Below are 60,948 nucleotides of genomic sequence, written 5' to 3' on the forward strand. Positions count from 1 at the left end.
CACACACACACACATCGATAGAGGATGCCATAAACTTCTTTTTTTGGTCACTTAACACAACCACTCAAAGTCTCCCTCACTCTAGTGCAGGGGTAGGCAACCTATGGCACGCGAGCTGATTTTCAGTGGCACTCACACTGCCTGGGTCCTGGCCACTGGCCTGGGGGGCTCTGCAGTTTAATTTTAAATGAAGCTCCTTAAACATTTTTAAAACCTTATTTACTTTACATACAACAATAGTTTAGTTATATATTATAGACTTATTGAAAGAGACCTTCTAAAAACGTTAAAATGTATTACTGGCATGCGAAACCTTAAATCAGAGTGAATAAATGAAGACTCAGCACACCATTTCTGAAAGGTTGCCGACCCCTGCTCTAGTGGTTGTCTTCCCTCTGACATGTCAATCCCCAGTCCAGGTACCTGTTAGTGGTGTGTTTGTAGAGGTTGCAGGCACGGGGACCAGCAGGGGGCCAGGATAACATGGCTGGGTGAAGTCTGAGCGAATAGTAAAGCAATCTGCCTTTGTCAGCCCACACAATCTACTAAACTCCACCCCGCCCCACAAAAAAACAAACAAACAAAAAAACAGAGTACAGAGTAGCAAAGGATGGATTCTCCAAAAAAAATCTGAAAGTTTAAAAAGATATCTCACTAAGAAGAATGTTTCTGACAGCATGGAGAACCCTCTGACTCCAAGTGAACACATGGCAGCCAAATGAGGCAGAAATGCCAGAGCTGAAGAAGATCAAATGTCTACCAAAGACAACATTCTGCAGATGATCTGAGTTTATTAAGGCCATTAGAGATGATCTGACAATCGAGCTTCTCGCAGTAAAGAAAGAAGTTGCTAACTTGGGAGAAAGTCTGTATGTATGCCTACACAGGAGTTAGACACCCGCAGCTGGCCCGTGCCTAAGGGGCTGTTTAATTGTGGTGTAGATGTTTGAGCTTGGGCTGCAGCCCGATGTCTGAGACTCTCCCACCTTGCAGGGTCCTAGAGCCTGGGCTCGAGCATGAACATCTGCATTACGGTTAAACAGCCTTTACCCTGAGTCCCTTAGCCTGAGCTAGCTGGTGTGGGTTTTTACTTGCAGTGTGGACATACCCAGTGCTAGAGACTAAGAACATAAGAACGGCCATACTGGGTCTGCCCAAAGGTCCATCTAGCCCAGTATCCTGTCTTCTGACAGTGGCCAATGCCAGGTGCCCCAGAGGGAATGAACAGAACAGGGAATCATCAAGTGATCCATCCCCTGTTGCCCATTCCCAGCTTCTGGCAAACAGAGGCTAATAGCCATTGATGGACCTATCCTCCATGAATGTATGTAATTCTTTTTTGAACCCTGTTATAGTCTTGGCCTTCACAAAATACTCTGGCAAAGAGTTCCACAGGTTGACTGTGCGTTGTGTGAAGAAATACTTCCTTTTGTTTTTTTTAAACCTGCTGACTTAAAAGAAGCAGGTGAGAGAAACAGAGCTTCATGGCAGTGATGAAGCAAAGAGAAAAAGATGCAGCTTAAATTGGATAATATAGAAAACAGATCAACAAGGAACATCATCAAAATTAAGGGACTGCCTGAGAATGTGTAAGGAGGAAACCTAATCTAGTATGTAAAAACTTTAATTGTGGGAGATATTACATCTGAGCTCTCTGGAAGAGTTAAAGTGGAGAGAGGACATGGAGCACTGGCCTGGGCCTCGTAATAATAACTAATAATAAACAAACCCAGATGCCTAATTGTGAAACGTCATGATTATCAGTAGAAAAATTTAATTATGAAAAAAGGCAGAGCACATTAGTGCTCATCACAAGCTGCAAAGTTGAGAGCCTTTTTCATGACCTCTCTGTCCTAACTTTAAAAAAAAAAAAAAGAGAGCTGTGGGAAATAGAGCAGCACTCAGGAGGACAGATATCTGCTACAGATTGCTATTTAAATTGTCATTCAAAATCAGTGTAATACAATAAAAGACTGTAAACAAGGGAAAAATACACTCTAGTCACTTGGGATAGAAATCCAAATGTCAGATGTACAAGAAGACTCTCCAGAGATAGTAACTTCAGATAAGCTACTAAAAATTCTTGGAAAGTGGTGAAACACAGGAAAAAGACCGGAAAAGAAAAGACAAAAGACTCTGGAGACCATACTGGCAATGGAAGAAATGAAGTTGAACAAGAGAACTCAGTGAGTAGTAATTGAAAACCCTAATCTGAAGGGACTTCTTGGGAGTCACCAGGAATGAACAGCTGAACAGTAGCTCAGTTAATGTTATAAAGAAAATAGTACAAAGTTCACTTTAATTGGGGTGGTCAGTAATAGCTGTGTTTTTGTATTTTAAAATGTAGAGGAAATAAAGGACAATAAGAAGGGAGTGGGGAAGGGATTTCAAGGTTGGAGAAGATTGGGGGGGGGGAATGGAGAGGGGACGGGAAGGAGCCATTAGGGGTTTTGTGTAAACCCTCCACATAACTCAAATGTCAGATGGCAATCTATTCCTACGGGTGAGGGTCAAGGTCCCATAGATGGAGAATGTACCTTCTTTGGATTGCAAGAGAAGCAGCCCAATTGCTGATGGGGAAAGTACAGGGGTTCAGGGTTCAGCAAAGCACAGTTGTTTGAGGACTGTTTTACGTGTTATGTTGATATTTTGTTTGTGGATTTAGAGTAAGGGAAATGCAAAAGAGGAGAGGGAACAGGGAAGGCAGGGGGAAATTGATACAAAAAATGGATATGGAAGTTTCCAAACAGAAACTAAGCCATATTCAGGCACACAATAGTGAATGCAACTTAATTAGAAACAAGAGAGACATTGGCAACAGAAAGATTCATGTCATCACACAGTTTAAAAAAAATCACAATTTCAGATTTTTCAATAAAATACATAGTTAATCTCAATGTCTCTTCCTTTTAAAGTAGCGTGTTTTGAATGTCAAAAGGCTAAATAATGTCATTAATAGGAAAAAAGCCCTGGCAGAACTTAACACCCCTCCCCCTCCCCATTATTCTATTTCAAGAAACTCATTTTCAGTAGGGGCAAATTATGGGTATGAAAGGTAACCGATTTCAACAGACATATTTTGCTTCAGCTAAAGAAAAGAGAGGAGTGATTATAATATTTGCTAAACATGTACCTTTTCAGATTACAGATCAATTTAAGGATAAGGTGGAAGGATTTATACTCTTGAAGGTCACAATCACTGGGTTATTAATAACAATATCAATACATGCGCCCAACCAAAAGCAAAACACTTTTTTTTTTTTTTAAGGTCTTCTTTAAACACTGCAACATTTTAGGGAAGGGGAAATTATACTTGGAGGAGACTTCAGTTGCACACCTATTCCATACTGGGTCAGATCTTTAAAAAAGATCTGGGGGATAGGGAATCAAGTACAGCACTGACGTCTTTGTGCCAGGTCTTTCTGATTGTGAGAGAGAATTGTACACCGTTGAAAGATTGTTTTATTCACACCTTCATCAGTTTTATATATTAAAATAGATGTAATGTTAATGACTAAATCCTTAATGAAGCAGACAAGATCTGCAGAAATTTGCAACATTATGGTCAGATCATGAACCAGTGGCAGTAACATTTGATGACTGGGTTGGGTCCCAAAGATAACTATATTGGAAAGTGAACTGCTTGCTTCTCCAAGATAAAGATTGGTTTGCAGCAATTAAAGAGGACATTGTTCAATACTTCTAAATAAATGATATGGACAATATAAATAGAGTTTTTCTCTGGGAGGCAGGTAAAGCAGTATTTAGGGTGACAGTTGATAAGCAGAGCCTCTCAATTTAAAAAGAAAACTCAAGAAAAAAATACATTACAAGACATTCATAAAAACATAGGTTCATAAAAAAACATAAACAATTAACTAATATTAGGGGGAAGTTGAATATGTTGATGACAGATGCCACTGAAAAAGCTAATAGGTATATGAAGCAGAAGTTTTATGATAAAGGAACTAACAGAGATAGTATATTGGCTCAAAAACTTAGACATTCAAGAGCAGCGTATTATTCCTCCAGTTAAGAACAATCAGCAAAAGATAGTTATACACCCTAATGAAATATTTGCTACTTTTGCTGCTTATTATAAGAATCTCTGTACCTCAGATACTCCAAGCTCTGAAGTTACTCAAAAATACCAAAGTAGCAGGCTTGCCAAAGAAAAGCAAAATTGATAAAGAAATAACAGAAGAAATGCTAGAGGCAATAGCAAGTATGAAAAGTGGTAAAACTCCAGGACCTGATGGCTTTCCAGGTATTTTACAAGGTATTTAAGGAGGTATTAGTGGGTTCCTTGAGAGGTACCTCGAGTACCACTCTGTTACGGGAGGAACTTGTACAACCTATGAGAGAAGCTACAGTGGTTCTCTCTCTAAAGATGGAAAGGATTTTACCGCATGTTGTTCCTATGGGCCTATATCTCTGTTGAATTATGACATAAAGATTTTAGCAAACATACTAACTAGTATAATGCTAGCAAAAGTACAGTCTATGCTCTCATCTTGTATTAATCCAGATCAAACTGCATTCATTAAGGATAGACAAATGTCAAACAATATTCTGAGAGTACTTGGAATCATCCATAATACCAGATGGAAAAAAGATCAATTTCTCTTATCACTAGGCTCAGAGAGAGCCTTTGATGGAATAGACTAGAACTTTGTTTCAAGTCTTGTCCCATATGGCGTTTGTCTCCCAGTTCCTTAAATGGATAACTGCTCTTTATACCAGTCCAAAAGCAGCTGTGCAAGTTAATGGGGTTAAATCCCCCCCCTTTGTGAATTACACAGAGGGATTAGGCAGGGATGTCCATTGTCCCCTTGACTTTTTGCACTGGCCGTGGAGCCTTTTGCACAGAGGATGGGTAAGGAACAATGGATCTATCACAGGAATAAAACTTGCAGGAACACATCAGAAAATAGCATCATCCGCATATGATGTAATATATTTTTATCTAAACCAAGTATTTCCCTAAAATCAATTTCTAAAGTAATTCAGGACTTGGGGAAAGCATCTGGATTTAAAATAAATTATGCCAGATCTAAAATGTTAGCTACAAACTTGACAGACTCACAAAAACTGCTCCTCCGGAAAACATTTGGGTACAAATGGGCAACAAATTCTGTAAAATAATCTCAAACAACCTAGAAGAGCTCTGTGATTTAAATGTCAAAACCACTACTTCGGGGCGGGGGGGAAAGCCTTGAGTGTTGGGGGAAGTCTGCAATTTCTTTATTGGGAAGCATAGCCACAGTCAAAATGAATATTCTGCCAAGGCTATCTTTTTTTTTTTATTTAAAAATCTTTCTGTGATCATCCCAGATAAAACCATAGCAGAAATAGAGAGGATATTGTTAGAATTTATATGGAATAAGAAAAGACCAAAAGTGAGATCAGATACTTTGTATAGAGCCATTAAACATGGTGGACTAGCCGTTGCAAATATTCTGTGGTACTATCAAGCCAGCCAGCTCAAAGCAGTAGTGGATTCGGGATGCTCTAACCCAGCCAAACACTGGGTCTTTCTTGAACAAGAAAATTGTGGCAATGTAAACATTGCTCGGCTACCATGGATTAATTAAAAAACCACACTTACTGGAAATTTACGCACATCTTTTAGCAAGGCTGCTCTGAGTTTGGGATAGATCTAGAGATAAGATCATTTCTTTTCCCTCACCAATGACACCAATTGCAAATAATCCAGATTTTTAACCCAAATCACAAATCAGAGAGCTTCAAAGATTGGGGGAGCCATGGAATACACCCGGTTGGTGAGCTATTCAGTAAAGAAACTTTTCTAACTTATTTAGAGATTAAAACAAACTTTAACTGGCCCAGTCTCCCTTGATACCAATACTTTCAAGTCAGGCACTGTTTCTCAACTTTCTAGAAAGCTTTCTGTACAAAAGAGGTTAACTTTTTTAAATAAAAGCAATGGCATCTGGTCAATTAGGAAACAAAATTATAACTAATTTATATCAATCTTTACAGACAGCTTTCCTAACCAAAAAAGTGTCCATATATGACATGCTGGGGAAAGGATGTGGATAGACCAATTATCCCAGAGGAGTGGGGTTTGATCTGGAAAAGAGGACTGGCAACCTCAGTCTGTAGCACAATAAAAGAAAATGTCTTTAAGATATTGTTTCAGTGGTATCTCTCACACCAGTCAGGTTAATATATATATCATCATTAGAGAGTATTGGGATGCAATTCGTAACCAAATATCACAAACTGTTGGATATTTATTACCAAATGCTCCTTTGATAATCCTGGGGCCTCCTACTGGAAAGGTCACACAAAAGGAAATGAAGAATTAATCTCATCTGCCAGTAGCTGCTCAGCTATTGGTAGCCCATGATTGGAAAAAGAAAAATAGCCTAACCGTTGAAGAATGGTTAAAGAAGAATTGGAGGTTGTGGTTATGGAAAAATTCACACCAGTTATGTACCCAGCAAAATAGAGGACAGATAACCAAATATCCAAGTGTCTACTTTTTATTTAGTACTCAAAATACATTCACCTGTTTAAAAAAAAACAAACAAAAAAAAAAAAACCCAGCACATCTGTCCAGTTGTTTGAATATGAACATTTGATAGATATTTCATTCAATTTAATAAAATCACTAGAAATGACTGGTGGTGTTGTCATGCTCACCTTGTTAAATAGAAAGATCTGATGACTTTATTCCTTTATAATGTCTCTTTAAACAAAAGCTAACTGTTCTAATTGTTTCTGATATGTACATGGCAAGGATTAGTAAACTTGTTAACACTTAAATCATTTAAATAATGAATCAAAAGGTGTTGCATGCACTCTGGTCCAATGTGTCTTGTCTGAGATTGCAGAGCAGTCAGGGTCTCAAATAATTAGGGGAAGGAGCTTAGATATAAGCTTTCTGCTTTTCCTCCTGACTGAGGTAATTATCAATGGTCAGGCTATAGTCTGAGGTAGCCAGCTGAATCGTTCAACTGGGCAGTCACTTCCTTTACAGTTATATGGTAGGTTCCCATAGGGGCTAACTTGACAGAGTTTCCCAACTGAGGCTTGGAAAATTGAGTGGGGGGAAAAGTCACTGTGCCTGAGAACTTGATGCTCTTTGGCTCTCTCTGCTGCCCCTCTCCCCCCTCTCTTCCCTTTCAGCTGTTACCCCGGAGGGAGCTACCACCCCCTGACTCTGTCTCAAGTATAGATACCGGGTGAGTAAAGTACTATCTTTTTTTTGGTCTCTTGTTGGTGAAAGACACACTTTTGAGCTACACAGAGCTCTTCTTCAGGTCCTTTCTCAACTGTCACTCTAAAGGGAGGCACTACCTTCTTTCTCCCAGGCATCTGGTCTCTGGGTAAAGAATTAATCAGAGCTCTCCTCTTTCGGGACATCTGGGGCTGCTGCTTTACTTCTCTCCCTCTAGCCTCCTCTCTGCACAAGGGAGGGTTGCCTGGCAGGGGGGGCAGCAATGCTCCTAAAGTTCAATCTTTGGCCCTTGCTTGGCCCTGGTAAGATTCACCGCCCCCTTTATGGTAAAGGGGGTAGGGGTTACACCTAGAAGGCTCAAGTAGTAGAATGGGCAGAACCAATAGTTCATATTTGCAGATGTTCAAAAATTTGTCACTATCTGATGCCTTTAATGTGTATCTCCAGTTAGTGGAGAAATCTTTATTTTTACAAATAAAGATTTTTTTTTAAAAACTGTATTTGGCAGTGAAGGGTAAGATTTTTAAATACATTGTCCTTGATATCAATAATTGTGTGCAATAAACTTCATAAAGAATGTTTAATATGTGTTTCTGAGAAGTCTTTGTGTGTATGTGTGTCTAGAAAATATTTCTGATAGGACACTTAAGTGACCTATTGTCTAGGGATGACAGGTTTCAGAGTAGCAGCCGTGTTAGTCTGTATCCGCAAAAATAACAGGAGTACTTGTGGCACCTTAGAGACTAACAAATTTATTAGAGCATAAGCTTTCGTGGGCTACAACCCACCACTGTGACGGGTTGAATCACAGAAACCCCCTTGGGAGCTGCCACCTAATGTGCAAAGACTACCCCTGCTTCTGTTTTCCCTGCCAGCTCAGGACTCCAGCACCCCGTCTCGCTGAGTCAGACACTCCTGTCTGGCTCCAACACAGAACAAGGGTCCGAATCAGTTGTCCTAAAGCTGCAAGTTTACCCAAAACCAGCTCACAGGAGTGTGCTTGTCTTTAGCACTCAGATGCCCAACTCCCAATGGGGTCTAAACCCAGATAAATCCGTTTTACCCTGCATAAAGCTTATGCAGGGCAAACTCATAAATTGTTCGCCCTCTATAACACTGATAGAGAGATATGCACAGCTGTTTGCTCCCCCAGGTATTAATACATACTCTGAGTAAATTACTAAATAAAAAGTGATTTTATTAAATACAGACAGTAGGATTTAAGTGGTTCAAAGTAGTAACAGACAGAACAAAGTAAGTCATCCGAAGAAGTGGGTTGTAGCCCACGAAAGCTTATGCTCTAATAAATTTGTTAGTCTCTAAGGTGCCACAAGTACTCCTGTTATTTTTGTCTAGGGATGGGAATTGAAGTGGCAACAAATTCTGCGGAATTCAGTAAGTAGCAGAGGATTGGTTGTCGCAAGCTCTGAGGGAGGATACTGCTCTGCCATTTGACTATATAACTTTTGTCATTCAGTAATGATAGTGGCCCCAAATGCCTTTTCTGCTAGCTTTATCCTTGTCAGCTGTGCTGCTTTGCATATGAAGTAAGAAGTGAGATGGTTAGAATGGCAGTAGAAATCTGCAGTCTGATTGAAACTTGAAGTCTTATCCTTTTGGCTGTGTGGGAGATTCTGTTCCTTTGGCTGCACTGTGGTATCCTTAAAGTCTTACCAGCAGAACTGGACAGGCTAGTTAACCATATTGTCTGTCTGTGTTTGGTTAGTTGAGTGTTTTTCTTACTGCAAGAGTTTTTTGTTACTGAGCTGACTATTTACATGGCATCAAGTCTCCTGAGGAATAAACGTGTATATGTCTACTCAACATTTTGGAATAAACCTCCCAGCCCAGGTTGACAGACTCGAGCTAGCAGGGCTTGCATTAGTGTGCTAAAAATAGAAGATGGGTAGGCTCAGAGCCTGAGCTTCAATACAAGCTACATCTTCAAAGTGCTGTCTATATGGCTGCTATTAGAGCACTAGTGTGAACCTCGCTAGCCTGAATTGATTGACCTGGGCCGGGAGGCACATTCAAAAATGCTGTGTAGACGTACCCAAAGAAACTGCCTCTCAGTGTTTTAGCCAGTGTTCCTTACTGTGGTGATGGGATGTGTTGAGATCTCTGACATGCATCCTTGGTTGGTGAAGGCCAGTGGAGAAGTACTATCTGTTCAATTGTAATGCCTCCCCTTAGAGGAGAGTGTCAGCTGATCTTGAAGCTATTGTGCAGTCTCTGCTTAAGAAACACTCTTGACACTGCTAACTTTGCCACTTACTGATCTATTTACATGTTCTTTTTGGGATAGGTCATTGAAGGTTGTGGCAGGCCAAATCTGGTGATAAGACAATTATTAAATTTCTTTGACCGTGGTCAAACTAATTCAATCAAACAGAGAACCTGTCTTTAAAATTAGCCTTACTGCAGGTGAGCTCACCAACAAATAGGTTAAATAACAAGTTTCTGTCTGAACAGCAGTTGGTAATGCTACCTTTTCAGTGGTATTGAGAAGCTGGGGGAGGCACGATGAAGAGCTAAAGTTCACAGTACTACAGCAAAAATATTAGTTTTTGCTCTTAAAAGGGCCTTCAGTTGGTAATTCAAGGTTTTTACAGACTGGGTTTCAAAGTAGTTCTTGTGTAGAACAGGATCCTTTCCCTCACCTTATTTATTCATACTTAGACTCATACGAGTTTAGAATTCATTTGAATTTGGTTTGACTTTGGGTGGAACTCCATGATCACATTACCAAATACCATACCTTTGGTGCCAAGAAGAATTGCAGAATATGATAACAAATATAAATTGCTTAAAGTATCTCAAAGAATAGAAATATGCTTGAAAACATATGGGCTCCAGATTGCTAAACTTCTGCAGATCCAGTGGTACAAGTTCCCTTATATGAAAAAAGGGTTAAGAGTACTTTTAGATGAGTCACATGGGGATGTGGTTGGCAACTCTAGACAGATTTCAGCCAAGAGGAGAGCTAGTACATACAAAATGGACAGTTTTTAACCACAGCTCTCATAAGCTCTCTCATAAGAGCACTGGCTTACTAGAGAGCAGCTTTATGGAACAAGTTACTTTGAGTCCAGGTGCCTTGGAATGAAAATCAAAGAGGCAGAGACCAGTGAAGTGTCCCTTCAGTTGGCAACTTCAGCACTGTGAGTAGTGATCTCTTAACATTGTTAAAAATAAAGTGTTTATCTAGAGTTTTGTTGTTTACTTTTGGCATTTACTTACATTATTCCTTAGAAGGACTAGGCAACATACACAGCTTTGATCAATATTTGTAAATAGATTAGTCGTGTCCCCGTCCCCCCCTTTTTTTTTGTTTTTTGTTTTTTTTGTTTGAAGGAACAACAAGCATAAAGAAACTGTTTAAGTTGGCATATATATAGAGTGAAGCATACGGAAGCTAATGAACCACAAAAAACAAACAACGTTTGAAGCATTAAAATAGCTGTTTCCTCTTATAGCCTGGTATGTACAATACTCAACATTTTCACTGCATTGTACATCTTAAAAACTACAAGACTCGTTGCAACTGGAATGGCTCAGCACATTTGGAATGGAGTAAGGCCTCTGAGATAGTGGCTGTTGATCTGTGGGATATGATCAGGCGAAGTGGAATTGTAGGTAGCCAGCTCTAACTGAGCTTGTAGTCACTGATATCATGGTCCCACTTACGGAACAAGAAAAAGCAGCAAAGACAGGGTGATAAAAGGTAAAGTGAGAATATATTTACAAATGGATTGTGAGGGCAAATACTGAGTTATCATTCAAAACTATTATTGTAATACCTTTACTCCCATTGGGGCCTTGAGGGCCAGATTCTCCCTGCATTAGGGAAGTCTTGTGCTGCTCTAACAATGAAAGACTGGCTTACTAGCCAAACAAGTATCACATCAGCATTAGGGGAGTCCTCAGATGGTGGAGAAGCCAGTATGTGGGTCAGTTGCTTTCCCCATTGTGACAGGTTGGGTCACAGAGACCCCCTTGGGACTGCCACCTGATGTGCTGAGACTACCTCTGAGCTTGTTTTCCCTGGCAGCTTGGGACTTCAGAACCCTGCCTTGTTGAGCCAGACATGCCAGTCTGCTCCAACACAGACCCAGGGTCTGAACCACGTCCCCCAAAAACTGCAGACTTACCTGAAAACGGCTTAGAAAGTGCTCCTGTCTCTAGCACCCAGATACCCAGTTCCTAATGGGATCCAAACCCCAAATAAATCTGTTTTACTCTGTATAAAGCTTATACAGTGTAAACTCATAAATTGTCTGCCCTCTATAACACTGATAGAGAGAGATGCACAGCTGTTTGCTCCCCCAGGAATTAATTTTGCTTATTAATTGAACCAGGGTAAGTAAGTGATTTTATTAAATATAAAAAGTAGGATTTAAGTGCTTCCGAGTAATAACAGACAAAACAAAGTAAGTTACCAAGCAAAATAAAACACACAAGTCTAAGCCTAATACAGTAGGAAACTGAATGCAGATAAAATGTCACCCTCAGAGATGTTCCAATAAGCTTCTTTCACAGACTGGACTCCTTCCTAGTCTGGGCCCAATCCTTTCCCCGGTACAGTTCTTGTTAGCTCAGGTGGTAGCTAAGGGATTTCTCATGACTGCCGCCCCCTTCATTCTGTTCCACCCCCTTTTTAAAGCTTTGGCACAAGGCGGGAATCTTTTGTTTCTCTGGGTCCCCACCCCTCCTTCTAAATGGAAAAGCACCAGGTTTAAGATAGATTCCAGTACCAGGTGACATGGTCACATGTCCTGTGAGACCGCAAGTCTTCATTCTTCCTGGCCTGACTCACAGGAAGGCTTGCAAGTAAACAAATCCATCTACAGTCAATTGTCCTGGTTAATGGGAGCCATCAAGATTCCAAACTGCCGTTAATGGCCCACACGTTGCATAATTACAATAGGACCTCAATTATATTTCATACTTCTAGTTTCAGATACAAGAATGATACATTTATACAAATAGGATGACCACACTCAGTAGATAAGCTTTGTAATGATACCTTACAAGAGACCTTTTGCATGAAGCATATTCCAGTTACCTTATATTCCTACTCATTAGCATATTTTCATAAAATCATATGGAGTGCAACATCACACTCATCCTTGCAAGTGGCATAACTGGGTTGGCTCATGAGGTTGTTGACAGCCACCAAAAGTTAGAACAGTCTGGGGACTGGTACAGAGTGACCCCAGGATTGGGGGAGTGCAAGGCTGGCTGAAAGCTCCTCCTCAGCTGTGAAAATGTGCTTCTTGATGGGAGCCAAGGATCAGGATGAAAAATTTTAAGATTTACAACTACATACAATATTTAATAATAAAAATCTCAAAGAATTTTGAAGAGTTGGTGTAGTTCTTGCTTTTCTCCTAATAAACTTAAACAGTAAACAGACCCTGCCAGAACAATAGATGCAAAACCTGCCGACATATACTACAATCAAAGGTGGATTAATATTTATTGGGGCCGCGGGCACAAAGAACATTTGGGTCCACCACACACTGGGGGCCTAGGGACACAGGAGCTGAGGGTGGGGGCAGCATGGCTGCCCACTTTTTAACTTGGGTGTGGTAGCCTCGGGCAGGTGCGTAACAGTGGCAGCATGGGCATAGTTTGGGGGCATTGCCTCCCCCTCCCCCAAACTGCAAGCCTCTGGCCAGAGGTGACAGGAGGAGCAGTGCCGCACGGGATTGCTGCCTCGGGCACAAAGCCTAGGCAGCAGTGGGGGCAGCCTGTCACTGGGAGCAGGAGGGACTCAGCGGGGGCAGCCTGGCAGCAGGAGCCGGGCACAGACACTGAGCAAGCCCGGGCAGAGTGTGGTGGGTGCTGAGGCTGGGCCAGTAGCAACTGGAACTTTGCCGGAGGAGCCCTTCTTCCTGGCTCCTCACTGCCTGTGGCCTTCCCGGGGTTCCCCACTGGCTCCCAGCCAGGGCAGGGCCTCTTCTCCCTGCAGAGTGTGTCTGCAGGCCCCGGGGAGGGGGCAGGAGGCTGGACCAGAGCCCTTGCCCCTGGGTCCCACCGGCAGTGGCCTGTACTGCAGGGTGGGGAAATGGGCCGGGGGCTCCTCTTGGACCCTGCCCAGGCTTTCTAGGTGGCTCTTACCATTGCCCAGCTCCGGCTTCTGTCCTGGCTAGGGGGCGAGGCCTTGAGAGGAAGAAGAGGAGCAGGGGGTAGGTCCACAGTTCTAGCACTGGTGGCCCCTCCTACTTCTACTCAGGTTCTGGTTCTCCTCAGGGGGCCCCCAAGTTGGCATAGGTCCCATGGGCCTGTGCATCAATTCACCTCTAACTACAATGACCAACATCCCCCTCAACACACCTTTCAAGATCCAAGGGTTCTACACATGCCTATCGCAGCATGTGGTGTGTACCTCATCCAGTGCACTAAATGCCCCAATAGCAACTACATGGGTGAAACCAGATAGTCGCTCCACTCATGAATTAACTTACACAGAAAAATGATGAGACAAAAACACCACATCACCTGTGGGTGAACACTTTTCACAAAGTGATCGCTCTATATCTGACTTATCAGTCCTCATCCTCAAAGGAAAGCTACTCAACACTTTCAAAAGATGAGGATTTAAATTCATAACTTTGCTAGACACTAAAAATCATGGACTGAGTAGAGACACTGGATTTATGGTTTATTACAACAATCTATAACCCACTAGCAACCTCCCCCCCAGCTGCTTTCTTCCCCCCCCCCTTCCTTTCTCCCTATGACTGGAGGGGTATTAAAAGGTCACTTCACCTTGAATGATCCCTTGAAATATATGTTAACTACTTATACCAAACAATCTGTTCCACCTTGTATTTAGCTGTGACATTCTGAGGTAAGTTTCCCAGACCTGAAGAAGAGTTGTGTAAGCTCAGAAGTGTGTCTCTGTCACCAAGCTGGTCCAATAAAAGATATTACCTCACCCACCTTATCTCCTTCCTTGGAGGTTTTTAAGGCCTGGCTTGACAAAGCCCTGGCTGGGATGATTTAGTTGGGAATTGGTCCTGCTTTGAGCAGGGGGTTGGACTAGATGACCTCCTGAGGTCCCTTCCAACCCTGATATTCTATGATCTCTTTAACTAAAATAGATCTGGCACAAAGAAATGCCTCTCCTCCCTAACCCCCACCCCCACACACTCTCATTGAGAGGATTCTTTTCAAAGTGAGGTTTGACTTCTGAAGCATTAACTGAGTAGAGCACATAGCTTATATTGAATTCTCAAGACAGTTCTCAAACTTCTTTCTCTTGGAAGGCTATGTTTAATAAGTTACAGGACTTCCAGACTCCTGTAGCTCCTGAATATTGATAACAAAGGAGCATGCTGAACTTGAAATCATACTTTTCTTCTGGAATGCTTTCTAGTGCTCTGCCAAATTATTCAAAATATACATACAGTTCTGAATAACTACTTTTAAACCAACTTTCTTAGCTAAGAATTTGCTCAGTTTGATAAATTACTCTTTTAATATAGTACATAATTTCTTACCCACTTAATATTTCTTTTACTTATAAGGCATTTAGAACTTAAAATATTTACACCTCTACCCCGATATAACGCTGTCCTCGGGAGCCAAAAAATCTTACTGCGTTATATGTGAAACCACGTTATATCGAACTTGCTTTGATCCGCCGGAGTGTGCAGCGCGTCCCCCCCACCCCCCGGAGCACTGCTTTACCGCGTTATATCCGAATTAGTGTTGTATTGGGTCGCGTTATATCGGGGTAGAGGTGTATTTTAGCTCATATTCTGCAGTTCTATCCATGTGATTGTAGCCACAGAGGAAATAGACATGTAAATTTACCAGAACCATAAATGACTTTCAATAAACATTTTAAAGGAACATTGTAATTTAGGCCCAAGCTTTGAGTTATTTATTGTTAGCTAGTGAAGTTTATACATCCAACAGAGAGCTTTGTAAGAGGAAATTCGCACTCTGTATCTCCTGGAAACTTCAGATGAATTGGCCTGTTAATAACTAGAACCTGTTGATCTTTCCTTCAGGGCAACCTGAGAAACCTGTGTCCTGGATCTGTGCACCCATCAGTGAGGCCTGCCTTAGCTTACCACTTTACCACATTCTGTCAGCTATCTTTAGTAGTACAGCAGACTGTCAGCCTCCCTGTGCCAGCAGACTATCCACATAGCTGGCATCTGTAGGGAAAAAGTTTTTCTCCTCTCAGGTGTTTCATGTGAGCCAGAGCAGCCCTCTGTCTCCTCAAAGAGGAAACTCCCTTTCTATAGCTACTAACACTCGGCTTCTTCAAAGCCTTAGGAATCCTGAGGTAATGCCCTTTCAGAATGTTGTAATCTGATGTGGACCTAGAAGATTATTGCTGTCATTACCTAACAGCCTCTTCCTCTGAGTCAGGGCAAATTGGATTCTCTCCCAAACTCGTGCCACCCTTAATAGGAGTCAAAAATCTTCTCTTAAGGGAAATTGCCCTGCAATTAATGGGAAACATTGTCTATTCATATGTCGTTTGGCACATCACTTCCTATAGTGTTGTCCAAGGTGATGTAACTTTGATTGCCCTCTTTCTCCATCTGGGCTTTTACATTTAACTTTCTTTAATTGGAAGCCCTTCTGCTGAATACGTCTTCTAAAAATATTTCTCTTTCTATAGAGTCCAGTGACTACATCAGCATTTTATTAATTTACTGAACAAATCCTTGGTATTGTCCGTCTTGGAGCTCATTTTGAGATGCATAATCTGGTAATTCTCCCATTGTTCTAATTCCTAAAATTCTAGTTTTAATCCTTTTTTGTCTCTCTCTCAGGTGGTCTCCTTAAAATATTTGTTGTCCATACTACTCTATTGGTGTTATGCATATATAGATTTAATGAGAAATGTAGCGCTCCATAGCTCTTCATCCTGAACAATTGGTGATAATGTGAGATTCTTAAGACTCCGAAGCAGTCAGTAATGGCATTGAAACACTGCTTCACAAAATTCTCCATATGGTTGAATTCAATGCATCTTGTATTCAACAATGATAGTGACACGTGGACAACAAATAATGTACATAAACTGCCAGGGAGTAACAAAGAACACGAATATGAGCAATGAGGCCTTCAGAATCTTTTCATCATGGAGAAGTAGGACCTGTCTATCAGGGGAAAAAATGTACTCAGTTCAAGGCATATATCAGCTGGTTCAGTTGTCATGTGCAGGCAGCAGACAAATGGGATGATCATCTGTCCACCAGATGACTTTTTCATTAAATTTGTAATTTAGAACTGGAAGGTAAAATATCTCACTCGCAACAATAGCATTCCTGACTGTGGAAGACAGATCACTGTACTAATGTGTGATTATTTAGTTTCCTCTATTTTCTAAAATAGTTCAGAAAATAAGACTAGACAGAACATCTGTAATGCTGTCGTGCCATATTGGCTTCACAGACAACTATTTTCTAGGATTAAAAATGGCAGACTGCAAGGCCTGGAGGTTCCCAGTTTTTCAACAATCTCCTTTATTCCTGATGACTTTCTTAGTCACTGCTTTGGGTTTACACCCTGAAACTAGTCTGAACCTCCAACAACATGAATGCTCTTAGGAATTAGTTGAATTTCTATCTGTCTTATTTACTCTGATTATGATGGTTTCTAAGGTTTTAGGAAACTTGTTCACATTGTTATGCAGGCCTTTGCCAAAATTGGCTTCAAATGTCTATCAAATCTTCATTTTTCTCATGGGTGACCTCCATTAGGATAAGTCTTAGTTACCTAAAGATAATGGTCTTCTGTCCTTTGGGTTATTAATTTAAGAGATCTGGTACCAGCCTTCTCACATATATTTATTTGCACATAGTTGTGCAAATAGAATGTGATTCTACAGATCTTTGCAAAACCTTTTTTTGTTTTCTCACCCCAGATCCTGTAGAAAGAGCCTTGCTGAATAAATTTTCTTTGCACAGTAATCATCACCTTGAAGAGTAAATTACTTTGGACCTCTGTCAACCAGACAACCTTGAAAAGATTGTTCTTAGTGTAGGTCCTGACTTTGAACAAATCCAAAACAAGAATAATATACTAATTTAAACCAATCTCCTCTTTTTTTCCCCCTGTAAACCTAAATGTTGTTAGGAAAACAGTTTTATACTTTAAAGTTTTAAAGTCTCATTTCATATCTATTTACACTGGTCCAAAGAATGGAGTATATCATCTTCACTGGAATGCGTTACAGCACTGGAATGCGTTACCTAGGGAGGTGGTGGAATCTCCTTCCTTGGAGGTTTTTAAGGCCCAGCTTGACAAAGCCCTGGCTGGGATGATTTAGTTGGGAATTGGTCCTGCTTTGAGCAGGGGGTTGGACTAGATGACCTCCTGAGGTCCCTTCCAACCCTGATATTCTATGATTCAAGCAATAAATATCTGATTTAAATCCGAAATCCATTTTTTAATGATTTTTATCGACCATGGTCATTACTCATTAAACTTCCTGTCTCAGTGCATAATCTTTTGGAATTAGTAAACTGCTGCTGGTGAATATTCCCATTTTGTTTTCAGCAGCTGGCATCCGTGAGGCGAAGTAAAAAATGTTGGGGCCAGTGTTGACATATGATAGGTTAGTGAGCTAAAAAAGCGAGATAACAGATTAACACTTATATAATTATGGTAGCTGAGTAAAATGCTCTATAATGCAATAACTTCTTAATGATGTATGCTGTGCATAAATTGTCACTTTTTAACAAACATTTGTCTCTTCTTCAGGTATTTAAGGTTGAAGGTTTCAGATCAGATGTGGAAAGATGTTGGCTGTGGACACAGGAGTTGTGGAGGAGTGGTTATCAGAGTTCAAGGTAATATATTGTGTGATAATTAGAAATAAACTTAGTTTTTAAGCATTATATTATTCAGTAGTAGTAGTACCTGATCAGCTCTTGTTTGCTGCTGAGATGGGTGCTATAGATAAATTTAAGACAGTTGAATTTCAGTCTGTGAGATGAAAAGATGAAATACATTGTTAAGTATGACTTGAATTTCCTTTCTTGCCATATTCAGGACTGTATGCTATGTTTGGTACATGACAGCCCAATGAAATTCATGCTTGGAAAAAGGAATAAACTTTCAATGCAGTACAATAAAATAAAATAGATAAAATCTGATTAAAAACAAATCCTTTAAATGTTAGTGTACCAACTAAATACTCTTAGCTGAAGAGCTCTAGGCTTTCATGTTACACCAAAATGGTATTTTTTATTATCAAGTTCTTACCATACCTGGCATTTTATTTTTATTTACCCTTCTTCTTGAATGTACCAACAGCTTACTGTTTGGAATGTAAAGTAACTCCCAAAGATTGACTCGAAGTTTTAGCTGTAGATTTTAATGCTGTGTGTTAGCAAGATAACCTTACTTACTTAACAAGTATTATCCTACTTCTCATATTTGTGGTCTTATTTATTCTGGGGTGACATTCAGGTTTTTTTTTGTTCAAATCACTGATTTAGAGGCAGCTGCTAACTTCTCTCCCTTTGCTGTTTCCTGCTCTGCCTGTTGCCACATTGTGGTGTCTTGTGTCAGACCCAGTGCTGTATTTGAGGGGAGCAGCAATTTCCTCTTGTGCTGTTTTTCTGAAAGTTTCTTTCCCACACACATTTTCACTTTCTCCACCTGACCTTACTGTGAAGACTATGCCTTTTGAAGGGAACAATGGCAGCCCTGGGATTCCCTTAAAGCCAACTATTTCCTCATCAGCTTTGCCTCCAGCCTTCATAAAAGCAGCTTCAATGGCTAACCAAAGAGCTGCCATTTTATCACTCCCATCTGAGAGCACCACATGCAGACCATTGTTCAGCGGGTACTCCAGCAAATGGGTAAGCTGTGTGCGCACATCAGGGAAGATATCAGAATTCCTGTAGTCAGAACTTCAGGGCAAACCCCTTATAGCATGCCACCAGGCTGTAAAGTGTTGCTGTTAAGTTTCAGACAATATATAGACACAGTGAACACATGATAAATTGAAAGTAGTAAATGAGTCTAATTATTCTGATGAGGCGGTGCACCATGACCCAGGACCAATGTCACAATTACCACAAAAGCTACAGCTTCAGTGGGGTAACTGAATGGCATCGCTATGCTAAGAGGTACTCTGACCCTTGCCCTCAGGACCCTAGCCTCGTGGAGAGCCCAGAGAAAGGGGGATCAGGAAGTAGTTGTTGACATTTTTATGGTGGCCTTTGTTATACAAATCTATCAAAATCAAAACCAAAACCAAAACCTACAGTTGACAACTACCTATCTTTTCAGACTAGACCAAATCTGATCTTCTGGTCTGGGTGAAGTCATGGTCTGGAGACTCTCTTCCAGATGTAGTTCAGAAAATTCACAACTATTCCCACCATCTGCCATGAGACTATGTATCATGGAGAAAATGCAAGTCCCTCAGTTGTCCTGAATATATGCATATTACCAGAGGGGAGTTCAACCGTGCTATGTACTGTTCCGAAATGTCATGTTTTACTCCACTATGGAGCAGCGTAGATTAGTATTCAGGCCTCATTTTGCTGAGATTTTGTATCCAACAAATCCAAGGTAGTAAATACAGAACATTCTTGATTGATAAATGCTACTTTCTAGTAATTCCTAGAAAAATCCCTCAAACCAAGATGGTTGTTGCAATTTTCCATTGAAAGGAGAAGTGGAGGGAAGAAACCAGGTTTGCAGACTTATTTTTATGGGTGGTGTAGATTCACTTGACTTGGACACACCACTTCTGGAGAATTGGTGCCCTGTACATAAATGAAATATCCTGCTTGAATCTTCTCAACAGTCCATCTATCGTATAATTTGTAATAGTCTAACTACAAGGTCTTCAAGAATCTAAAGCTAGTCTCCTAAAATCCAAATTTAGGCACCTAAATAAGTGGCCTTTTTTTTGAAAAGCACTGAGCATCAAATGTAAGGTTCTAGGTGCTCCATTGCTTTTGGAAAATCAGGCCATTCATTTAGGTGCCTAAATATGTCTTGTAGAAGAGCAGCTTTAGACTTCTATTTTTGAAAATCTTGGCTTTTCTGTATTTTTCCGGAAATGGTTTCAGATATAGTGATTAGTAGTTTTGGTCTCATTTGTGATGTCTTTTTCTATAACACTCCTTATTTTGGAGTTTAGAGAGGCATTGTTGCCTAGTGGGCAGAGAAATAGAGTAGGACTTGGTAGATTTGGGTTCTATTCCTGGTTCTTTCTGTTGCCTGCTGGGTAACCTTGGACAAATCACATAATTTCTGTGCCTGTTTCCGCATCTGTAAAATGAGGATTATGATTGCATCCTTTGTGGAACACTTTGAGCTTTGTGGATGAAAAGCACTATATGAGAGCTAGGAATGATGAGTTTAAGTGTAACAGCTCTATCTGAAAAAGTTAGTAAACTATTGAAAACCTAATAGTGACCTTTGTAAGCATTGCCAGCAGGGCCGGCTCCAGCGTTTTTGCTGCCCCAAGCGGCGAAAAAAAAAAAGCCATGATCGGCGGCACCTCTACCGCTGCTGCTTCATTCTTCGGTGGCAATTCGGTGGCAGGTCCTTCCCTCCGAGAGGGACTGAGGGACCCGCGCCGAATTGCCGCAGAAGAGCCGGACGTGCCGCCCCTTTCTGTTGGCTGCCCCAAGCACCTGCTTGCTGCGCTGGTGCCTGGAGCCGGCCCTGATTGCCAGTCAGAACTCTGGTTGATGCTGGAAAGAGGGTGAAATACATGCTCAAATGACCCATATTTTTTTTTTGGAAGAGTGGTGCACCCTGTAGCTTCCATATGGCTGTAGATATTCTGATCCTCCAGAACAGAGGACCCATAGCTGTTTGTAGACAACAAAACAAAAACAAAAAACCACACCTGATTGTATGCTTATCCTAATTCCAAAGTTGCAGTTCCTGTTGCTCTTTTAAACCGATTATTCTTTTTACACATTGTTCAGGATGGGTAAACGTGTGGTGAAATTGTGGCCCTTTAGCTGTATTTTCCACCCAATTTAATTAAATTCTGTACAAAATTGTGGAGTGGTAAAATGTAAGATTTAATAACTTGCCTTCCAGCAGTTTATCTTAAATACTGGGATTTTATTATACTGTAAAGATGATATAGAAATGTTGTTTCTGTACATGGAACATATTGTCTCCTAGAGTAAACACCAGTGAATGGATACTATTGCAGTTGAAAGGATGTTGTAAAAACAGAAAAGCCAGCTGACATAATAAAATGGCTTTCTTTCAATGCACAGGCAATAAAATATTGCAGTAATGACCTAAAAGGAAAAAATATTTTTGTTTGATTTCAGACCCTCCCAGAAGCTTCTATCTCTAACTATGCTACAAATTTGAAAGACAAGAGTTCTCTGGTTTCATCTTTATACAAAGTTATCCGGGAGCCACAGAGTGAGGTAGGTGCACATATCTCTAAGATTTTAGTTTGGTGTGGCAGCAGACCATGAATGCATGGATGACCCCCCCCCCCCAAAAGCCACATTTGTAGTTCAAATACTATTTATGATACAAATAGTTACGATTAGAATCTCAGTAGGACTCTGTTCTCTCAGAACAAAATGTTAAGATATGGATATGATCCGTTCTTTGGCAGTGACATAATACCATGCAATTAGTTTTTCAGTCTCACTACTCACAAACCATATATAGTCTTATAGTTTACATTTCTGTCTTCAGGACTCAGGCATAGGATTAAAAAGTGAATTGGCAAATTGTATAATCTCAGTCTGACATGATTCAAGGCCAATTTAATATTAAAGCCTGTGACTGGCTGTGGTGTTTCCATGTGGTGTTTCCATAGTTTTTAATTTAGGTGAGTACATCAGTGATTGACTTAAACAAAAAATAAAAATGTGTATTGGAAGTGTTTGGAAAAGAAACAAAGTTTATATACATTGATTGTGCAGCTTCCTTCTGGTTGATTTACTTTTTAAAATATAACCTTAAGTTTCAATTACCAAAGTTTTTGAATATTGAGCTTGACATTTATCTAACTGCCATACACTCAAGTGCATGGCAATCTCTAAAATTATAGTTTGTGTTCCTATAAAAGTGGATTAATATGTGGTACTCAGTAGGTGTGGAGCAAAAGAAAAGGACTCTCCAATAGGAGTGAAGATCTCAAGCAGCTTGTAATTCAGATAGAAGCTCCTCATTGGACTTCTTGAAAGAAACTAATGGCCTGAGGGAATTAGGAGTCCTGAGTCCTAAAAAGTAACATGCTTGTAGTTGATAGTGGCACAAGCAAAGACAAAGTCACAAACACATCCCCGGGAGTTGGAGAGCTCTTTAGCCATGTCCCTGGATATAATTTGGAAGAATGAGGGATCAATTCGCCTTGGACCCTTTCGTTCTGGTTGTTGAACTTGCATCTTAGTCCAGCTTGTAATTGGTATTTTTAGGGCTGCTCTAATGCAAAGCAGTTCCTTGAGGCAAGAGAGACTGTGCTTCCATGTGTTTAGGTGTATATGTGCTTCCATGCAACTTGCATACCAATATGTCAATTTCTTGGGTGTGTGCTATGAGAGACAAACATCTTTTTGGTTCATGTAATGTTAAAATTTTAGCACTCTGTGGTGCTTTGAGCCAGTCAAACATCCCTGCATACCATCATGCTATCCCTCCCGAGGGTATAAAGAGTGGAGCGTCCTCAACTGTCGGAGTTCCTTCTTACTGCCTGTGGCAGTGAAATGAAAAAACCTCAGTGTTTTCTTAGATACTGTATTGTCTCTTGATTGTTAAGTAGTTGTTCAGTAGTTCTAGTACGCCTGTCATTGTTTATATGAGCTCCTAGCTTCCACCTCCTGGAGGAGTTAATTGCTGGGTAATCGCCAAGATGGGATCCACATGTACAGATACTCAGAGAACTGTTACTTACATTGCAGTAACCGTGATTCTTCTTTGTTCTGTATACATGGATCCCATACCCACTATCTTTCCCTGCCGCTCTTGAATCTTATTGGGATTCTGGGTAGCAAAGGAAATGACTTGCAGTTGAATGCTCTGCCATTTATGCCCTTGGGAGGGGTAGCATGAGGTGACGCAGCAAGCATACCCACCCCCAACAGATACTGCTGGCTAAATAAACTCCAGTCTCCTGTGCATGGGGTGAATGTGCAGAGTGGGATCCATGTGTTACAGAACATCTTCAACCACAGTTACTGTAAGAAGTTCTTTTCCCCTCCATTATTCACCTAACACAATGGGGTTTACCAAGGACTAATATGCTGGAGAAGAAGACAAGGTTCCCAGGAACTTCAGATAAATATTCTGCTTCCAAATTAATTGGAAATTTGGCCTCATTTTCTAGTATCTGATGGTGCTCACCCTACTCTAGATTCTGACATCATCTGTACCAGAGGTGATTTGTATTGTCCTCTTCCTTGGTTATAGCTAAATGGGGGGAGAAATACTGCCTGGTTCCTCAACAGTCTCTTCTACAAGCACACTGTCATCATAAATTAGGAAGATCACATGGAAATTAAGTGGTAGAGTCAGAAATAATTTTCAATGGACTGTACACAGTTTACACATCATAATTACAGTTACAGTAACCCTGAATCTCTATCACAGTATTTGAGGGAGTTAAAAAATGTTCAATAATACTTTGTCTCATCATTGGTCAGCTACATGAATTTATAAGACTTACTTTGTGCGTAATGCAATGGTGACTTTACTGCTGAATTTACTTTCTCAATAGAAATTTAATACCACCCTCTCATACCCAGCATTATTTTGGTCCCATCATTTTCTAGGGTTATAACTTATGTATTTTTGTGTGAGAATGAATGCCAGCAAAGCTGCAGTAGTGGCCAAATATGGTATAGAATCAGAACTTAGACGACTTGGAATCCATTTCTGAGAGTCAATCAGATGAACATTTTCAGTTTTGAGATGTGTGCAACAATATTAATAGAAGGTCTCTGTCACGCTGTCTGGAGTGGTTCACAACGTTGAGTGCCAACCTCAGGGAGATTGTCAAAAAGCAGGGCAGACACCCCAAACTGGTGGTACTGAGTTGGTGAAATCTAATTATAGAACATAACAGATGTGAACTCCTGAAGCACTCTGACCATTTTACCACGGATTCACAGTTAGTTCAGTCTATATTGCAACCCAGGCAAGCTGGACTCGGTGATGAAGAGTTGCGTTATTCCCAAAATCACAAAATATTCAAGTTGCTTCCAGTCCCAAGAGACCAGTCACTTACCCCAGGTCAGTTTGTACCTCCGATCTCACACCAAAGACAATGCTTGCAGCCAATCCTATAGTAAACTAATGATTTATTAACTAGGAATGAGAGAATTATTTACAGGTTAAAGCAGGCTATATATATATATATATATAAACACAGGAGTTACAGTCTGTGGTTCCAAAAGGTGACAGATGTAGTAATCTGTCAGCACTGACTGTCATTTTTGGGCTAACCTAGGTTGAACCTGGGGGATTTATAGCCTTGGCAAGAGCTGTTACCTGGTCTACCAGCATCACAGTCTCCATTTTCAACATTTCCCCAATAGTCCAGCATATTAATAATAATTTCAGAATATTATATGGCCTAGTTACCTGGTTATTATCAGCAGTGGGATTGCTTGGTTCCAATAGAAATCCCAATAAACTTCCATTTTTGTGAATTGGAATTAATTAGTCAAATTATTATGGGTGGTGAGGTTTTCAAAATCACCCATGGGAATTAGGTACTTAGCTTCTATTGACTTTCACTGGGAATTGGAGGCCTAACTCCCTTAAACTTTTGGAAATCTCATCCTGTAAAACAAAACTGCGGTATGTTGCAATTTTTTTTTGCATTGTATGATTTGAGTAAATTCATTCTTTCATCTTCAGTAGTTATTTTGTGCTCTGAAGTGAATCTCTTTTTCAAAATAGAGGATTGGAAATTCAGTGCCACTAAAGGAATTGATACTGCCATGAAGCTTGCATACTTTGTTATGTATTCACTGAAAAATGAAACCAGCAATAATTGCCAGCTTCTGGATATGGAAACATATCTTTGATTTAAATATTGAAGATTGCAGAAGTGATGCTTGATATGGCAAACAGTTTCAACACTGAATGGAATAGTGGTATAGGAAACATGCAACTAATTAACACTCGCTACTTTTGTTCTGGTCTTAGCCCATGGAAGTAACTGTGCAAAAATCTCCTTTCTATGGCAGATAACCTTTCCACACGAGACCACGTTCTGAAGATAGAAAGTGGAATAGTATCATATGCAGTAAAAAGTTGTCAAGTAACTTACAGACAGAATTTACACCACCGGGCAAGGAGGACTAGAATGTGTAACAACTTGAGCTCTACACTTCCCTAACACATGGCTATCTAAATCCTATACATGGGTTGTGCATGTGTAGTGTAGTTTTTATATACTATTGTGCAATGTGTATAGAATTGTGTATTGTGCATTCTGTTGCAGTAAGATACACCAAAGGCAAGGTCCCATGAGACCGGGAAAACACTAATCCTCCAAGTATGTTGGTGCTCAGTAACTCAGCAGTATTTGCTCAGGGGTTGTTCTGTCCTACAAGAGTTAAGGAATGAGTAACTTGCTAAAATGTGATCATGGCAATTGTCATGGTTTAGTTATAAGTACTAACTAGAATTGGTTAAAATGAGTTATAAATTGCATGGAGAGTCTCAGTAGTGCAAAGCCTGCAAATTTTGGTGCATCAAGGACCTATTTTCTAATCAGTTTCCTTAGGATGGACATGCATCTTTATTTTATAACCAGGATAAGAGCCTCTTCTCTCATTACTTGTAGATAAGAGATTCAGAATCTTTTACCTTTTGTGTGTAGGACTCAGCCTTCTTAAAATTTAGTTCCTGCCTGTTTCATATGGTGCTAACTTTAATCATTTTGGGGGTAGGGGAGGAAGTTCTTTGTAGTCTTTTCCTTAGATTGTGCAGTAAAGCTGTATATGTTGACTCAGTTCTGTACTGTATTCATACTTAGGTTTCTATTGTTTTGAAAGTTTTTACCCGTAGTGCTACAGTAGTAGTAACTACTCACTTATGAATAGGAAATATTCACCAAGATCCTCCTCCATCCAACCCCTTTATGGGATTGGAGAGGAACAAAGGAGGAAGGAAAGGAGCCACTGGAATTCTCCTGCAGGTAAAAGTGTAATCTTCTGTCCTATCCAGTGAGCCAGATTGGAGGATGAAGGCAGGTATAGGGAAGATTCAGCCAGCCTCTATCAGTCACTTCATAACACATGAAATTAATGTATAATTTGTTAAAAGTTCAGTTACTGAAAATTAATATTTTGGCCTCCATACTTATTGAGCAGAAGGAGACAATATCTTGTGATCAGGTTTTATTCTATTGACGGTCACATTTTATATTATTCCAGCTGCTAGAGCCAGTTTGCCACCAGCTTTTTGAGTTCTATCGCAGTGGAGAACAACGACTACTACGATTCACCCTGCAGTTTCTGCCAGAATTGATGTGGTGTTACTTGGCAGTCTCAGCCAGCAGAGATCTGCAGAGCAGTGGCTGCATAGAGGCTCTTCTCCTAGGAGTTTACAACTTGGTTTGTATATGCACATAATTATTCAAATACCTAAAATGTTAGTGGGCTTTTTTTGATAGCAGATGAACTCTCGTATTGGAGTGGAGAGTAAACAATCTAAGGTTTCCTTCAAGACAAAAATGAAGAGCCTGTGTGTTTCTATTCTAGGAATTCATATTCTCTCTCTCTCTATCTCTGTCTATATGCAGCTGAAAATGCAACTTTATATATTATCAGCAAGTCCAGTCCTATAATTATAGGAGCTGCACCCTCCCTAGGGCAAAGGCTGCCAGCCTGAAATCCACACTGAAGATGCCTTCTTTAATCTGCTCCATATCAACTCTCCTTTTGTCATCACATCGTTGTCTTCAGTTTTCTGTCTCCCTCTCTCTTTCTTGGAAAGATTTGTCTTGGAATTGCCAGCAGTCTCCTCTTCACACTTTAAACTATGATTGTTGGGATAAGCTAAAAGAACCAATTTCCTCACATTCAAATAAAGAATGTGGTCAGCCAAATCTTTTTAGCAGGGAGTATTTCAGAGGCACTGCATTTGAGACAGTTTTTTGTTTCTAAGGATGGTCTGATTACTTTGGGGAGCTGTGCTGTTGCTCTTAAAAAAAAAAAAATAAAGGACCTGGAACTTGTTGTCAAATTGTTGACACTTGGGGACTTAAATTGATCTCCTTTCATGCTGTAAAATTTTACGTGGCGATCTTATTCGTATCTAATATGAGAATAGTAACTTATTTTTCAATGAACAATTTCCCATCTCTATCTAAATGGATTTTTTTTTTGATTGCATCACACCCAAAACTTGGAGTACAGACACTGGTTGCTTCCCCATCCTGTTATTTCCAGACTTTCTCTGCCTTGTACCGAGTGTGTAGTCTAAAAGCATAGTGTTTTCTCTTTCAGGATTTTCTCCATTCTAATTCCTTGGTCTTTCTAGGAGAGAGACCAGTGCAATGAGGGAGAGGACAACTTTGTGAAAGGGGACTTATTTAAAATTCTGAGAAATTAGGGGAGGCGAAAAGAAAGAATAGATGTGCCCATTTTGTGGCAAAGTAGTGAAACAAGTTCAGCTCAAGAGTTTTTTTTTCATGCAAACTTCTAAAGAGTTTTGTGGAACTGTTTCTCTAATAGGCTAAATGCATGCCTCCAACCATGCATGCATGCTTCTCCACAGACTTAACTGCAGCTGAAAAGAGGACAGCATTCCTAGACAATCTCCTGCACAGACATGGCCATTGACTCTTGCACTGGGTTTATGCCTGGAATTGTGATTCATTTTGAACTAGCATTCCCTGATAACACAGGCATCCAGGGTGGTCAGAGTATAGCTGGATAACCCCTTGTGTTCTCCTGCTAGGATAAAGTCACTCACTTGCATTTCAGAAAGAAAAACCTGAAGCTGTACCCACAACCTTATCTCTTTAGAATAGTCAGTTAAGAGAGGTTTCTCAATTATTAATATAACCCTGTCTGTTGTTTCCATCCATCTTCCAGCTGCTTGGTGCAATAAGGATTTGGTTAAGGTAGACTTACATCTCCAAGACAGAGTCTCTGCCTAATTTTTTCCCCAAGACCTTCTGAAATAACACTAACCTACAGATGCTGACTTCTTATTCCTCCCTCTCCCACACAGTTACTCATGGAGCCATAAGTATTGTGTAGTGTTTTAAAAACAAACAGGATATTTCGCTGCATCCTGTGGTTCAAAAGATAATTGAAATGAGCTGTTAGACACTTGTTTTGTCCTTTCAGCTAATTTTTTTAAAGCTCTCAAAAAATTCCAGAAAAAAAGACATGTAGGCTAATGCAAACAGTGATGATCCCTATGCATTAAGTGCTCTCATTTCTTGGGGAGAGGGGAACGAACCTCTTGAAAATTTCCTCACCAAAGGAGTAGTGATGTCAGTCCTCTCAGATGAGCAATTCTTATTGGCTTCCAACTTAGTTTTATATTTAATTTACAGAATTATCTGTAGTACAGGGAATCATTTTCATTAAAATCATTTTTATTAACTAGACCAATTGGTTATCTGTAACCAAAACTTAGAGACCTAACAGCTAGGTGAATGTATGGCAGAATGTCAGATGAAAGTGTTGACAATGAAAGGTAATGCATGCTGGAAGGAATGACTTGAATTACTCATACATGTTGTTGGATTCTAAATTAGCTGCAACTACTCAAGAATGAGATGTGGACATTTAAATGGAAACATCCACTCATGCTTATAGCGGTAGTCCAAAAAAACCTTATTTTTAACATGTGCAAAGGATAGGATAGAACATACTGAAACTGTCATTCCTTTTTATACCCTTACAGTGGTCAGGTTGACCTATCTCAAATAAAGCAGAAATAAAAGGGGTCTATTGATGAATGACAAAAATGAGTTATGAAAAGACTTCCATGTGGGTCAGACTAGAAAAAACTGGGACTGTTTTAGTTTAGAGTGAAGACACAAAGGTATAATAAATGGTATAGGGAAGAGAGAAATCCATGCACTCCTTTTATTATAAAGAAAAGTAGTCTTTTAGTGAAATTGAAAGGCAACAAACTTAAAATTCTAGAAAGGGAGGCATTCATTTTTACATAATGAACCTGTGGAACTTATTGCCACAAGATATCATTGAGACAAACACTCAGGAGGTATTGAAAGATTTTGTTTATGTGGATGAGAACATCTGTTTACATCTAGATAAAATAAACTAGGGGATAATCCCTCATGCTTTAGAGCATAAAGCCACCACTAGCTGATGGGGCAGGGATTAGGACGAATTTTCCCCTATGGAAATGTTACTCTGTAATTGTCCAGAGTTTCATATACCTTCCTCTGAAGTGTCTGATACTAGTCACTGTCAGGCAAGAACCCGGGCAACATTACAATTCCTATTTTCTGAAGCAGTGTTTCCCAAACTTTGGACGCCGCTTGTTTAGGGAAAGCCCCTGGCGGGCCGGGCCGGTTTGTTTACCTGCCGAGTCTGCAGGTTCGGCCGATCGCGGCTCCCATTGGCCGCGGTTCGCTGCTCTAGGCCAATGGGAGCTGCTGGAAGCAGCGGCCTGCAGCTCCCATTGGCCTGGAGCAGCGAACCGTGGCCAGTGGGAGCCGCGATCGAACCTGCAGACGCGGCAGGTAAACAAACTGGCCCGGCCCGCCAGGGGCTTTCCCTAAACAAGCGGCGTCCCAAGTTTGGGAAACACTGTTTTGAGGGAACAAAACGGGTGTTGACTGTTTAACACTCTGCAGACAAATGTCTTGAACTGAGGGTTATATGAGAGAGAGAACAAATTCTTCAAAATGTTTCTCTATCCCAAATCACCTCAGTCTTTCCAAGATTAGCTTAATCTAGCTGCTCCTCATTCGGGGGCTGATCTCAGCCAAGCCTTTTGATAGCTGGAGAATGGTGCTATTTGCTTCTGAATTACAAGTGGGTAAGATCTGCATTTTGCAGACATTTTAGACCAGGCTGTTTCACAATCCCTCCTCAAGGCTTCATCTAGATGGAATGGGATGTGGGGAGATGGTGGATCCCTGTGGGACTGCTACAGATAAGGGTTTTGGTTGTGTAGAGGCAAGTGCATCATCTGTTACACTGAGCAGTGATTTAAGTCCTGGACAACTGCTTGCATGCCTTAGAAGTTGAGAGAAAGTAATTTCCTTCCTAAAGGAGCTAGTGCACTTGCCACATTTTGTTAAGAAGTGCATAGATCAGAGTTTTAGTTCATTGTTCCGTTTTCCTGCCATGCTTCTGGGCTTTTTTCTGGTGTGAATGGGCCCAATTCAGATAGGGAAATTGTGTGGCCAGACCTGTGTCTGTATGGTACTTGGTATCCTGAAATATTGTCTTAAATGTAAGTGACTTTAGCTGAAAAATAAACTGATAGCATCTCACATTGAGAAGAACTAGATACTGGAGTTGAGTAGAGGCACACTGGGCTTATACAAGTGATTCAAGGTCCTGAATAGTGTCTGATTTAGCAACTGCTAGTGTGGAAGGCTGATAAGAATTCTTTGCTGCTCCCATAGTCAAACTATCTATTCATGGTTACTCCTTTCTGGCTTTGTCTATCTGTTCTAGATCTCTGGGGCAACAAGAAGGGAATGAATGCTTCAGTGGAGTATCTCAGTGGCTCTGGTAATTTTTTTTTTCTCAGACAGGAAGCGTCAATCTAGAAGTGGACAATTGGATAACCATGTCTACCAGCACTCATGGAAACCGCTCACTAAAACAGTCTTGGCACCCAAAGGCTCTCTTATATCCTAGCCAGACATTGCACCACAATCGGTATTCTGGTTTTAGCATAATCCGTTTGGTCTTGTAATGCTCTACAGGCAGAGAGAGCACAGCAAAGTACTAGGCATTCCCCCAAATAGTCTGTTCTTCTCTGTGTGTTTTTTTTAATCTCTTTCCCAGACAGGCCTAAGTAGGGTACTTGGAAAAGACAATTCTGGTGACGCTTGTCTGGTAGGAGGTGCTTTACTTATTCTGGCCACAGAGGCTGGCTCCCGCCCCCACCCCACTCCATCTCTGGGCCAGTTTGACTATGGAAGCCGTAATCATCTGCCTCTTTCTGGAGATGATTATGGGTCCATTGGAAGCTTGTGGAGACTCCTAGTCAATTACTCTTGCCTCCTGGCTAGGGAATGAGGGAATGCCAACAGTTGAAGGATCCATGGTGACATGGAGAATGATGGGGTGTGTAGCTATATTCTGGCCAAAGAATGGTGTACCTGCTCCAATCTAACCATCTTAAAATTCAATTCTCCTTAAACTTTCTCTCTGCTCCTATCTTTGGAGATATAAATTCTGATGTTGAAGGGTTCAATTATCTAGAAAATGTTCTATGCTTTAAACAACAACAATGTTCCATGCTTTAAACAGCCTTGTGTGTCCTGAATTCCATGTTACTGACTGAATCCGTAGATATAAAGCTAAAAGATGGGGTAAATTGTTCATAACTGAAAATATTTTTTCTAAGTATACCATCTATGCAGAATTTTAACTCCTGGATGTTAGCACCTTAACATGAGACTGAAATCCCCTAGCTCCTAGATGTGTTTGACCCTTGAGGAGAGCGGTAGTTGGGGTAGACTGTAAGTCAGGCCTACCTCTGACTGGCAGTCCCAGATTACTGCTTGCTGAGTATACATGTTGTATCCTGAATGTCCCGGGTCCTTCATGATCATATTGGCTATGCTATCTTCTTTATTGCTCTCTCTTTCCTGTGGATTTCAACAGCACAGTTGGGTATCATTTGTTGATTCTGCCCTCACTCTTCCAGTCAGGTTTGAGTCAAAGTTTCCCATTTCTGAAGCCTTTGCTTTGAAGCACTGTGGACCAGTGCTCCTCTGTGGCATTGTTAGCACATCTTTTTTGCTCATTCTGTTAATCATGCACTAAGATGCAGGGATAAAATGCCTGTTACTCTGAAGGTCTCATCTTGCGGGAAAGTAATTCCCTTTCTTTGAACCCTTACATCCATGAATATAGTTTCTCTAGGGTCCTTCCCTCTCACCCATGTGTAGATATGTACTAATAAACTTTGGGTTTCTTGTGCAAATGTTCTGAGATATAATTTATCAGATAGTGTTAGATCATGTTAGGCTGGAGTTGGATTTAAAACTTAATTAAAAGTGTGTGTTTTTTTGTTTGTTTTTTTAAATATGCAGTTAACCCCCTCCTCCATAGCATAATAATGGCTTTCTTACCAGGTTTAGACACCTTCAGCCTTTACTCCTCAATAGTAGGAAAGAATAGGTATAGTATAGCTTTTAAAAATAATGGATAATACTGTTAAATCAAAGAATTATATATCTATTTCAAGACAAATATTTTGCAACAGATTCTATTGAAATGTATATTTCTTTTGTACACTATTAAAAATGTCCAGTATGTATCAATTAACAAATACCAACAAATATCTTTATTTTAAGTGAATTCAAAAATAGCCAACACTTAGTTTTGGGGAAAATATCAAGGCTACGTTAAGCTTTTAGCTGACTATTTGCATTCTAGAGCCGATAATGATATTTAACTAATTCAGAGTTTTCCCCTAGAATATAAAATTTCTTGCATGCTAACTGTGAGCTCGTCTGATTTTCACAATAAAAATTTTAATATTGTAACCCTTGATGTCTTTTGTGTTTTACAGGAAATAGTTGACAAACAGGGGCATAGTAAAGTGCTGAGTTTCACAATTCCATCCTTGTCCAAACCTTCAGTGTATCATGAAGTGAGTGAAATTACTTAAATACACGGTTGTTACCTGCGTAGCTTCCTTTTATGCTGAGGCCAGTTAAAGAAGGCAATGTGAACAGTTTGTTATACATGATGATGTAATGACACACTTGACTTTTCAAACCATACCTTTTGTGGCTATTGTCTTCTAGTGAGGACATTTAAACTTGACTTGTTTTTAAAACAATTTTAAGTGCCAACTTTTTCATAGCTTTGTTTCCTAACTTTTTTTCCTAATCTCAGAGCAGTTGCTATATTACATAACATAAGAAAGCAGCCAGATAGATTTATGTAGGTTCAAAATGTATGCACGGGTACAACTTTTCCATCTTTTTTCTGTTTTTTTTACTCCACTTTGTAATGAGACTTTAACAGGACAAATGTTTGGAATCCTTTATTCAAATACCTGTTCACTTTAGCCTTCCAGCATTGGTTCCATGGCTCTTACAGAGGGAGCTTTATCCCAGCATGGTTTGTCCAGAGTCGTGTACAGTGGACCTCATCCTCAAAGAGAGATGTTAACAGCACAAAACAGGTAAAACTGTAGTAAGATCTTGCATGAAAATCCATAAAAATGGTTAAAGTAGCTTCATTATGTTTGGTTTTGTTATCCTGCCTCTTTTTCATCTAATATTGTCTAAGTTTACAGTTGTACATAGGTATCTTGGTAATTTAGAATCTTAGGAATTAGTTGTTAGACATATGTGTTTAAAAATACTTTCATGAGGCATATTTTTAAAATTACATCTTAATCTAGATTTGCAAATAACTACTTGTATTGCATTTCACTACAAGAGGAGAACGTTGACTTGCAGTTTTAAACCATTTAACTGCTTCAGTCTACAGCTTTAATGATATATGTTACTAAGTCACTATGTGATAAAATCAAAAAGAGTAAGGCACAAAATGAGTGACACCTAACAAGGGACATAAAAAGGCAATAAGAAGCAATTCTTGAAATGCATTAGGAGAAAGATGAAGTAAAGTTTAGGTCCTCTACTTAGTGGGAAGGAGAGCTAATAACCGATGACATCAAGAAGACTGAGGTATTTATTTTGCTTCAGTCTTCACTAAAAAGGTTACTGGTGATCAGATAGTCAAAAGTTAATATTAACAAGGAGGAAGGAACACAAACAAAATAGGGAAAGAACATGTTAAAGACTATTTAGGTGAATTAGAAGTATTCAAGTTGTCAGGGCCTGATGAAATTCATCCTAGGGTACTTAAGAAACTAGCTGAAGCATCTCGGAATTGTTAAGAATTACTTTGTGAACTCATGGAGGACAGGTGAGGTTCCAGAGGTCTAGAGAAGGGCAAACATAGTACCTATCTTTAAAAAGGGGAGCAAAAAGGATTTAGGGAATTATAGGCCAGTCACCCTGACTTTGATACCTGGAAAGATACTGGAACAAATTATGAAGAAATCAGTTAGTGACCACCTAGAGGAAGAATAGGGTTATAAGGAATCAGCATGGATTTGTCATGAACAAGTCATGCCAAACCAATCTAATGTCCTTCTTTAACAGGGTTCCTGGCCTAATGGATGGAGGGAAGCAGTAAATGTGATATATTTTGATTTTTAGTAAGTTTTTTGACAGTCCCACATGACATTCTCATAAGAAAACTAGAGCAATGTGGTCTAGATTAAATTACCATATGTAGGTGCATAAATGGTTGAAAGATTGTACTCAGAGTAGTTATCAGTGGTTTGCTGTCAAAGTGGAAGGACGCATCTAGTGAGGTCCTTCAGGGTCAGTCCTGGGTCTGGTACTACCCAATATTTTTGTTAATAACTTGAGTATTGGAGGGGTGAGTAAATTTCTAAAACTTGTAGATGACACCAAGCTAGAAGGGGTTGCAAATGCTTTGGAGAACAGGATTAGAATTTTTTTTTAAAAAAAATAACCTTGACAAGTTGGAGAATTACAGTAGAACCTCAAAGATACGAACACCAGAGTTACGGACTGACGGTCAACTGGACGCCATGTGAAACTGGAAGTAACCAATCAGGCAGCAGCTGGGGGGAGTGGAGGGGGAAGCAAATACTGTACTGTACCTGTATTGCATCTTAAAGATAGGCACATCTGGGCTGCCTGTCCCCATCCCACACCCACACCCACGTGTGGGACAGCCACTTACTGCAAGACACTGGCTGCCAGCCAAATGCAGCTGGAGCCAGCAAAGCAGGAGCAGCGCTGGTGTCTGCGCTATTTTCACCCATTACCCTTCCCCTGGCTGGGAGGGGGATGTGCTGTTTTTACCTCCCTCCCCTGGTTGGGAGGGGGACGCACTGTTCACACACACACACACACACACACACACACACACACACACACTCTCTCTCTCTCTCTCTCTCTCTCTCTCTCTCTCTCTCTCTCTCTCTCTCTCTTTCTTTCCCTCCCCCCCCCCCCCCCCCCCCCCCAGTAGGGAGCGCAGCTGCTGCTGAAGCCTGGCCTGGAGTATCAGCTGTGGATCTGGAGCCCGAACTGCACTTTGTTCAGAGTTACAAACATTTCACAGTTACGGATAAGTTCCATTACCAAAGTGTCTGTAACTCTGAGGTTCTACTGTAGCCTGAATTCAACAAGATGAAATTCAGTTAATAGAAGTGCAAAGTACTTCACTTAAAGAAAAATCAAATGCACATCTACAAAATGGGGAATAACTGGTAGCTGATAGTACTGCTGAGAAGGATTTGGGGGTTAGAGTAGGTCCCAAATTCAATGAATCAGTCATATGTTGTAGTTGTGAAAAAGGTTAATATCATTCTGGGGTGTATTAACAGGAGTGTTGTATGTAAGAAACAGGAGGTAATTGTCCCACTCTACGTGGCACTGGTGAGGCCTCAGCTGGAATATAGTGTCCAATTCTGGGTGCCACCCTTTGGGAAAAATATGGGAAAACTGGAGAGAGTCCGGAGAAGAGCAACAAAAATTCTAAAACGTTTAGAAAACCTGATCTATGAGGAAAGGTTTATTTTATAAAAAAAACAAACAAACAAACAAAAAAAACAAAACTGGTCATGTTTAGTCTTGAGAATAGAAGACGGGGGCGGGACCTGGTAAGTCTTTAAATATATTTAGGGCTGGTATAAAGAGGACAGTGATCAGTTGTTCTCCATGTCCACTGAAGATAGGATGAGTAGTAATGGAAACTGCAGCAAGGAAGATTTAAATTAGATATTAGGAAAAACTGTCAAACTAGAAGGATAGTGAGGCTCTGGAATAGGCTTCCAAGGGAGCTTGTGGAATCCCCGTCACTGGTTGCGCTATGTTTACTTGATTCTGCCTTAGCACATGGGGCTATACTAGATGACTTCTTGATGTCCCTGTGATTCTACGATGCTATAAATTCGTGTTACTTGTAGTAGAATCTCTTGTATGGTTCCTGTGCATGGCATATTTTAACTTATTCTCTATATTCACTTTTAAAAAGGGAAAAGTACTAAAATATGTTGATACTTTAAACTTACATTTTTGATCATTTTGAATATTTTTTTCTTTAGGTTTGAAGTGCTCACATTCCTCCTGCTGTGTTATAATGCTGCCTTAAGCTACATGCCTGCAGTTTCTCTTCAATCATTGTGTCAAATTTGCTCAAGGTAAACGTTCTTTAGAGTGAATATATTAAATGGACACAGGAAATGTGAAGTCCAGACAGTTTTAAACAAGAAGTTAAAACTGTCATGTAGTAAACCTGAAAATACAACAGTTATGTAGAACACCTGTAGTCCCTGAAACATCCTGTAAATTGTTTTGGTTTACAGTCACATTGTTTATACTTTAAAATGGCTTTTCTTTCCCTTCTTACTGTATGAGACTCATCAATAGGGGAAACAATGAAACAATCTACTTTTTTTTTTTTCCTAAACTTAGTTATAGTAGTAACTTTTTGTTGAAACACTGGGTAAAAATTGTCAGAAGTGATTTATTTTTTAATATTCCTTTAATACTAGTATCCCATTGCAAGGTTTGTTAAACTGAGTTTTGATGCTTTACAGTTTTGTTGCTATACAGCGGGGAACTTGACTGACTTAATATTTTACTAAGATTTGGGAAGTCTAAAAAACTTATAATTGTCATGATATTGAAAGTGGCAATACACGTGACAAATTCAAAGAACTAATACACATTTTTTATTTCTTGTTTCTCGTTTTATATAAATAGTATATCTTACTTTTAAGCTTAATGATAACCTGCTTCATAAATTTGTTGTTCTAATATTTACCTTAAATCAGTCATTAACCTGAAAACTCTTGAGACATATTTGCTCAAGTGTAAGAAATGCCCTGCATTTTTTCCACAATAAATATATAACCCACTGAAGAAGATGCAATGAAGAACATGACTCTCGTAAAATCGAAACATCCTGTCACAAATCCTGCAAATTTGTCTTGTGGCTAACTTTGAAGCGAGGTGGTGTTAAGTATGGGGTGACTCTCTTGTGCAGATAAAAACAAGAACCAGAATCCTGAAATTCCATAAACAATAACACACAACAGTTTTCCACTAGTCACTAACTCAAAGATCTCAAGCACTATCACACAAACTTCAAAAGGGCAGCTATTGCTGTCAGGTTTGGGTTTCTGTGTGTTGTGTTGTTTTGTTTTTATCCTGAGGGAATAAGATTAGGATGCTTTTTCTTTTTTGTAAGTACCGTAAAGAATCCTTTTATACTCAGAGAAGTGTACCTTACATCTTGCTAGATGGTAGTGGTATCTTGGAGACCTGAGGAGGAGGTTTCAGAAATGTGTGGCAGTTAAGAGTTGCATAGGAAAGTGAGGCATTGATTATCCTGCTTCATTAAGTTTTGATCGTTATCTTGAGGTTAACCAAATAGAGTGGCTGCAGATGCAAGGTGCAAACGTAAGTTCATTTCTGAATAAACACTATGAGTTTGGGTACTAAATGATGGTCCATTTTGATGCTTATAAAACTATAAACATGAACTGTGTAATAGCAGGACTTAAATTCCCTCAGTCCCTCATAGTCTCCCTTCCAAGTCCATAAGTCTTTCCAAAGATCTCCTGGCTGAAAGCAATTTAGGGAACCAGGGGAATGAAAGAGGTTTACACAAGATGTCCAGGATATGTTTCAGTGCGTTTAAGCCTGTGGATGTGGATCTGGTGATGAGCTAGGTCTGAGGAGGATCTGTGGAAGAGGTAGTGGGATTCCCTCTAAAGAATTTTCCCTTTCCCCTCATTTTAAGTGAATCAGCAGGATATCTTAGGCATTTCTGTTTCATATGCTTCTGCTGAAGGATCTGCCCAAATAAAAGTAAAAGTCTGAGTTACACTGAACAGCCTTTCTAGAAAGGTTTAATTATTTTTATCAAACAGAGATTTGGAAATGTAACACTGTTGCTATTCATCATGACAAACCTTTAGCAATATCAGTTTACAAAGGTCAAACTCAAGATTAGAGATAACATTGGCAGCACATCAATTATGTGAATTTACCTAATCTTTGATTTTATTATATATACAGAATTCTCTGTGTTTAGATACCTTTAGTAATAGTGGCAGCAGAAATGAATGCCTCTGTTTTCATTATCTTTATCCTACGTTGGGGCTGTGTAGCAGAGGAATGCTGCTCCCCTCTTTCCATTTTAGCTGATTTTTTTGGTAGAAAATAACTTGGCCTAGGGTACCTATTTAGAGTTCTGAGTGATATTGGCATCAGATGGGTGGCTAGATTGGGAAGCCTCTTCATGATTTTAGCAGTTACAATACATCACAGATTTCTATTTTCAATCTAATACACCTTTTTAAAAAAAAATAAGTGTAGCTGAAAATCAGAGCAAATGTCTGGTTATTTCCCCCAGAATAAGGGTCTTATACTTACTCATGTATTACCAGTAATCATTCCATAAAATAGATGTATGCATACTAAGGAAGCTATGCCCAGTTAAAAAAATATAGGTAGTTGGTGTTGCAATAAAGCTAATAATCCCAATCATTATAGCCAAATACCTCTGCTTTTAATCATAGTTGGCTAGCTTTCTATATGCCTAGACTCAGACTGCTACTCTAGACTTACCAAGCAGCCATCTGCTATTGAGTGGTAAATAAGCATATTGTTCACTGAAGCTTATTTCATAATCTCTACTCCCTGTCTCAGATGCTGGTTCTAGTAGGAGTACATGAGTCTCAGCATCTCTTTTTTCGTCTTTTGCTCTGATGATCCAAAGATTAAAATCTCTTTTAGGTTTCTTTCTTGTTGAATGCGTACTGAAATCAACATGCAAAGGGTCAGGCAGATTGCAAGTGATAACCATTGCAGTTATTGTACATTTATATTTGTCTCCAAAATATACCTTTTTTAGATCAAGAAAGATGGATGATGGCAATACAGACTTTCCCACAATAACCTGCTAATATACCTCAATCCTATAGGTCATGCTTCAGAAAAGGAGATTGTTTCCATCTTTGTCCTCTCCATGGATATCAGTCTTGTCTATGGTTCTGTCACCATCTATCCACTAAAAAATTAGTTATGGGTATGCTAGAGAATGCACACTGAGGCTACTGTGGTGCTCAGAGGCCCCTATGGGATTATGACCCCATTTTGTCTTCTGTATAAATAAAATTGGATGTGGTTCCTGCCCTAAAGAGTGTATGAGCTAATTTCACAGCCCTGATCCTAGTCACATGTGCCCTAAAACCATTTATTGGACAATATGGGTTTTAGTTGAATGCTTTTTAAGTCTGTCTTAAGTCCCTAGGCCTTGATCTAGGAAAAGCACTGAAGGAAAACAAACAAGCATAAGTTTCCAGATCAGATAGAGTATGTCTTGTGACATCATCTTTATATATAAGGGATTTGCTGGCTCTCAACTCTGTCTCTTTAAGTGGAATATCAGTACACTTGATGGCAGAGAGAGTCCTGAGCAAAGATGAAATAGGTCTTGGGCCTCAGAGGGTTGGTGGCATCTCTTGAAATCCCAGCCTGTGGACTCATGATCTCATGTGCGACTGTCTAGCCTCTCCAGGTATATCACATGGCTGACACCTGCAAGAGCTCCAGGCCAGTATTTGCCCCTGCAACCAGGGTTTAATGCAGCCAAATATTAAAGGTCCCTGATACCTGAACTATAAAGGAAGGAACAGGCACCAATGTATTTTGATTGAAAAGAGGGATTGTGGGGGAGAAAAAAGTCCACCACCAAGATTGTACCTTCAGATAAGGAGACTGATTTACTCAATCAATCAATCAGCCATATTTCTCTTGCTCCTACATAGTGCCCATAATGCATACAGCCTGATGTAAAGGCATTGCCTCCCCCCCCCCCCCCCAACATTGCCTTCAAGTGTGACCTCTGCAACAGCGAGAAGCACCAGCACCACTCCAGCCATTATGCATGTCCCTGCAGAAAAGCACCATCAGGGAACCTAAAATACCACTCTGGCGCTATCATGTGTAGTCACTGGGCCACTATATCCTCCTCAGAAGTAAGAACTGATCATAGGGACACATGTGCTAGCCCAATCCCTGCACCAACATACAGAAGACATGGAGTTGAGCAGTTAGTGGGTTGTGGTGGAAAATTAGTACTTGCCAGTGTCCTCATGTGTTCTTTTGACAGAGATGCAAGATTATGGGAAGATCACAAAGAAATGAAGCTATCATGCCTCAGAAGCTTTGGCAACACTGAAAGTCCCTAGAACAGAAAAACTGATACTTTTTTCCCCCCTCTGAAATGAATGTTAGTCATTGGGGCTTTTTCTGCAGGCTTCATTTGGGAGCCAGAGATTAGTTTAGTTTCTGCAGCAACAGAAACAAGTAGTTCGAGCAAGATCTTAGCCAAATCTGTCTTGTTCGTCTGCCTCTTCTGTGATGCCATGTAAAATATTACCAGTATGTCTTAATGTTCTATAGCCTCATAAGCCTCTGCTAGAAGGAGAGCTTGTGAATTAAGCATGAAGATGCTATAATGATGAGTATGGTATCGGTGAAGGGGAGGGAGAAGGTAGGTGTGTCCACTGTTCCTCCCTACCAACTAAATCAAAATTCCACAGAACTGTCCTTCAAAACCAAGCTGTCAGCTCTCTCATTTCAAGAAAATATATGTGGCTTTTAAAAAGTTTGTCACTGATTAAAAAGATCCTCCTCATGAGTGAGACATTCAATATGTCTCAAGTTCCAATACGTAGGAACATCCAAAAATACTAGAGCTTGTTGACAAGGCTGAGATACCAAAATTGGAGCTCAAGAGAAGAAGCAGACTTGACTGGAATAAATCTTTGTTCAAAGGAAGGTTGACTTGAAGATCCAGACCATTCACAGAATGCAGTCAGAAGCAGAACATTTAAAACTATTCCATGCATGAATCTCAACAGGAATAGACCACTGGGGGTCATATGCTGTGGCAGTCAAGTATCTGATGGAGGATTTCATTTTTAACTAACTTTATTTGTTGCACTGTCCCAACCTTTTCAACAGTGAAACCATTGTGGGCTTAGATAAAGGGGCAGCAGTAAACAACTTCTGTGAATTACTGACAGATGGGAGAGCAGGAAGCATCAAAAGTACAGTGGTTTGATTAAAGTAACCTGCTGGTGAGCCTGGGGAAATGTGAAATCTTGTGGTAGACAAGGAGATGTATAGAAAATGAGACAAACTTTGACTGTGTATGGACCTCCAAAACAAACACAAAAGCAAGGAGGTAGTTCAGGAAGGTTTAAGAAATCTGGGGCAAACAGATGACTTGATATGGGTTTTTTCTAGGCAGTCTAGCAGACCATTGCCATATTTGCATGGAAGTTAATCCTCCTAGCTCCAGACTGATCTAAAGCCATTGGGCCCCACCATATCTAATAAAGCTGTCCATGATTAAACCATGGACTGAACACAGTGAGTCAGAGGATTTCCTCAGAGTCCCTCTTGCTTCAGGCTTTTCTCTGGGCATGAGGCAATCTATCTTCAAGAAAGAGGAAGCTGTCAGATTGTGGGTACTCTCCTGAAAACAACCTAACTCTCTAACCTACTCAAGGGTTTAGCGATCTTATTCTCTCTTTATGCAAGAGAGTGAAAATAGACCTCTCTCAATCTTGAGTTCCAGACATTCTGGAATTCCTGGCTTTGGGTTTCAGTGCTAGTTTAATTAAAGCAAATTCCACAGCTTTTGCAGTGCTCTGTGTTGCAGTTATTTTTTAACCCATCAGCAGGATCTAGTTCTCTGGGAACTATTTTTTTATATAAGTTGAACAAACAAGGGTTGACAGCTCAAGGCTACTTGAATCAGACTCTTAATTATAGGGGGAGCACCGCCCCCAGGTGGTGCCTAACATATTGTATCATAAATGGTTGCATCATTTGTTTGAGAAGCTCGAATATCACTGTTTGCTGCAAACCTTTGAAATTGGGCAGGGATAAACCAAGACCAGGGAAGTGCTGCTGCTTTGTCCCATTTAATTCCTTAGGGTTTAGCTGAGACAAACTTTTGAAAATAATTTTCCCTCTTCTGTCACTTGTGGTGGTTCAGTTATTTTGGCATAATGCCAAAATTTTGTAACAGGTTCTCATCTAAGGCCAGGCCCATGTCTCTCCTGCAGCTGCAAAACACATTGCATGTGGAACTCCAGGAGCAGGAGAGGAGAGAAGCTGGGTCAGGCTTTCCTGACAAACCCCTATCCCAGGCCCAGCATATGATCTCCGTAGCCCATCTTCCCAAGTATTCACCATTCTTTGCAGGCTTTGGCTGGCATGCAGTAAGGAGACGGGCCATTGACTGGATGATGATAAAAATGTTGAACAGCTGCTTCATTCCCTGTGCACGGAATGAAGCAGGGTCATATAATTAGACGGTTTTTAATCTATACACACGAGGGACCAAATTAAAGTTTCAGGGCAGCCTAAATTCTGTCATTTCCTAACTTTTGAGTGCTTGACTTTGCAACCTTAAAAGAACATGGAAAGCCAGAGTGAGTGATGCAGGAAAGTGCCTGATCCAGAATCGAGCAAGCATGGTTACCAAGGAAACTCAGTTTCTGGAAAAAAAGAGGAGGTGGAAAATGGATCCAGAAGAAATGACAAATGCCTCTGCTGTAGCGACTGAAAGCACTAATGTGGAAAATCTAGCTAGCATACTCATATAACTTAGTCCACAAAACAACTCCATAATCCTTTTCTCCAGTCCCTGATTATCTTATAGCCTACAACGTCTTCCATTTCATAAACTATAGAGACTAGGAAAACACCCTTAAATATACAAGAAAAGTTCAGTTTTCCTAATTTCACATCTTTATCCTCATTGCCATCTGTCTAGATGTTCAGTATCAGAGGCAAGAATTTATTGGTTAAGAAAACTTTTAGGTTACCAGAAAAATACTCTAGGTTATGCCCTGCAAAGATGAAAATAGAAAAGACTATAAAAGTGGGATTTTTTTTCTGGAACCCATAAACACTTTTAAACAATATTTGTATTACTGCCTCTTGGAAATTTTCTAGTCAGCATTTGTCTAAAAGTAGAATGTGTAAGAGTAAACTGCATAGCTAAACCTGGCACTGTTCTTTTTTCCTCATTATGGCTGAGCACTTTAAGGAAAAAATGTTTGTTTTTTCTTTCTATTTGCTAAATCACCTGGGATCTAAAGGCTAAGTTGTATCCTTTGCTACTTATACATCATCACCAGTAAGGTTGACCCAATGTATGTGTATTACAGTGTACTAGATTAATTGTAATTGGATTATAGACCTTGGTTGGGTCAAGTTTACTAGTGATGAAGACATGCAGAAAAACATAGCCAGTTGGATACCCTTCAAATGAGAAGACTGTCTCTTATTTTGTGAAGCATGAAATAAAACTCATGAATGTTTGCTGAACTCAGAAATGCAGTTTAATTTATGGGTTCACATTCTGAGTGTTTCCCTTCATTGACTATCTGTTAAATCACATAAAATCCAAATATAAACTCTGTGGATCCAGATGCTGCTCAGATCACTTATAGATCAAAATGAATGCTCATAATCACTACTGTCAAGACAGACTTGGGGCATGAGACCACACACTTAAGGATAACTAAATGTAAAATTAGCTTCATTCCCCTAACAAAACCATCAAAAATCCTCTTCAGACATGTAGGAGGCCTATAAAAATTCATGCAGCATGCAATCACTCCTACCACATAATTAGAGCCCCGCAAATCTGCGGATATCCACAGACCATGTTTGTGGATGTGGATCCAAATTTTATATCTAGAGTCCTGCAAATCTGTGGATATCCACAGACCATGTTAGGGAGCCTGGTGATAGAATTATTTTTATATAAACATAGAAAAAATTATAACATAGGAAGAAAATATTGATGTCTGAAGAATAGAGATTTGTAACGATGGGATGGCATTACAAGAATAAGATTGAAAATGTGGAGGTGTAGCAAAAAGATTCAAAGGATTGAGGGGAAACAGTCAGTCAATAGTTGTATGACAGTAGTGCCTCGAAACCCAATCACATACAGAGAGAGAGACCTTTTTCATCTAAAGAATTTACTATTTCAAATAGGCATGACAAAGACTGGGTGGTAGAATGAGGCACAGAGAGATGAAGTGATATATCCAAGAATGCACAGCAAGTCAATGGCAGAACCAGGATTAAAACATAGGACCTCCTATCTATGAAGAACTATTGGCACCTGAAGACACTGTTCAATAGAAGATCTTTGGACTCAGTCTCAGATTCATTTCTTATGTTTATGGCAGAAAAGGTCAGATGCATGTACTAGTTACTGTAAACTGCAAACAGAAATCAGGGGAGTGTTACAAGGATAAAGTATCTGCTAAGAGTATTTCATTATAACCGTTCAAAATTAGTTTCTGATCTTTAATATCTTCCAGTTTCCACCTTGAGGAAGACATCATAACAAAACTTAATTAAAAGTCTATTAATGTATATTCAGTGATTTACTATGTGTGTCAAGTTTCATTTTTGATCTACAAAGGCCACATAAATTACAATCTGTGGTGGAATCTAATTGTAAACTTGCATCAAAGCAGAAAAGATTTTTACCATTTTTAGAGTAACTTTGTAAATTTAGAGCATGTAATATGCTGCAATACTGGCAAAGGTAATTTCATTTTATGAGGAGCAACATATGGTAGATTCACTAGTGTGTGTTTGAGAAGTATAGTATCATGAGTAATCCGATACTTCCGTATTTTGTTTGCCATATGCTTGTAGCATGAGTTACTTAAATTTCTTTTGTGTGTAATGAAGTATGAAGGACTCACGCTCTACCAGTAGAGGGCATTTTGAACACTTATTTTACATCTATTTTTCAAAATGGATATATGAGTGATCTGGTTCAGAAAAATTGATTGCTGGATGGATTCGCTTTGTGGTTTCCACTTCTGGCTGTGGCATATAGTAAACTCTTCTTAGTTTTGTAATATTTTAGATATGGAGTCATCTAAATTAACAGCTGTACTAATGCCAAATGCATGGTTTCTCTAGAATCTGTGTCTGTGGATATCCTCGGCAACAAGTAAGAAAATACAAAGGAGTAAATAGCAGGATTCCAGTTTCTTCTGAATTCATGGTGCAAATGCTAACTGGGATTTACTATGCCTTGTAAGTTTACGAAATACATATGACAGCTTAACTTGTATACTCTATCGCAGATGTCTTTTCATACCTGTTAATTCATGACTGGCAGAATTATGTTTAGGAGTATATTCTCCTAATAGGATAATTCTGTATGCGGCAATGAAACATGCAATTTGGGGGGGGAAATTCCACTTGGCAAATTGAATTAATATCAGAATATTTTTAATAACCATTTGCAACTAGTGTATCTATTCATCCCATATGCATTCTTACTCACATACATGTTCATGCTTAGAAGTGACAAATGTGGGTCCAGTTTTGGAAAATTTATTTCAATCTTAATTTTTTCTTGCCACATCCACATTATTGCTTCTCTTGTCTTCAACACTCTTATCATCCACTAATGTTCACAGGTAAACTAACTGAATTTTGATGTTGTATTAACTGAAATAACTGATCCCATAGACTTGTTCACAACATTAGTAAATATTCAAAATGTGGAACAGCAGACAGCACACTAGCTATGCAACTTCTATTGAAATTCCATAACTAAAATGCAACAACTAGTTGAATGTTTACCTAAAATTAAACCACTCAGGAGTGTAAGTTATTGATTATAAACAAACTGCTTTTAAACTTGCATTTCTTTTTCTTTAATTAAAAAGTCAAAACTATCTGTTTATAAGAGAATTGTTTCCCTGTACTTTTTGTTCTTATTAGTGACTCACCTGAACTGATTTCTAAATAAGGTTGTTAATGTTTTGAAGGTAATGTGACCAAGGAGAGAGAGACCGCTATTACTTGAGATAAAAATGAGGGTACAGTTTATAAAACTTGGTAATCATACTTAATTATAATTTTTCTAGTTATAATGGAGAATGGGATCTAGCTCGTAAAGCAATGGATGACATTTTATATAGAGCTCAGCTGGAGTTGTATCCAGAACCACTGCTGGTAGGTATTATGTTGGGATTTTTCTATACAAATCTAGATACAAAGTTACTAAACTGTAAATCATGCTGGTGATGCAGCATTATAATGAACCATAGGCCCACAGGGAATCATCGGTGTCCTACCTATGCTAAAGATGCTTGGAAGCATGCATTTTTAATACTCCTCCCCCCCCCCCAAAAAAAAAGTAATTTTACTTTGTGCACTCAAACAATGGAAAAGTAGAATTTAAAGCCTTGGGGGAGGCTCAAAAGCACCATGAAGGATGTGGTAAGTAGTCATTGTTTTAAATGGGGACTACTGTCAAAGTAGCTCTTTAAAGCATTGTGCTGGTTGCTTGATTTAAGACTTCAAACCACCAGGAAATAAAGGCATAATTGCAAACAGATTTTAGTCTAATCTTTGATACTTACTTTGAACCTTATGATCATAGCTGATCTCAGATTGCATGTGGTATTATATTTTTCCCCAGAGTTGTAAAAATATTCTAATTACCAGGGCTTTGGAGCAGAGCCCGGAGCTGGAGCGCGGACCAGTAGGTTTTTGCCCGGAGTCGAAGCAGAGCAATTCAAAAATTTGATTGCTCCAATTCCCTGCTAATTACTGTAAATAGTACTTCTGTTAGAGTTCAAACTTGATAAAACTTCACCCAGATTTTTCCTCCCTAGGTTGCTAATGCAATAAAGGCCTCACTGCCTCAAGGTGCCATGAAATCTAGTAAAGAAGGTACAAGATGCATTCAGGTTGAAATTACCCCCACTTCATCTAGAATATCAAGAAATGCTGTGACTAGTATGTCCATCAGGGGGCATAGGTGGAAGAGACATGGTAAGAAACACACTGTACACATTAAATGTTATGCTTTTTGTATTAGAGCTATTTTTTAAAAAAAGTTGAAATTCTAGGAGTAATGCACACATCTTCTATTTAATTTTAATCTTAACCAAAATGTCTCTGGTTAGTGAGTGAAAGCTGCTATATACTAGTCTCTTTAAAAATCCAATATCATGGATCTTTCTCTGAAGAGTATGAACAGAGCAGCCTTAGCAGCTCACTTGGGTCTGTATTGTGAATTTGACTAGATATTGAGTATTGCCCAGTAGGATGTTTGAGCCACTGTGCAATTGCGTTAGCTTATCCTGAGTGAGCTATTATATACTGAGACTTAACTGCCAGTAACAGATTCCTTTTTCCTAACTGGGGAATAAAGATTTCCTTGCCGTAGCTCTGAGTGAACATTTGATCTGTTTTACTCCTCAGCTATTCAGTTCTTCAAATTTTTGGTTTTATTTTAAAATGTAGGACTGTACAAAATTCTTGAATCTGTAGCTAAAGAAGTTACACATACCATTTATTTAACTGGAAGCATTAGTATATCAAATATCTGTTACAGGGTGTCCCAGATTTGTGTCCAAAATGAAGCAATTATTAGTTGCAATAACCAAAGTAATTTAAGGAGGTAATGTTCTCCCCATAGAACCTTCATGCAAAATGCTCAAAGAAAGCTGGGCAGGGTGTAGAGTAGGAAAAGATGGTCATGTTACAATTGTATTAATTATCATTATGAAAGATTAGAAGCTAAAAAAAAAAAACCTCATCAGAGGTCTTTAATCAGTCTGGGCTGGCAAAAAACGGCACGTTAAGGCTTCTTTTTTTGCATAGTCCATTATCTGCACTCCTCTTCTCCAGTCTGAGAAGGAAGAGCAAGTCCAGCACAGATCAGTGCTCTTGATCACTTGCTGTGCCTAAGGCCTTGTAACTACACGTCTACCTCGATATAACGTGACCCGATATAACATGAATTCGGATATAACGCGGTAAAGCAGCGCTCCGGGGGGGCGGGGCTGTGCACTCCGGCGGATCAAAGCAAGTTCAATATAACACGGTTTCACCTATAACGCAGTAAGATTTTTTGGCTCCTGAGGACAGCGTTATATCGGGGTAGAGGTGTACCACCTTGGGTGGAGAGCCAGTGAAGATCATTAATATTGGCTCTTATGTAATATGGTCATTCTTTATCTTTAATTGATGTTTTGACTGTTTTGGGATGGGCTCAGTGTTGGCATTACTATGATAGGCATCATTATTATATAGGCAGTATAATTAGCAACAAAATTACTACAAGGCTGTTTAAAAAATGGTAAATGACCTAGTGATCGTGGAGAAGTGCTGATTTAAAAAAAAATAGAATATCCAAATTTGTAGTGGTGTTTAGTTTTAAAGCAAGATTAAATCTACAAAACTCTCGCTTATTTACCTTGACATACAATATGAAGAGATTGATGTAAATATTACCACAGTGGGCATCACTGAGGTAATATTTACATCAATCTCTTCATGAAAAGTGTTTAAGTATCAATGAAAACAGGTTGAGTGCAATGGTCCTAAGAGATGGCTATTTATGGGTCAGAGCCAGTGGTGGAGGTGACAAGTGTTATAGTTATTACTAACTGAAATCATAGTGCAAGGGAGTATATCAGCCTACAGTGTGCAAAATGGCTACTGGCCCTTTCTAATTAGAGCGGAAGAAAGTAAGGCAGGATCTGCTGCTGCCTAAGACCTGTCAGAATCTCCTTGAAATCAGTAAGAGGCCAGCAACTCTCAAGCAAATCGTGGCTCAGAGTTTTAATCAAGAAACCATCTCTGAACATGGTTTAGCCAGTTGTCACATTGTCTTTAATCTTGCTCCTCTGTGTGGCTTTGATGTTGGTAATTCAAACTCATTGATACAGGGAAGCATAGAGTAAAGACAGTGGATCTGTTTTATTCTGAGAGAAATTGAAGGCAAATTTAACTCTCTCCTGTTGTCTTCTACTTTATCACTTTTGATAATACAGAATAAAAACATGGATTATAATGGGCCAATACTAACAAGTCTTATTTCATGCATTTTAAAGGTGCTGACTATCCAGCAAAGATAAAGGTCTTGCAGTCTTTACAAAAATCATGCTTTGATATTGCCTTCTTGCAGGGATCATGCTTCATGCAGATGGCGAAGTTCAAGAGACATTGGGTGGGACAAGTATTTGCTGCAACAGATAACAGTAAGGCAAGAGGTTTGATAGTGTTAGTAGAAAAACAGATTCCCGTAAAACATGGAAAAAGCTATTCACTTATGAAGAGAGATGGTGTGACAGTTAATAGAGAGAAGCATAATATTAATCTAATTCTAAGCAACTAGTGTGACCCAAGCAAGGAATGATGGGTAACCTTTGGGAGAAAAATAAGGGCTTTTTTACCAAAAAAAAAAAAAAAAAAAAAAGTTCTTGCCAAGATTCCATTTGATTCAGGGAGGGAACTACAAACTAAGACTTTGGATGGTGGCACCAAATCGTTTAACGGGGAAAAATTGCACTCCTGGAATAAACTTGTGTAGCCAAAACTTTTCAGCCAAAAATGATTGGGTGTCCCTAATATCCTGTCATTAGATATCTCTCATTCCAGTATGCCAAAAGTGAATCTGAAATATCTGCTCAATGACTGACCAGGCTTTGGGGGGGTTATAAATGGAAAAGGCTCTGTGCATTATACCAATTTCGGTCAGCCTCACTTCCAAAATGTTGTTTATAAAAATTCTAGCAAAAACCCTGACTATTGGACAGCATGAATTTCTTCCTGAATCATAAATCCAGGCGGAACAGGCTTTCTTAACAGGCCATTAAATGTAATATATAGAGTGGGAAAAAATCCTCAAACATAACAGCTGCTGCTTTTTCTGAGGGGTCGGGGTGTACTTTTCTGGGAGGAGGGTGGAGGAAAGACTTGCTTGAACCGTTCTCCAAATTTGATGTAGACAAACTCATTATACAGATCAAAATACTGTGAAGTAACTCTAGTGTTGCAGTGGGAACTGACTTATTAATTCCCGATGAATTTCTTCTGAAGAGCTGGATTAGGTTTGGGTTTTGGACATAAATCTTGAACCAACAGCTCCTGCAGTGATTAGGAGCTTATAGACCAGAGAATCCTGAAAAAGATATTGCTATCACACTTGGAATAGTGGGGTTCCAAGGGCTTCCTCACTTTTTCCTGGCCTGTGGGTAGAAGGTAAGAACAAGAACATCAGCCAGGGATTGGATGTGCCATATCTCCTACCTTGCTACCTCCTACCCTTTACTATCATGAAGTGTGTCTCTCTTGTGGTGCGGGGGATGGATAGCAGCTGCTTTGAAACCATCTATCCACCTGTCTACCTGCTCCCTCTCATTCTGCCAACTGCCCCTGGAATATTCAGCCATGGAAACAAGATGTGAAGAGGCAGCCACCTGCCCCACCCATGGGAGTAGCAGGCGGTGGTTGCTGTTTGTTTTATGAACTACCTGCAGATGTGATAAGTCAGCAGAGAGACTGAAGGTGGGGAGAGAAAATGGGAATGCCCTTTAGAGATGTGTGTTGTGGAGAGAGGATGGTCTGAACGAGGGTGAAGATCTGAGTTGGTGGCAAGAAGGGGGAGGGCTTGTGAAGGCTACTCTACTGACTATATTGTTAAACTCATCATCTCTTGTTTATATTCGTCTGGGGGCTCTTTCTAGAATATGCAGAGGATCCCTGCTCATGACACGAATACAAAGTTAGTCTTAGCTGAAACTTGATATCAGTTTTTTAAAAATTAAAGGAGTTTTGAGATTAGTTTATTGTTGTTTAGTAGAAACACTGACAAGCTAGATGTCTTGGTGCAGAAAATAGGGATTTAAATGGACTGCACAGTATAAAAGTATTTGTAATACAAATGACACACTGACAAGCTGCTATCTCAAGAAAATTCTTTCTTTGCTGTAGACCATTTATGGGTGGGGGTGTGTGGACTAAGTTAATCAAAATGTGCTGTTTACCCCAAATCTTGTTCTTGCTGGTAGGTGCATCATATAATAGTTCTAAGAACTTCAGTGAATTACTTTTATATTTGTTTGAGGAAAATGGCTTTGACTCGCCAGTAAAATTTCCTCTATGCAGAAATCCAAGAGGATGGGGATTTCATGATGTTTACAGCTATTAGCTGCTGATGTCAAATGCATTACACAATGAACACTTTACACTGAAAAGCACAGGCCCTGATTCTGTGAAAGTGGGGTGACTTCTGACATCTCAAACTTCCTAATACCAATAGTTAGGTACTGGGAATAGAACAGCCTCTTATGAAAACGTTCAGTTTTTGGAATAGTTGTAGGGAAAACTTACCAACATATGAGCTGAAAAGAGAATGCAGTTAAGATCTATTCTCTGGAGACATTTTGGAATAATTTGAACTCTTAGAACGGAAGTACAGTATTATGATGTCTTCTAGTACAGACTAATCTTCACAAACTTCTGGGAGCATCCAAGTACAGTAGTTTAGTTGGAGAATTGTGGACTTATGACGACAAAAAAAACCAGAAGGTCGATTTTTTTTTTTAAATTTGTTTTTAATGTAATGACTTACTGGAATTCGACTCAACTCCAAAACTAAGACAAGAGAAAAGCAGTGGGGAAAAATGTGTTAAACCACTTAATCCCAAAAACTGGGAAATCCATATGGCGATACACAAGGGCATCTGAAAAGCCGTGTAGTTTAAAATAATTATGCTACATAACTCGGCTGGCTCAGGATGAAATTTCAAAAAGGATCTTATATAATTGTAGAAAGCATTTGCAATTGGAGAGGCTGTTGACAGCATAAAGCCTATTCACTAGTTAAAATCTGTGGACTAGCTGAGGGTTAGATGTGCTCCCTATGGATCTGGTGATACTGCTGTGTAAATTCTGATTTCATGAAATAAAGGACTGGAAAGTACTTTGGTTAATTCTGACAATAGCTAGTTACTGCCTTTTATGAGGTTGATGTACTGATCTCACATGGAATGGTTAAATTTGAGCCACCAACCTGAGTATTGAAATTTGACTTACTTCCTAATACTGTGATGTGTATGCCCACCCATCGTCCCCTCCTTGTCATCATACACACACAAAATGGAAGATTGTAAAGCAAGAGCATGGGAGGAGGAGTTGAGTGAGAGATCCTAGAGCAGGGTCTGTAGATTTTAATAGAAAAATGCATTCAAGCACCATGTTGAGTAAGTTTACATGTGTAAATAATATACTGTTTATCACTAATGTTTCAGTAGAGTTTTTTGAATTATTAAAAAAACAGTTTTTCCAATACTAGAAGATAGTAAGTATGTGTAAACGGCAGTTGTATGGAGTATAGATAGAAAGGATAAGGACTTGTTTAATATTAGATTTTTATCATATCTTAATGGTCTGGAATCTTACAATTTATAAGCTTTTAGTCTAATTTTAAAATTTGCTTTTCAGGAGTAATCAATCTCTTGATAAAATGCATTGTTGCCTAATGTGGAAAACTTGCATTGAAGTAAGCCTGTCTACACCAATTTCAGTATAAAATATAACTTACTGCTATGCTATAAATAAAATCTATCTTTTGAGAAAGATCTGCATATTGTTTAGCAGGCTTGGAAATATTACCCCAGTCTCTGTATCGACACTGAAAACCTAGTGAATAGTTTTCATTATAATTGTCACATTTATATGTAACTTCTGTTGAAGAAAAATATCATTGTTCTTAGCTGTCTTTCCTGAATAGCACATGCCCTTTAATACCTGTATTCCAGTCATTACTACTATTCCAATGTTTCCATTATCCCTATATGTGGTCTCACTTCCTGCACCAGTAGTTCTAGTTCCTCCATTTTGTTATTTAGACTCCTTGCAGTGGTGTACAGCCATCTCAGTTGTTCCTTTTTGCCTTCACCCAGATTCCTCACCTTAATAGGTAGTCATTTTACTGCCACTATTGCCTATCTGACTGTTACTGTCAGTGGTATTGGCACTCTTTCCTCTTGTCCATTCTTCTACCCTCTGTTCCGTTTTCCATTGCTGTTCATTCTCTTTTACTTGATTTTCCTTCTGCTCAATATTAGAATGAGGCATGGAGATTACATCTCCCAACCATCTTCCCTGAATATCTAGCTTAAAGGTCTCTTAATCAGTCAGTCTGTCCTCTGGGAGACAGATATCTTGATCTTTGTCTGACATAGTCCATCTGTTCATCAGATCGTGGCTGGCTTTTTATTGTTGTTGCTATTGACTTGGTTTTCCTGTAAATAATCAGCCTAAAGGCAAAAGAATTTCTTGGATTATCAGTCTTTATAGGTATGTAGGGGCTGTTCTGTCTCCAACCATAAATAGAAAAAAATGTAGGAAAATTGCATGTCTTATGTAAGGTTTAAAAGTTGTTTAAACAGGGATATATTATTAAAGGAAGAAAGGAAAGGAAAATTGAAAGCAAATGGGATAAAATCTCTGGCAGCACTTGTCTAGTGTATCGTAAAGTCTTAGATGCAGAATAAACAATTTATAGTAGCTTTAAATATATTTTTGTTCAGTTTTGTTTTATAATTCTTAGGCATATTAATTGCTATCTAGCATGCCAAAAACTAGAGTGACCCTTCGGAGGTTGTTTACCCTCCCCCCCCCCCATCCCATGTTCTTGGCAATTAGATGTATTAACTCCTTTGGCATCAAATGAGTAGACCTAAATAGTGTCATTTGAACCAAAGCTGTAAAAATTGGCTTTTTGGGCCAGGTGGGAGAAAGGAAACAAGTTGTTAAATCACAGCTGAAATCTGAAAAATGTGTGGTGGTTTTCATTTATTGCCATCAATGAATTCTAACTATGTTTTTAAATGTAACTGAGAAACACTTTTGAGATTGGTGTTTCTAGTGCATTGTCATAATGGCTACACACTTAGGCATGCGCATGCAGCCAATTTTAAACAGAATTTTAAGATACCTTATGTCCATTAGAGACAGTTAAAGTTGTTTTTTAGATATAAAAGATGGGATGTGGAAGAGCTTTGTGGCCAAAATAGGTATTGCCACTGCAAAAAACTGACTTCCCTGCTGCTTTACATAAGTACAGAGGTGTGAAGCCATGTTAAAATGCAGTTGGTTCACCTTATTAGTTAGTACCATGTGGTGTTCATTTGTGACCTTTCTTTCCTATTCTTCTTATTACTAGCTCTAATCAAAAACATTTCTGTTAACCGAAATAGACACAATACAATAGACACCCTTTGGAGGTAACCTTTATGCCTCCACTCATACCCCTAAGAAACCGAACAGTAAGTTTTCCTACTTAATCCCTTCCACAAGTGTTGAAATCAGACTTGTCTTCACTGCTGAAATCTTGACAATAGGCATGCATATCGCTCTATATAGAAACTAAAAAAATATAAACCACACACACATCCCTTTCATCCTCGAATTCCAAAACACTTCACAAACTACAGTAGTACTATGTTAAAGCCACTTCCCTTAGAGTGGCAGCTTGCCAGCTGGTGAAAAATCGTGTTAAGCAGTATGGGAAAAGTTACTGTTTTGGCCATTAGAAAGGGCCTTTGGGTGTTTGCTCATGCGAAGCATGGGGGGGCCTTTTGCCATTAAGTTGTTCTTGGAAACATTTCACCATTATAGTAAATTGTCAGGTACTTGACTTACTTTCAAACCATTCCTTCCAGCAGATAGGTCTATTTGACCACCAGAGTCATGCTATGTAGTAGCTGAATATTTACCAGGTTTCACGTCCTTTCAACTTCAGTGTTTACTCATATATTTACCCTAAATTAGTGTTCCTTCAATATTCATATGTAGGCTTCATATCAACAAGTTTGAAAGAAACCTTACAGCACAGACAATTGTCTGCAGTTCTAAAAACTCAAATACTCTTAATATTGATATTCTTTACTTAGTCCTGAAGATTTTGAAAACTATTTCACTAATAAATTAAGCACTTCAGAGTAAGGATGAGCTATCATTTCTGGCTATTGCTATGCTTTCATTGGATTTTTTTTCATTCTTGTCAAGCTTGTTACTATTTTATATACATGGAGAGATGCTTTTCTCTCTTCCTGTGCTTGCTTTTGTATGGTACAAATGTGACGGTAGAAACTTTCATGATGGATACCCAATGACTGCTTAGACCTGGTGGCTTCCCCTCTCACAAAATCCAGTTCATAGTAGATCTGGTGATGAAAAGCCATTTGACTCCTGAATGTTTTATTGTCTTAAAGTTTGGAAATCTGTGGTCTAATTCTTTAAAGGTTTTTATAATGCCGATAGGTTGCTGGAAGTGTAGTTTGTTACATTATATATTGTAAAGTTTGAAAGGTTTTTCCCTCTTTCTTCCCCCCCACTTCTCTTCTCTTCTCTTCTCTTCTCCCCCCGCCCTCCCCCCCCGGTTCACATTTCTCTCCCTCTTTACCCTTAACCTCTCTTGATGGGTCTTCCTTTATCGGAATCTAACTTTAGATAGTAAACTTTTCAGGGAAGGAATTTGTCTGTAAAGTACCTTGTGCATAGAGTTGGTGGGAAACAGTTTTTCAATTCTGCAAAAATGTTCACACTTACAAAATGTTTGCATTCAGGTTAAATCAATACCTTTCAAAATTTTGTACAAAAAACTGGAGGGGTGGGTCTGTTTAAGGCACTCACCTTGAATGTGAGAGATGAAAGTTCAAGTCCCTGCTCTGAATCAGGCAGGGACTGTTCTCATCCTAGGTGAGTTCCCTAACCACTGGGCTATTGGCTATTCTAGGGAGGGTTTCTTTCTCTCCCCTCCTCCCAAGCCCCCTAAAAATTCCATCCTGGACTCAAGAAACCTTTGCCGATGAATGGACACAGAAAGTGATGAGTTCCGGTGGAAAATTTTGGTTTTAACAAATTGGCATTTTCTGATGAAAAATTGTTTTGTCAAAATTCTTGACCAACTCTACTTATGCACCATTGCACTTTAGGTTTTGAAGATCTTCCTGTCCCTTTTTACTATAGAAAAATACCACTTTTCCAGTTCAATGGTACTATTTTTATTCATGGGTATAGTATCAAGAACTGCAGCAATCACTGATTTTTGCTACCATTACTTTAACTATCCAGAAATGTCAAAGTATGCTCATACTACTTTTAAATGATGGCCCACTCTCTGTTGCTGTGCATTTAGTATTGTTTGCTCTCTTCCCCTCCTCATCCATCAGTCAAGTTATAGTACCTTGAAGCTAAGATCATCACTTGTGCCTCAACTTGTTTCCATTGTTCTCCAGCATTGCAATGAACTGTTTCTCCCTTATAGCCTATCTTCTCCTGTTTGATCCTGTAGCGAGGTAATTGTCTAGTACTTGAGATCAGTCTGACATGGAAGTGATAAGAATACTATAAATCAAGCTTCACTGTAAACTCAATAAGAGCAGAAAATGGGCTGAGGTCAACATGCTTATTGCGCTACTGGAAAGTGCTCAGATGCTATGGAGATGGATGTGATATACGAATTTCTATAGAATAAACATTCCATGTTACACCTACATAGCTTTTTGCAGGTGTTACTTTGCAGATTTTATATAAAGGTTAAGTGAATTTTAAGTTGATGTACTTGAAAGTTTTCCTAACTATGCAGACTTGTTCCAGTTGAAAATAACTTTAAAAAGAACGCAGAGATAAAGTGGCAAACTAATTGTACCTGAGCTGATCTGGCTCTCAAGATGTAGGAGTTTCAGTTCAACCACATTCAAGGGAGAGTGCTATATCAGTGCATACTGAAGGCATAATCTCTGCTCCTATGTGGTAGTACTTCAAGTTAACATAGAGATAATTGTAAAGATAACTTTAAAAACAAAGGTTTTCTTTACATCTTAGTACAGCTGATACAATATTGTCATAGGGCTTGTCTTCCTGGAGAGCTTTCCTGTCAACATAGTGCTGTCTACACAGGGGGTTAAGTTGGTATAACCATGTCACTCAAGAGTGGGGATTTTTCACACCTCTGAGTGATGTACTTATGCTGATAAAGGTCTGTAGTGTAGACCTGGCCATAGAAGTGAATTGAGGGGGAAAAAGCTAAACTCAATTTTGATGTCTAAAATAACATGTAATTTTGAATTTTCAAGAACACATGTTTCATGAGCATCTTTCAGGACTTTAACACTGAAAGACAAAGGAGATTGGAGGAGAGCGTAGCACAGCATGGGGGAGAGTCCATTTTTTTTTAAAATGGAGTAATTCTATCCCATCCTCACTAATACTGCTAATTAACAAAAAGTTAATATGCAAACATCTGGCTTAATTCGTAACGCTTCAGCCATCCAATTTCTGTGTTTTGTTGTTTGTTTCATGATTTTGTTTCAGACATTTTTTTTTTCTTTCTTATCCATCTTCATTTCTAGAACAACCAGAGAATGGTAATGATGCTCCTGAATTGGGAAACTTTGTCATACCTGAGATTAGTGTCACAAATGTGGCTGGAGAGAGAACCGGGAATGGGGAAAAAAGCAGAGCACTAGCAGAGAATGATTCTCAGCATATACAGGGTGTGCAGGAAACAGCTACAGATCCTAGAAATGACAGCAAAGGCATGCCAGAAATCAGGAGGCAAAAATCTGTAAGAAAAATGATGGAGGATGGAATAAACTCATCTGGCAGAGTGCAGTTTTAGCAGAGCACTTTGTAGCTGCACTCTAAGGTACCATTGATTGAAAGGGTCACTGCTGCATGTTTGGAGAGTTGCAGTATGCAGTTATTTTATTTGCATGTTGTCATTTAATAAAAACAAAAATGCATGCACTGCACACACCATTTCTTATTGTGTCTGTGCCACATACAATGATGACATAACTTGGGGAAACCACACTGTGAGACTCAACACGGACAGAAAATACTTTTCTATTCTTCACTTTGAGCTTATTTTGCATATTTGTTGGATTTACAAATAAAGTTATCAAGGAAACAAAGTGGACTATTTCAAACTTATGCAAAAAAGCATTTCAGTACGCTTTAGTGTCTCCCCCCCCCCCCCCCCCATTATACCATTTGAAACACCTTCATGATGTTGATACATTCATGCTCCAGTGTTAAGTTTCCAATCTAGTTATACTGGCAAACAGATAATGCAGAAGGTGACCTTTCAGTCGTAAAACTAAAACACTGTTGGGTTTTCTAAACTTGCAGGAGCCATAATGGGTATTTTGTGGCATTGATAATCTACCTTAATGATTAATTTGCTTTGCAAATAGTATGTAGAAGCACTTGCACATAATAGGATTTATACCTTTTTAGTTTTCTGTGTGGTCTCTTTCTGATCTGTTCCTAATCTTTTGCATGAATAATAGTGCTTTTTTTCAAAATCACTACAAAATGAGATTATGCGGGCATGCCTTGTGGTTTAGTAAATGCAACTTGATGCAATTTAAATCATAATGAATCATTTTCTACAATTTAATGCAATAGGTAAGTGTTTTACATTTTTCTACTTTGCTCCGTACTCTATTGCTTTATTGCTTCGTGTTTGAAAATGCCGAAGTCTAACTGTATACATCTGAATTAATCACAATATGAATAACACCTTTTAATTAACACTTTTTTCTTGTTCCTTTGCATAGATAATACTGATGTAGCAATTCCAGAAGAACTGATAGAAGTATCTGAGGTTGATGAAGGGTTTTACTCTAGAGCTACTTCTAGCACAAGCCAATCTGCCTTATCAAACAGCAACAACACCAGCAACAAGATCCTTTTAGGGAAGAGCCAGCGAAGGTCTGGAGGAAGCAAAGTTGGGGGGAAAGAAAGAGAAGCTTCTGGGGAATCCTGCAAAGAAGACTTTTCTCGAAAACAAACTCAAAGAGCCATGAGTGAGAATTTAGATCTTCTATCTTTAAAGAGACTGACATTAACTACTAGTCAATCCCTGCCTAAGCCTGGCAGTCATAGTTTGGCTAGAACTACCACTACTGCTTTTAGTAAATCATTTGAGCAGGTCAGCGGTATCACAGTTCCAAATAACCGTAGTGGTGGAAATGGTACTGAAGCAAATAGGTTTTCAGCATGTAGTCTTCAAGAGGAAAAATTGATATCTGGAGCAGAAAGAATAGATCTTCCCATTTCAAACAAACAATCAAATCAGCAGCGACCTCCTAGCATCAGCATAACACTGTCAACAGATTGATGTCTGACAAATTGCCTAGTATGAAAAAGGAATCTGGAGATTCTGTTGATAGTGTGCTCCCCATCTTCCCTTTTTAAAATCTAACCCTCCAAATTCTTGATACCGTTAGAGCTTGGCTTGCATTTGACAGTGTGTTTAGATTACAATTTTAAACTATTTTTTGCATTGTTTCAACTGTTATTAATAGCCTAGAGGGTTTTTTTTTCCTTAGGTGGTTTGATTTTACACTTACACTTCCTATTATTTACATCCCCCTATTGTTAACAAACATTGGCAGGCTCTGTTTAGCCATGCTGGCAGAGTGTGTGTGTGTGTGTGTGTGTGTGTGTGTGTGTGTGTTCTAAATTATAGACTGCAGAGCAAAGGGATCCTCTTTCTCAGGATGTAGCTGTTCAGTCACTGATGCAAAGTAGTTACTTAAGTTTTCTATTAGAAGGGGTTTGTGACTCAGGAATGAAATTGTGTGACATTGCAATAGATCCATACAATAAAATCACAGCATCGCAGACCATGCCAGAGAAAATGTGTTGATGTGAGAGATGTACTTTGTTATAGGCCTACAGCTAGAAGTACCAGTTCAGTGTTCCATGTTAAATGGAAACTTTCATAACCGTGGGAAATCTTTGCATGCACCTGACTTAATTCACAAACTCCAATATGTTTGCACACCACTTGAGTCGCATATTCCTGTAAGTATATGGGTATATGCAAACTGAGATTTGTGAACGATAGGTCTCTCTAAACACTTGGTTGAAAACTTGGCTCCAAAAGTCATACAATGGCAGATCAAACTTCTGCTGGGGACAGGAGTTTTCTGTGATGAAAATGCCATAATACTCAGAAAAGTGACTAAAAATGTCACTAGTTGGGTTCCATGTTTGATTCTGAGTTACCAAATATGTTCAGTTCAAAAGCCACGAAAGCTTATGCTCCAATACATCTGTTAGTCTATAAGGTGCCACATAATTGTTTCATAATTATAGTATCCGTATGTTTACGCTGATTTTGACACCTGTTATATTGAATCAAGCACATCATTTTAATGGAATAATGTGTTTAAAGATAAGGCTTGTTCTTGAATGAGACTAGGAGACTATTACAAAAGGACATGTACAAATTAAGAATCTTGCAAGCACAAAGGGGAAATTATACTGTAACTGATTTATAACTAATTTAATTTGTTGTAACTTAATGTTGTTGTAACTTTCATTTATGTTGTAACATGTAACTCATGCCATCATTATTTTGCTAGTTTGAAACTACAAAATATCAACATTCTTTACGGTTACTATAGCAGTATTTTAAAAAATCTTATTAGCTGAGATTATAGCTTTAACAATGCTTATTGATTGCAAGCTACACACAAATGGGGAGAAGAGAAGCTGGCTATAACCACTCCTTGAAAAGAGAGGGAGTGTTTTACATAGTATAACTGTGTGGTCTTTTCTCAGGGGAAGTGGAGAAAGTAAAATGGAGGTCTAATGTATA

At 39.2% G+C, this 60,948-nt stretch overlaps 1 protein-coding gene across 2 annotated transcripts; it reads left to right on the forward strand.

Moving 5' to 3' along the window:
* The first annotated feature begins 17,958 nt into the window (after positions 1 to 17,958).
* HYCC1 (hyccin PI4KA lipid kinase complex subunit 1) lies at positions 17,959 to 59,460 on the forward strand. Of its 2 annotated transcripts, none has more exons than XM_065399399.1 (10): positions 17,959 to 18,033; positions 21,505 to 21,606; positions 26,581 to 26,760; positions 32,897 to 32,977; positions 33,402 to 33,517; positions 36,488 to 36,583; positions 45,432 to 45,548; positions 46,391 to 46,478; positions 47,144 to 47,303; positions 58,898 to 59,460. In XM_065399399.1, the coding sequence occupies exons 1-10, from the start codon at positions 17,983 to 17,985 to the stop codon at positions 59,458 to 59,460; spliced, it is 1,554 nt and encodes a 517-aa protein (XP_065255471.1). In that variant the 5' UTR covers positions 17,959 to 17,982. The 2 variants fall into 2 exon arrangements, with proteins under 2 accessions (XP_065255471.1, XP_065255472.1); XM_065399400.1 differs by lacking the exon at positions 58,898 to 59,460 and adding an exon at positions 57,686 to 57,954.
* Positions 59,461 to 60,948: the final 1,488 nt, after the last annotated feature.

Source organism: Emys orbicularis, chromosome 2 (assembly GCF_028017835.1).
Source record: "Emys orbicularis isolate rEmyOrb1 chromosome 2, rEmyOrb1.hap1, whole genome shotgun sequence".
In the NCBI taxonomy this organism is placed as follows: domain Eukaryota; kingdom Metazoa; phylum Chordata; order Testudines; family Emydidae; genus Emys; species Emys orbicularis.

What these genes read in the sequence shown, in the direction of transcription:
- HYCC1 (XM_065399399.1), top strand. Translation starts at nt 17,983, where the DNA reads ATGTTGGCTGTGGACACAGGAGTTGTGGAGGAGTGGTTATCAGAGTTC. An exon ending in AACCTTCAGTGTATCATGAA is followed by an intron (nt 32,978 to 33,401) that starts GTGAGTGAAATT and finishes TGTTCACTTTAG; the next exon opens with CCTTCCAGCATTGGTTCCAT. An exon ending in ACTGGGATTTACTATGCCTT is followed by an intron (nt 45,549 to 46,390) that starts GTAAGTTTACGA and finishes TAATTTTTCTAG; the next exon opens with TTATAATGGAGAATGGGATC.